We start from the raw sequence: 72,089 nt of genomic DNA, 5'->3' as shown, positions 1-72,089 counted from the left end.
CTGTTGTCGTCTAGCCTGTTGACATTGTCTCCTGGCATCCGCAATCCTGGCATTCCACCAATGTACTGGCTTACATTTGTTGAGTCCATGCCGTTTGCGTATCATGGCTGCATCACATGCTCTGCGAAGAATGTCGCCCATGTGGTTGGCCTGCTTCTTGTCACTTGGGTCATCATGGTGAATAACGCTTCTTCACTCAGCGTGCTTGGGGCCCAGCTGTAGAAGGTGTGGGTGTTGCCTACGTTGAGCAGACTGATGTTGAGTGTGGCAAAAGCGTCCAGCAGGGCCCTGCCCCTTCTAGTAGTCCTTTGGCTACCCCATTCCGTTGCCCATGCATTGAAGTCGCCGGCTATGATGGTTGGCGTGTGGGTTCTGGCGTCCTCCACTAATCCATCCAGTATGCTGCAGACTTCGTCGATGTGTTTGCTCGGTACTATGTAGCAGCTGTAGACATATACTCCATTGTACCTCGCCCTTACATATCCGTCCGCGCTGTGCTGATTCTCCAGATGTGTCCTGCTGTTGCTCCAAATTGCCGCGCCATAACGGTGGTTTTGCGTCCAGCTGTGGTCCTGTATATGGGAATATGGCTCGCACAAAATTGAGAAATCTACTTTCAGGTCCCGTACAGTTTGTTTTAAAAGGTCCTGTGCCGACCTGCAGTGGTTTAGATTAAGCTGTAGAAACTTAATTCTTCCTGTTACTGCCAGCCTCTACAAACAACGGGCAAGCTCTGCTGAGCGTGTTGTGCGCCGTTTTGCTCCGCTTATGTCGTGTGCAAAGTATGCACGCTGCATTCTGGTCCCATTGCTTTGAAGCGTAATCCTTGCTACCGCAGTTGAAGCATAGCTTGGATGCGTCGTGCTTGCTTCTGCACCGAGCTGCTGTGTGCCCAAAGTCCAGACACTTGTAGCACCGTCTCGGCTCAGTCTTCAGGCGTACTCGGCATATGCACATGCCTACTCGTATTTTGCCCGCCTGCAGCAGCTTGTTCGCCAGATTCGGGTTCACCATCATTGTTTAAGATTAAACATCGTGTTCATCTGAAATGGCTTCACCAAATCAGATGCACCAAAAAATATACAAAACGAAACAAAAACATAACACAAAAATTAATCATAAAGATTCATATGACAATTATTGCTTAAAACCAAACAAAACATGCGTCCACACTCTGTGGGAAAGCACTCAAGATTTTAAGAACGGCGCAATATCAAGTCGCCAACGCTGTGCATTATATAAACAAGCATTAATATAAACATTAGAGTAAGCATTTTTAAGAACAATTGTCGCCTCTTAGAAGTCTAAGAATTCTTTGATGTACACAAGACGTTTGTTAATAAAATCAGTTCATATTTTGAATTCAAGTGATGAAGTTTGGGCTTTCAGTTTTTGCGGTGCTGAACTCCTCTTCATTTTGGTCCTTCGAGAAAAAGGAACTCTGTAGTTTTCCCCCACCAGTGGTAAGAGACTCAGAGAATGAATCAGCTCCTTAAGGTCTGAATTCTTATGATAAGATCAGATAAAGGTAGCAAAATAAAAAACTCTTGTTTTCCCCCACCAGTGGTAAGAGACAGAGTATAATATAAAAGCAAAATATTGCTTAATAAATAAAAAAGTGCGTGCGACCGAATATATAAAGGCAGTTTGGCTAGTCGAGCAACTGCAATAATTTCGGCGGCGGTAAAAAAAAAAACGAAATAAAGTTGGTGTGTGGCTAATTCGAAGCCCATATATATATGAAGTGAAAAAAAAATATAAAAATATAAAGTTGGTGTGTGGCTAATTCGAAGCCCATATATATATAAAGTGAAAAAAATATATAAAAATATAAAGTTGGTGTGTGGCGTATTCGAAGCCCTAATATCGAAAAAAGTGAACTATATGTAGTTGCAAGTCGGCAACTACCAACAGCAGCAGAGCAACAAGAAAGCTGCAAAGAAGAAACTGAAGAACGTGCAGTGGCAGTATAAGAAATTCTGGTGCGATGTCCGGCACCGGTACCGCCTGAGCCCATAGGCCCTGGACAACTGCAGCTGAGCGACGAAAAAAAAAAAAAACGGCGAACTTTACCCATTGGCGGACAAGCAGCAGCGAACAGGATCATCAGATAAGAAATTAATTAAAATAGTTATAAGTATTTGCATATTTACATATTTTATTAATTTCATTATATAATTATATCGATATCCTATAAGATAAAAATGTTCACTAATAAGGGTGCAAAAGTGTTGGAGAAGCAGGCAGAGTTACATACCAGGTTAAGGCAGTTAGAAGCACTAGACCCTACAAACATAACTAGCAAAGTTGTAGAGGAAGTAAAACAGATAAGGAATCAATGGATACCTAATAACAAAAAATTGATCCAAACTGCTCCAAATTTCGATCATGATTATTTCAGAAATAAAATACATGAAGAAGCATTAACGATAGTTGCCAAAATTATAGCCATAGGAGAGGCAGAAAAACCACGCACTAGTAAGTCAGTGTGCGTTGAAGCGGAGGCAAACATGTCAGAGATAGTTGATGATAGCATAGGAGAGTCGCACGGGAATGCGACCTCCAGTAATGAAAACACTAAGGTTAACCAGGAGATATTTATGGATAGAGTCCGACAGCTCCACGAATATTTGGAGGTAGTAGAGTTGAAGTCAACAGGCAATGGGACATGGATATTATATATTAATAAAATTAACTATTTATGGGAGAAAGTTCAGGCATGTCAAGTATTAACAAGTGATGCAAAAGTTAAGAATATAATGGACGATTTACAATTTGATGTCCGAAATTCATTGTCAATGCTAGAAATGAAAATGAGCAATAAGGAAAATGTTAAGATTGAGAATGTAACCGTGAGAGGCGAACTACCGGTGTTGCCAAAGATTCAGGTACCCACATTCTCTGGAGAGCCAAGAGAATGGGACCTGTTTGTAGAGTTATTTGCAGAATTAATTGAGAATAGAGAAGATTTAAGTCTTACTCTTAAATTCAATTATTTAAAATCCGCATTAAAGGGAGAAGCGAGGAGCATGGTGGCTCATTTACTGTCAGGTTCAGCTGACAATTATAGTGCCGCTTGGGAACTCTTAACCAAGCGGTATGAAAACAATCGGAGGGTATTTTCCGAACAATTAAGTCGGATCGTTGATTTACCGATGATCAACAATGAATCCGCGAAAAATGTTAGGGATGTGATTGACATAATTAATGAGTCAATACACTTAATTAAAATTAAAGCAAATTTGTCCGATGAAGTTGACGTAATATTCGCTCAACTGCTGCTAAGGAAATTTGACAGAGAGGCTCTGCAATTGTATGAGAGCCAAATTAGAAGAACAAGGGAAATTCAAAAGCTATCTGATGTCATGGAATACTTGGAGCAAAGATATTGCTCGTTAAGTGCCATGAGCAAAGAAGAGAAAAAACCGCTACAAACTGTTTTAAATTATGCGGAATTCGATGCTAAATGTCCGATTTGCAAAATTGCCGGGCATAAAGCGTATAAGTGCTATAAGTTTGAAGGATTGACACCTACGGAAAGGTATGAAACAGCCAAAAAAGTACAGCTCTGCACAAGATGCTTGAATCATTCAAGCAATAAAGTGTGCACTAATGAAATGGTCTGTTCATTGTGCAGTAAGGGACACCATACCTTACTCCATTTTGAAGAAAAACAGGAGATTATTAATACTTGTGTAACGGCACAACCAACACTGTTGGCCACAGCTGTAATACAAGTAAAAAATGCAAATGGAGGTTATAAGACTCTAAGAGCCCTTATTGATTGTGGTTCACAGAGCACCATTTTGTCCGAAGAGGCCGCTCAAATATTAAAATTACCTAAAATTAAACAAAATACAGAAATAAGTGGCGTGTCCTCAATTAAAGTCAACAAATCAAAATATAAGGTAAAAATAGATGTAAAGACGCGAAATCCCTGGAAAAAACATCTTAAGGTAGAGGCAATTGTGTTACCAAAGTTAATGGAAGCTCTTCCATTAAAAATAGCAAACGTAGATATGTCAAAATGGCAAACTTACGTGCTAGCTGACCCTACCTTTAATAAACCGGGTAAGGTTGATTTAATAATGGGGGTAAGCGTATATACCCAAATCTTAAAAGGAGGAATTACAAAAATTGATGGCCTGCTAGGTCAAAATACTCAATTTGGTTGGATCGTCTCGGGATGCACCAAATTAAATCAGAATAAATTTGTAGTGGCAACAACAATAGATGTCACAGGTTTTAAAAAACGTTGGGAGAACAAAAAAGGTAAATGTCAAAATAAAAAAAATACAATGCCAAACAAACTCAACAAAATTAAAAAAATAAGTTTATGGCCCCCGGCAGGACCTCGCATTGGAGGTAAAGTAAAAACTGGGGAAGAAAAATTATATATCCCAGAGCCAGTACAAAAAAGGAGTGTTCCAATGGCAATGGTAGAAATAGATAAAGATAATTTAAATAATAATGTCAAAATAGAGTCAGTTAAAAAATTGTCCGAGTCTGTAGTAGAAAAAGGGCAGGTATTGCAAACTAAGGGGACAACATTTGAACAGAATAACCGCTCAAATTTCAGATATTACCGAAATATCATAACAGTGGAGCAAAAGCCACATGGGCTTAAACCGAAAGGTAGAAGAAGTAGGTCTTTAAAGTTTACACCATATAAAAAGGCTAGAAGTCAACACAGTAATACACTTCAGGAGTGGGTAGATATCCCGAAACAATTATAAAGCATTGGGCGATATTAATAATTTGCCAAATATAATATAAAATACAGTCGAAGCCAATTTAGTAAACCATACAGCAGAATAGAAAGAATAGGAAGTCAGTTACATTCATTAAAGGAAGATCATGTCGATTTACTAGGCTTAAACGTCCATCATGCAACAGGTCATGCTTCCCTAATATTGGTCATCATACTAATTTTAATATTAATAATAATTTGTATAAGACAACATAAGATTAAACATAGATCCCAAACCGTCACATTTGGCGGCCCTTTGCAGAATGTTTAAGATTAAACATCGTGTTCATCTGAAATGGCTTCACCAAATCAGATGCACCAAAAAATATACAAAACGAAACAAAAACATAACACAAAAATTAATCATAAAGATTCATATGACAATTATTGCTTAAAACCAAACAAAACATGCGTCCACACTCTGTGGGAAAGCACTCAAGATTTTAAGAACGGCGCAATATCAAGTCGCCAACGCTGTGCATTATATAAACAAGCATTAATATAAACATTAGAGTAAGCATTTTTAAGAACAATTGTCGCCTCTTAGAGTCTAAGAATTCTTTGATGTACACAAGACGTTTGTTAATAAAATCAGTTCATATTTTGAATTCAAGTGATGAAGTTGGGCTTTCAGTTTTTGCGGTGCTGAACTCCTCTTCAATCATTGTTGCGGTCTGTGTACCGCTGTACGCTTTCCGCATCTTTGGGTGACATTCTGCCAGCAAATCCTCGTCGATCAGTTCCAGGACGGCGAGCAGAAGATCGTCGGCAGTGTGGAATTCTGCGAGATCCTTTATTTCGACCATGGCTTTATCGCTGATCGCCTTGACATCAGCGGTGTCTCCAAGTGCCTGTTTCACTGCCTGCTGCAGTTTAACAGTTGCTTCGTCCGCTGGCTTGGTCAACTGTAGGAGTAGTTCCCCGGCTGCTGTGCGTCGAACCGCACATACATTCTCCTTGAACTGCTGGATTCCGGCGTCTGTGTGGACTGACTTCAGTACCATCGCGTAATTGGCTGGGTCTTTACACTTCACAATGATGACGTCTGGCCTCTTCTTTTTAATGGGTCTCGGCTTGCTTTTCACCTTGTGCCATTTCCCCCCAGCGATGTTCGTTGCGTGTGTTGTTTCAGCTACTACTGGTCCTGGTGATACTGCTGTTGCTGCGGGGCTTCGGGTCCTTGGAGTCCGCTCCTGGATTGGCGACTTCTTTTTCCTCCTCCTGTCATTCTTTTAGGCTGTCGGTGGGTCTTCCGTCCTGGTATCCTTCCTTTTCGTAACCTCTTTGTTGGTTTTGGCGACAGAATTGCACGTTGCGCATGCAAGGCATGGTCCAGCCTTCACCGGATATTCCTGCATCTGCTCCATTACCTGTAGGTGAATGGATTTCATCTTAAGATGTGCCTCCTTCATCCATTGGGTTGTGTTGCTCGTCGGGGGAGCCTTTTTATTAACCGCGCCATCTATGATCTCGCCTAAGATCTTGCCCAGTTCGGCCATCAAAATGTTTGGTGCCTGCGGGGGTCCTTTTAGTTTCTTCGGTGTGGTTCCACTTTCGGTGTTGCAAGGGCTTGCTTCCCTTGCCCGTTTGGGTGTCTCTTCTTCGCATCCAGCTGAGACAAGTAATCCTCGAATGGCTGGCGGGGCAGAGTGAAGAGCCTGCGGTGATGTCCTGGCGATCTTGCTTCCTTTGGCGAAAGGATTGGCTCCGTTTGTGCACAGTCCGTGCTTTTTGCTGCTGCTGCTGCTGCTTGTAGCTATGTCCGCTGCATCGGCCAAGTTTGCCACCGGTGCAGTAGTGGTGGTGATAACGGTTGTTGGGGCCTCCAGAATCCGTGCCCCTGCCATGGCTTGTACCATTGTACCGTTGTGGATTTCCACAACTGTGGCTGCCACCTGGAGTAGTCGACGTTTTTCCATCCATTTTTCCATGTATTTTTTGCATTTTATACCTGCTGCCAGGTTTTATACGCTGTGGCCGCTGGCACAAGCGCAGACCACAGTCCTTTTCGTGTCTCAGAGGCCCTGTGGGTTTGTTGGTCCTCTTCTTGTAACCTGAAAAGATTGCTAGTCGGTAACTTAAGACTTACTCAGTCTATAGAAGAATTTTTAAAAATCGCGCCTAAGCGAGCGCCCAAAAGCACGCAGCACTTTGGAGGCTAATGTTGTGAGCTTATGTTAAGCCGTCAGCTGGCTTATCGGCTCTGTTATCGATCGACAGTTCACAACACTAGTTACCAGCTGATTAATTGCAATCGGAAAAGTAAAAAAGCGCTAAGAAGTCAACGATAAGGAAAATGCAAAAAATGCAATTTTTCCCACCACCGGAGAAAGCGCGGGATATGGTTAACACCCCGCCGCCCCTCCCGGCGTGGGCTCCAAGCTAAGGCTAATGGGAAATAAATAATTTCTCCAACACAACAGATGCAGCCAGCTGGGCAGCCGATTGCAGTCCAGGTGAGTGGCCAGTCTCTTGGCGACCCTTCCTAATGCTTCCCCTCTATATTCCAGGTATTGTACGCCAATTGTGTCCTTTTACTTTGCGGAGCGACTGATAAACGCGACCGCACTTGAAAATACACATAAACTCTCTGTCATATACCATGCCATATGTATTTGTATACATGCATATATATGTACGGATGGTACATACCCAAGAAGTGCTAACCGTAGCGTTCTCACGCTGCGGCCAGTCCGCATAAGTGGCGGATCCTATTACTGCACTTATGTATATTTGTTATTGTATAAAGCAATAAAGTGTCGTTATGTTATGAGGTGTTACTCTTACTTTATAGTTATATACTCTACAATACAGTGGGCATATGCTCATTTGGCATACAACATACTACAAACCCTTTCTGACTTAACAGAAAAATGCCAGAATTTGTTGTGAGGAAAGCGTTTGTAAATGCAAAAGGCGATGTAACGCAATATACATTTTATATAATAAATACATGTGTATATAAATGTGTGGATTGTATAAATCTTTTATTCGGTTATTTATAGATGTAGGTTTATAACGCTCAGTACGAACAAGTGGCTCATATGACACCAGACCCGGACATAACCGTATTACATGTATAAAAATGAATTAAACTAAAGAAATAGAAAATATTAAAAGTGATAAAAAAAATAGATTATATATAAAAATAGGAGAGGTTAAAAAAAAGATGACTACAATAAATTACGAGCGAGGAAGGACAAGAGCTCAGATTTTATAAAAGTCGTTACATAAAGGTTCATTCAGAGCAAAGGTCGTTGATTAGGTAGTAAGTATAAGCGGTGTAGATGAAACAGAAATATTAATCTGCCTCAACAGCTCGGAAAGGTCGATCTCACCAATCAAAAGTTTGTAAAGAAAAGATACACCAAGCATTTGATTAGTTAAAGAAGGCAGGTTAAAAGGTCCGCAAAAAGGACAAAACGGCAACACTAATACCGATTCAAAACATTCCATTGTAGTATACTTTTAGGGATAGGATTGGGTCACATACTTTTAGGGATAGATTAAAAGTAATTAGAACTTAAGCATAATGTTTAGCTTTAAGTACCGTTAAGGACACTAGCCATAAGACCAATGTAAATGTGCCCATATAAATACCGGGCTTGCGGCCCCAATAAATCATTTCAAGTCAAACCTTGCCTTCGCCTACTTCATGGCGATCCTGCCTACCATTGGCAACAATTAAAAAGGCAAAAGAAAAAAAAAAAAACAAATATAAAAATAAAAAGTCCTTGCCATAAAAAATAAGGCAAATACCGATGCCCAGGACCATTCCCCAAATAAAGCGGCGAGGTGGCCTTCTCGTCAGACTTAGGAGGCAGCGAGCGGCCCTGCTGGCCCAAGTAAACAGCGACCCACCACCACCATGGGCGGAGGAATATGCCGACTTGAAGAACAACAGTAACAACAAAAAGAAGCAAAGCAGCAGAACCAACAGCAGCGGAACCAACAGCAGCAGAACTAACAGCAGCAGAACCAACAGCAGCAGAACCAAGAACAGTAGAACCAATAAACAGCGGCAGAGCCAATAAAAACAGAACAAGAAGAAGCATATGCAGCAAACAATATAAATTAATACAAATAAAAAAGAGTGCTCATATAAGCACCTTTGTGGCAAGAGGCGATCTTTGCGCTGCCATTATAAATTATGCCATTATAAATTAAGGTCGTGGTAAAAATTTGAAATAAACTTGATCACTCTACATACTACACAAGTCTACATACCAAATTTGGTGGCTCTAGCTCTTACACTCTCCGAGATCTAGGTGTTCATACGGACGGACAGACGGACATGGCTAGATCGACTCGGTTGTTGATCCTGATCAAGAATATATATACTTTGCGGAGTCGGAGATGCTTCCTTCTGCCTGTTACATACATTTCGGCGACTTTAATATACCATTTCACCCTATGGGTGTGTGGTATAGAAATATCAAAGAAGCTAATATCGGCTATGCCGAAGTTTATATACCCTTGCAGTCCTTGGTAATAATAATTTTACTTGTTCAAAATTGTGTGTGTTTACATGTAGTCTGTTGATGACGAAATACGTAGTAGACAGCAAGCAGCGCTGCCGGCAGAGCTGGGAGCAGAGCCGAATATTATATTGACTGTAACTTGTGTTATATTTATCCGATCACATTCAAATTTTGGGATCTGGGGTTTTATATCCAATTTTATCACATATGTAAATTTCATAGCATGCTCCAATTTTTATGAAAATGTTTCTTCTAGTTTTTCTAGAGTTATATGATATAGTGGTCCGATCCTGATGGTTTTCATACTTTATTTTTCCCGGGTAATAAAAAACACCGAAAAAAAATTTCAGCCCGATAGCTCTTAAGACGGCTGAGTAAAACGCATACACACAGACGGACGGACGAACGGACGGACGGACAGACGGACATGGCTATATCAACTCAGCTTTTCATGCTGATCAAGAATATATATACTATATGGGGTTGGAAACGTCTCCTTCTGTGCGTTACAAACATCTGACCAATTTTATAATACCCTCTGCAAGGGTATAAAAATGTAAAATAACAAAAAGAGAAAAAAATAAAATGAAAAAATTTTAATATATTGTCTACAAAATTTTTTGAATAAGTCTATAATTGCCAAAATGCCCTCGAAACAAAAAGAAAATATATACATATATACATATAAATATATATACACTAAAATGAAAAATACACAAAAAAAAAACATATGTATATACAATTAAATAATAAATTCCAATCGGCCTTACAAACACAAAAAAAAGAAAACAAAACATATATATATACAATTAAATAATAAATTCCGATCGGCCAATACCCCAACATACCCTAACGAAGAGCACATGTCAAACTTGTGCACTCAAAATTGCACAAACATAAGCACACTTGTAAAGCTTGCCGCGATCAAAGCAAGCTTTTGAAAACATTCAATAAAAATTAGAGAGCTGCATGAATGATAGAAAAATCAATTCGAGTTAACAACATTCAAAACCAAATAAATGAATTGAATGGCTTTGAAAATCGACTTCAACTAAATGAGTGTGCGACGTAAAAATCAGTCGCACAACATTCAAACGAAACAAAACGAATTGAATGAGTTAGTAAGTGAGTCAATGTTTTGCTATGATTCGAGTGCATTCGAATTCCAATTCTGATTTTAGTATTTAGTATTTATTTGTATTGTTTATTTTTTAACTATATGTGATTACTGTACTCAGTGGCGGACCGTGCATTCGATTTTGGGGGGGGAAATCGAAGACAAAAATTTTTGTAGACCAAGTATGGAAAAAATTTCATTTTATTACACTAAGTCAAAAATAATATATACATACATACATAGAAGTGTTTTCAAACTGGATTTTTGGTATATTATTCAGAAAATCTTTGCCTGCAACAACTGCATTCTTGCGGTAAAGGTGTTGAGAATGGCTTTCTAGATCTCCTAACTTGCCGGCTAGATTCTTGAAGTTAACCAACGGTTGCGTGACTAGTATACCTAAAGGAGTATTTTTTTGGTAACCTCCTAAATTGTTTGTTGTGAACCATGGACAGTATTTGCAATAGAGGCCTTTTTTGACATCAGAAAAAACCAACCATTCGTTGTGATCAACTAAATGTTTATGTGATACATAATGCCTAATCTCTTTTCCGCAAACATTTCTGCTGGAGAAAGGAAATATATAATTCTTCGATGGTATCCAAGGGTTTTCCAAAAGTTCTCCTTTAACCCTATCGCTTATCTTCTTGCCGATAAAATGACCTATGTCGCTGGAGAATTCTGGCATAACCATAGAAGCTAGGTTATCATTTGTGTCTGTCATAAACGATGAACAAGCGCCTAGTGAACTAATTCTCGACAAATTCTGAGTTCCTTGTGTCAATGTAGTATTATTTTCGGAAGTAGTATCCGAAACTTGATCTTCGTCAACATGATACGTTTCATCTGAAGCGAAGTTTTCTAACTTTTTTTTTTGAGAGGATGAAAAAAAGTGGCAATCGAAGGCTGCTGGCGAGACTGAAATTAATCAACTCTATGAACATTTTTTCTAATCACTCATTAGGGATAATTTTTCAGAGCCACTATGGCCATCCCAGAAAAACGCATATGTTTATACTCACCATTTTCTAGAACGTTTCATGTGCCAAGAAGGGCATTCCATACATTGAACGCTTCAGCACTCAGTAGCGACAAACAATAGCTATACTATTGCATAAATCGATTGCACAGTACTTACAATTAGTTTAAATATAAATTGAAATGAACTCGAAAAACAAAAGCTCCTTTACTTTGATGTGATCTAACTTGTGGAGAAATCTGGCAGTGTACGCACAGCTGAGTTAAAACGATGATCGATTAATCAATACATTAGCGCGCATACGACTATCGATTTTGCCATGTGCTTCAGTGACATCACGCGTGATTAACACGCGTGATAGCAATTTAGCACCCATCAAGCTCTCAACTGGCTATCTAGAATGTTTTGGTCTGTTTTTTAACTGTATATTGTAAAAATAAGTCAATACATACATATGTATATCATATGAACTTAATATATTCACAAAAAGTCTCGCAATCCACGCACAAACAAGTAGTTGAATTTGTCAACCAAAATCTGATATTCTATCCGACTCGGAGTTTTGGGGGGGGAAATTTCCCCTATTTCACCCCCCGTAGATCCGCCACTGACTGTACTACAAGACCAGAGTGGTTAGTGGCTCAGTGGAGACCTACTCAGACTACAATACTGTTGTTATAGGGTTCAAACCCGCTACAGAAATAGAGAAGAATTTTTTTTCCAAATAGTGAAGTATATTAAAAAGTAGATCCATTGTGTATATGATATTAAAGAATATAATTTTTTTTTTTATAATATATTAGAAAGCCTTATTTATGTTTTCACGGTTCGTGGCAACAGGAATCTAATTTAGAAAAAATAGATTTTACAAAATTTGTCCCAAATTGTCAAATCCAAAACTGTGTCCTTAAGTTTTTGGTGTATAGCATATTTTAATTTTAATAGCCCCCATTTCGCTATTATTTTCCATACATTTTTGATAAAATAATTAGTTTTTGTTGCTTTTAAACATCCCAATAAAAATGAGTCAATTCGAATAATTCTAATGATTCGAGTGCCTTAGTACAATTCGATGTTTTGACACTCAATTCATTGCCTTTCATTAAACAGAGTTACGTATTTTGCGAGATATGACAAGTACAAACTCACACTCATTCATTTCATTGTGTAGTTGTCACTCATTTATTTGAATTCAATTCGAATGGATTCATTTGACTTTGACTTTGCTTCCATTCATGCAGCTCTCTAATAAAAATGAAGTAAGTAAGTCGTCTCGCCGACTTGGGTATACCATACACCAGGTGAAACAAATATTTAAAATTTCGAAAACCAAATGTATGTCTACTAAATTGTTTTAATATGCCTCATACCATTTGCTATCTCGCTCACTCTACAAACACACAAGCACTCTAGCGCCGCCACTAGCCAACGGCCAATTCTGCCCTTATGGATCGCGTAGCAAAATACGTTCATACGTATATTTTGTATGTTTCTAATCCGAATTCAATCAAATTTGGTAGTTTGATAGAAATAGATAAGATTTATTAGTCTGCAAAATTTGATCGCGATGGTCAAAAAATTGCAAGAGCTAATCGGTTTTTTCTAAATTATGGAGGCGGAAGTGAGCGTGGCAACATATTAAAATAAATGTATTCTGCGCGCATACTAAGCCAATATACATACCAAATTTGGTGAGTTTAGCTTTGTTAGTTTTCGAGAAAATCAGTTTTGTTTAATTTTCGGGGGCGGAAATGGGCGTGGTAAAATTTTTAAATAGTCAATGTCTGCGCGTCTATTAAGCTAACTTACACACCAAATTTAATGTCGGTAGCTTTCATAGTTTTTAAGAATATCAGAGTTATGTGAATTCCGTGGGCGAAAGGGGAGGTGGCAAAAAGTTGGAACAATTATTTTCTGCGCGCTAACTAAACGAGTGTATAAACCAAATTTGATGTTTCTATCTGCTATACTAAAACAGCTTTATGTAAATTCTGGGGGCGGAAGGAGGCGTGGCAAAAATTTGAAACAAACTCGATAAGCTTACATACTACACGAGACTGCATACCAAATTTGGTGGCTCTAGCTCTTATAGTCTCCGAGATCTAGGTGTTCATACGGACGGACGGACGGACGGACAGACGGACATGGCGAGATCGACTCGGTTTTTGATCCTGATCAAGAATATATATACTTTGTGGGGTCGGAGATGCTTCCTTCTGCCTGTTACATACATTTTGGCGACTTTAATATACCATTTCACCCTATGGGTGTATGGTATAAAAATAAAAAAGCTTGCAAGCACACATCAAGATTTCTGATCGCAGCAAGCTCCACAAGATCAAACTTGCCCAATAACGAAGTCTAAATACCCTATAAGAAAAATTACAGAAGACATTCTAGATATTAATACAAAACCAAAGCTGATTTAAGAGTATGATGGTGAAGTAGAAACAATTCAAAGTTTCATAGATTCACTGGAATTAATCAATGAAATAAAAGCAGAACATGAAGTAACAGCTATTAAAGTCATAAAAATAAAACTAAAAGGAGACATTAGACTACTAGTAACAAATGAAAACACTATAAATGGTATAATCCAAACATTAAAAAAAGAAATTAAGGGTGAAACAGTTCAGGTAGCAGAGGCAAGATTAATGAATTTAAAACAAAATGGTAAGAACGCAAGTCTATATATGTCAGAAATAGCAAATCTCACTAAATCACTAAAACGCGCGTTCATAACAGATAACGTAAATCCTGAAACAGCAAAAAAATATGCAACTCAGATAGCAGTGAAATCAATTATAAAAAACTGCGAAAACGAAAAGGTCAAAACAATAATAGGAGCAGGCAATTTTACAGATGTGAATGATGTTGTAGCTAAATTTGTAAATACATCTACAAATATGGAACAGGATTACCGCGTGTTTTATACTAAAAGAAACAACTACACAAATAGGAACTCGTACAATAATAATAGAAATTATAATAATAATTACCAAAATAAAAACCCAAATGATAATACTAACTATAACAATACTAGGAATTACAATAACTATAGTAATAATTATAATCGAAGAAATTATAACAATAGAAATACAAAAACTAATTATCCTCTTAAAACACAACAAAATAATAATGTTAGACTTACAAACGTAGAAGAAAATTCGGAAAACTCCGAAAGTCCGCTGATGTAAAAAATCGAACAAATACAATATATAGTTTAAATTGCAACCTTAATAGCTACATAACTTTGAACTTTGACGATGTAGGGACAATAAAATTACTATTAGACACAGGAGCTGATGTATCACTAATAAATCAAAAAATATTAAGAAAAGACAATATAGTTGACATACAAAGACGGACAAAACTTAGTGGAATAGGCAAAGACGTCCTATTTACAATAGGTGAAACCAAACTAAAGATCAGCAACCTCTCAACGGTACACACCTTCCAAGTAATAGAAAATGATTTCCCCATCCCATGTGACGGAATCCTGGGGCTTGACTTTATAAAAAACTTCAATTGCACACTCAATTATTTCACCAACAAATTGATAATAGATCCATATAAATCAAGATATAAAATTATAATCAATATAGGGATCAGTCAAAACACACATGTATTCCATATCCCACCTAGAACAGAAAAAATTGTACGCATTGCAATATCCTCAAACAATAATAACATCTTTATCCCTAATCAAGAATTACACCCGGGGGTATTCGTCGCAAACACAATTGCTTCTAAGTCTAACCCATATGTCCGCATATTAAATACTAACAACTCAGACGTGCAAATTACAAATATAAACCTATTAAATGAAAACCTGTCCGATTATGAAATCTTAAAAATAGACAAACAACATGATTCAAAACATAAAACCACAATTATGAACAAACTAGCACCCCATTTTCCCGACTTCGTGAAAGAATGATATGATGATATTATTGAACCATCAATGTCTGGGTTCAATAGTCCAATCTTATTGGTTCCTAAAAAGTCGCTACCTGGCAGCAATGAAAAACGGTGAAGATTGGTAGTTGATAATAGAAAAATTAACAAACAACTAGTAGCGGATACATTCCCAATACCCAGAATGGACGATATCCTCTACCAACTTGGTCGCGCTAAATACTTCCCTTGTTTAGAAGAAAACTCTCGGGACATAACATCATTTTCCACAGATAAAGGCTCATTCAGATTCAAGCGATTACCATATGAAATAAAAATTGCACCAAACTCGTTTCAAAGAATGATGTCCCTTGCTTTCACGGGTCTAACACCATCCCAAACATTCCTTTATATGGATGATCTAATTGTAATTGGGTGCTCAGAAAGTCAGATGATTAGGAACTTAAAGAATGTATTTGAAACCTGTCGAAGGTATAACTTAAAGTTGCACCCTGACAAACGCTCTTCAGACATGAAGTTACTTTTCTAGGACACAAATGCACAAATAAAGGAATTTTACCAGACGAAAGCAAGTTCAAAACGATTCATGATTACCCGACTCCCAAGAATGGCGACGAAGCCAAAAGATTTGTAGCTTTTTGTAACTACTATCGCAGATTCATTCCAAATTTGGCATATCAGGCACAATTTATTAATAAATTATCAAGCAAAAATGTAGAATTCAACTGGGATACAAACTGTCAATCAGTTTTTCAATACTTAAAAAACAAATTATTAAGTCCACAAATACTCCAATATCTGGACTTCAATAAAAAATTCTGTATCACAACTGATGTAAGCAAGATCGCATGTGGAGCCGTCCTCAGCCAAGAATATGGTGGACTCCAATTACCCATATCATACGCATCTAAGGCATTTACAAAAGGCCAAAGCAATAAGTCAACAATCGAGCAAGAATTAACCTCAATACATTTGGCAATTCAATTTTTCAAACCATACATATACGGAAAAAAATTCCTAATTAGAACTGACCATCAGCCATTAACATATCTATTTTCCCTAAAAGAACCCCTCGTCAAAGCTTACTAGAATAAGGTTAGATTTAGAAGAGTTCGATTTTACTATAGAATACATCAGAGGACAAGAAAATTTCGCAGCAGATGCTCTCTCCAGAATTGAATTTGAAAATATAAAAAACATAGAAACTAATAAAATACTTAAAGTAGCAACAAGATCAGAAACAAAAAAAATTAACACATAAGGAAAACAAAATTAACAATAACAGAATAGAAACACCAAGAATATATGCAAATTAAATTCAAAAAATGCAAATGTTTTATTACCGAAAATAAAGAAAAATTACTCTCCTTCAACATAGGCGATTTGATCATTAATAGAAGAATAGGTCTAGATCGATTCCTTTCAAGGCTTGAAAAAGAAGCCGGTGCTTAATAAATCTATAAACTGAAGATAGACATGTCAGAAAAACTATTTATGTCACTTACACTTAATGAACTAAAACAAAAAGGAAAAGACACATTAAAACATTTAGAAATAGCAGTTCTACCTCAAGTAAATGTAATAACAAATAAAGAAAAAATAAGAAATACATTAAATAAATATCATAATGACCCAATAGAGGGAGGTCACTGCGGCGTAAACAGAACACTAGGAAAAATAAAAAAAAATTTCTTTTGGAAAAATATGTCTCGGGATGTTGCAACATACATCAAAAATTGCGAAAAGTGCAAACTAGCCAAAGTAACCAGACACAACCACTCCCCATTGATCATAACACCAACCCCTGCAACCACTTTTGCCACAATAATAATAGATACAATTGGACCATTACCAAAAACAATGAATGATAATGAATACGCAGTTACTATTATCTGCGATCTGTCCAAATATCTCATATCAATACCAATACCAAACAAAAGTGCAAAAGCGGTTGCAAAGGCAATATTTCAAAAATTCATTTTAATTTACGGCTCAGTGAAAACAATTCTAACAGACATGGGAACAGAATATATGAATTCAATACTAATAGAACTTTGCAAAAATTTTAACATAACTAAAATTAACTCCACGGCGCACTATCATCAAACTCTTGGAACAGTAGAAATTAGCCATATAACTTTCAATGAGTACATCAGGTCATATATATCCATTAAAAATCCAGGCTTCATATCCTATTATTGTTTTGACCTTTTCGTTTTCGCAGTTTTTTATAATTGATTTCACTGCTATCTGAGTTGCATATTTTTTTGCTGTTTCAGGATTTACGTTATCTGTTATGAACGCGCGTTTTAGTGATTTAGTGAGATTTTCTATTTCTGACATAAATAGACTTGCGTTCTTACCATTTTGTTTTAAATTCATTAATCTTGCCTCTGCTACCTGAACTGTTTCACCCTTAATTTCTTTTTTTAATGTTTGGATTATACCATTTATAGTGTTTTCATTTGTCACTAGTAGTCTAATGTCTCCTTTTAGTTTTATTGAATATTGATGAATATCTAGCATACTTCACATATTGCTTTAACACCACTCCATCCCAGTGTTGCCGTTTTGTCCTTTTTCCGGCCAGATCTGTCCTATTTTTGACTGCGACAGCCGGAAAAATTTTGAAACGTCCGCTGTCCGGAAAAAATGCCTTTTTTTTTTTAGTTTGTCCTATTTCTATCCTTTTTTTAATTTTCTGAGTCTCATATATAATTTGTTATTTTCAACTGCATGTCATCGCTTTGATCATGATTTTGCGAGCTAACAAACAATCGATAGTAGAAATTTTGGAGATCTTTGATAAAAAAGGCGGAGAAATTGAAAAAATTGTTTGTCAATACAATACAATTCATCTTCAGCGATGGGAAAACCAAGAGAACACGGTAGCGTTTTGGGCAGAAGTGAAAACGTTTATGGATTCTGCTGGCAACAGACAGTTTCAAGATTTGGCAGTATTTGCCTTAAATTTGTTGTCGCTGCCATGGTCGAATGCGGAAGTGGAGCGCGTGTTCAGCCAAGTTAACTTGGTGAAAACAAAGTTAAGGAACAGGCTTCACATCGATACGCTAAATTCGATTTTGGCAGTTAGGTTGTTAAGGACAGTTAAGTTGTTATTTTTAAAAAAATACTTACGTACAACATATTTAAAAAAAATTAAATTTCCTTTTTATTCAGATTTGGATTACGTCGAAACGGAACTTGCTGCCATAACTATGAAGTGCCTGAAAAATTTTTGCGCCAAATCGGCACAGACATGAATGTTTTAGAATCTGAAAATGAAACACTCGACGAAGTGTTAATAAATTTGCATGAAAATGTATAAATTTACTTAAACTTTTTGTTTTATTGAAGAAAAGTTTTTTAGTCCTATTTTTTTGTCATAGTAAAAAAAATCTGTCCGTTTTTTGTCCTACTTTCTGGGTCAATCTGTCCTATTTTTTCGCCAAGCCAGCGGCAACACTGTTCCATCCACCGTACATGGTTATTCACCTTTTGAACTAGTCTTTGCGAAACATCCTAAAACTGTCCCTTTTTCATCTTACACTGTAGATCCCATCTACAACATTGATGACTTCAATAAAGAAATAAAATTTACACTACAAATAGCACAAAATAGAGCGAAACTGCTTATCGAAAAATTTAAAGCATTACAAAAAGAAACATATGATAAAACACAAAAAAAGTATCGCTAACTGAAGGACAAGAAATACTTTTAAAAAATGATACATTACATAAATTAGAAAACAAATACACAGGAAAATATAAAATACTGAGCATAGGTCCTAACAATAATATAGTAATAACTGATGATAAAAACAAAAAGCAAACAGTTCATTTAGATAGAATAAAAATAATATAAAAAGGATATAAGAAAAATATAAATATTTTTCTTTTTGAAAAAAAGGAGGTGTAGTATACTTCTAGGGATAGGATTAGGCCACATATTTTTAGGGAAAGATTATAAGTAATGTTTAGCTTTAAGTACCGTTAAGGGCACTAGCCATAAGACCAATGTAAATGCTCCCCTATAAAATAAAACACTTCAAGTCAAACCTTGCCTTCACCTACTTCACCATTCACCGGTTTTTAAAAAACATTCCTTTCTGCAATGCTGTCGCTACTTGACAGTATGTCATTTACATACATTTTGTTTTAAACATGACCGTTGTCAAGGAATCTTATCGAAGAAACCGCCGCAGTTTATCTCAGTTTATCTAAGGGCAAAAGCGTATTACATATATGTAAGACATAGAAATACCAGATAGCTGGCAATGCACCATTCTACACTGTTTGCTGGGTGGTCTGGCTCGGAAGCAAGTGCTCGCTGGGTAATCGGCTCACAGTTGGTACGCTCTCTCGTTGGTCATCGTACTTCGGCCACGAAGTTGTGTCTAAGTTGTGTAAAAAGTCGATTTAAAACTATTACATGCATCATAATATTTACTCTGTATTAACGTGAACCTTTTAAATAACTATTATAATAAACATAATATTAATCTAAACCTTACATATATAAACATAAATTAAACTAAAGAAATAGGAAATATTAAATTTAATAAGATAGTAGTTTACAGATAAAAAGAAAACGGGATAGGTTATAACAATGATGATTACAATTAATTACGAGCAAGGAAGGGCAAGAGCGCAGTTTTTATACCCGGAAGCAAGGTTTCGGAACCGATAACGTGGCAAAGTCTGTTGTAGTCACTCTATGTAGTACGAAAAGGTTCATGCAGAGCAAAGTTAGAAGTGCAAGAAGTAAAAGCGGTGTATAATTGCGGGTTCTTCTAGATGGAACAGAAATATTTATTTATTTATTTATTTATCTTAGAGTTAGGACTAATTAAAATTAGTCAGAACTTAATTACTGAAGTGCTAGCTGCTTTGGCCTTCGGCTTGACTTGTGTGTACTACATTTAGTGTTGTATTTTCTAAATTTAAACCTATAGGATGTGGTAGTAATCAGTTTTTTTGAGGTAGTCGATTATCGTGGAAAGGTTAGTTGGAGTTGGGTTTGCAAGGGTTGCTATTGGGCATAATTTTTTAAGACTTCATCCCTGATTACGTACGTGTTCTATGTTGCAGATGAGTTGCAGATGAGTTGCAGTTTGGGCTGGGTGTTAATGTAGTGTTCGGTTTAATGTAGTGTTTTTGAGTGAGTCTTGTGTGACCTAATCTAAGTCGTAGAATTTGTATTTGGTCTATCCGTGTTATGTCTTTTTGCTTAATGTTTTTGAGATAGTGTCCTGTGTGTGTTAGATTGCTGTTTAGCTGTTGGTACCATGTGTTGCAGCGGTTAATGTTGTTTTTGAGCTTTTGGAGTAAGTTGTTTTTAAGGTATTTGTTTATATCGCTTTATATCGCTACAGTTGTAGTTAGGAGTGTTGTGGAGGGGGTATGAATAGCGGATTTTGCGGTTTGGTCGGCAAGTTCGTTGCCTTTTATGCCACAGTGGCTGGGGATCCAGAGGAGTTCTATTTTGGTGTTTGCTTTTGATAGGATTGATCTTATTAATGTTGGTTAGAGGTTGTTGTTGTTGATGTTGCCTATGGATTTGATAGCTGATAGGGAGTCGGAGCATATTATGAAGTTCCCTTTTTTTGTTTCTTGTTAGCTTTATTGCTTCAAGGATGGCTACCGTTTCTGCGGAGAGGATTGAAGAGTAGTGTGGTAGGATGCCTGTTTTTAGGACTGTAGTATCGGTGGTTATGGCGAATGTGGCAGTTTTATGTTGTAGTGACCCGTCGGTAAATTTATATTTGTGTTGTTTGTGTTTGTCTTTATGTTCTAGGAATATTTTTTGGTATTTTTCTGGTGATGTGACGGGCTTACTAAAGTTGTGAGGGGAGGTGTTGATGGTGGAAGGTGGGAATAGCCATGGGGGAGAGGTTGTTTGTTTGTTGGGTGGTGGATTCTAATTTCTTACTGTTTTGGTGTTTTATTTGATTGGTGACTTTGTGTATTGGAGAGTTAGCACTGTGAAGGATTGTTTTGGATGCTTTGACTGTCATTAGATATACTTTTTGCTCTATTGTAGGTAGGTTGGCTTCGAGAAGTAGGTTGGGGATGGGAGTTGAGGGAAGAGCGCCAAGGGCTGTGCGTATTCCTGCAATATATGTTGTTTTTAATTTGTTAAGCGTAGACCTAGGGGCATGCCCATAAATGAATATGGCGTAATCTATTTTGGCTATGAGTGTTGCCTTTGTTATGTTAACAATTGTGTGGGTGTTGCAGTTGAACTTAGGGCTAGCTAAACATTTTATTATGTTCAGTTTGTTGTTGAGGGATGGTTGGATGTGTTTTAAGTGTGACTCCCATCTGTATTTATTGTTTATTGTCAGTCCTAGGAATTTGAGTTGGGTGACTTGGGGAATTGCAATATTGTTAGAGGATAGTGTACAATTGCAGTTTTGTTGCCTGCAAATGTGCAGCTGTTGGCATTTATTGAGAGATAGTAATGCTCCAGAGTATGAGCACCATTCTTGGATTTTTGCAAAAAGGGAGTCTAGATTGAAGGATTGGTTTTTTTCTCTATTGAATTTGAATTTCTTTTTGTAGACTGATTATATTTGCAAGTTTATTGAAGGCGATTAGGAAGAGGATAACTGATATTGGTGAACCCTGGGGTATACCATTAAGGAGTGGGAAGGGGGAGCTGATTGCAGTATTAACTTTTGTTTTTATTTTCCTGTTGGACATAAAGTTTTTTATGAAGTTACTAATTTTGGGGCCCAATTTCCAATCTATTAGTTGGTCTATTATGGAGTGCACTCCGACTCTGTCAAAAGCTTTTGAGAAATCAAGGGCAATGACAGCACAGTGCTTTCTTTTTTGCAGCGATTTGGTTATTAGGAAGTCTGCTGTGAGCAGACCGTCTGAAACCGACTTGCCACGTTTGAGTCCGGATTGATTAGCGTGGATTAGGTTGTTTTTGGTGACAAACCACCAAGGGCGTTTGGCTATGATTTTTTCGAGGGTTTTTGCTAGGCAGCAGTTTAAGGAGATTGGTCTATAGTTTGTTATTGATGTTTTGTTAGAGGTAGACTTGAGAATGGGGATAACTAAACTGGTTTTAAATGACTGTGGGATGAAATTTTAAAATATATTGTGATTGCATTAAATGTGACCAATTCTTGGATATCTTCGTTGAGAGGAGCTACTCATTTGCTAAGGATAAACGTTTGTGTTTCAGTTGCCTAAGACCTGAGCATCGTATTTCAAAATGTATGTCAAAGTATAGATGCAAACATTGTCAGCACAAGAACCACACATCTACATCGCCAAACCGAAGATAAGAGCATTAAGCCCTCAGTAGCTATGATGCCGAAACTAAGCAAGTACCGGAAGTCTAGTCTATTGAATCTCAAAGTTATTTAGCTCGTTTTGCAGTGCATGAACAGTTGCAAGGGAAACCAAGGAGTATATTCCCCACAGCTCTAGTTTTTCCATTGAATTCAAAGGGATCATACACCACTTGTCGTGTTCTCTTTGATAATGGATCAGAACTTTCATACATGTCGCAGCATTGCAAAAGATCACTAGGCCTCTCACGCTCACCGTCTCGAAGAGGCAGCGTAGTACAGTTGACAGCCAGGTTCTCGAAACATACACTAGATATCACAGATAAACTTTGTTAAACACTTTAATCTACGATCGAAATAAACGCCAAAGGTTTTGAAAATTGGCACAACTACTTGGCAGTTTACCACCCAGTGCTGATAGTCTGAAAGTCGAAAATCATTTCCGCCAAACAATTATTTTTGAAGATTTTTATGTGGACGATGTCCTGACCGAAGCAATCACGGCACACCAACTCTTACGTAACAAAGATGAACTTATTCAATTAATAAGTCGAGCGCAGCTAGAGCTCGGTCATTTAGAAGAAGCAGCATCGACAAGTGTGATTTTTGACCCGTTTGGTCTACTGGCGCCGGTCATAGTTCGATTCCAGATCCTCTTCCAAAAAGTCTGGCTTCTTAAGTTAGATTGGGATTTACCGCTTCTAACCAAACTGGCAGACCGGTGGCATAAGTATCGCTAAGACATTAACAACGAAGATACGGCGTCATATTGGATATGTCGGCAAAAGAATGGAGTTACACGCCTTCTCAGCCGCCTCAATAAAAGCATACGCAGCAGTCGTATACTCTCGTATAGTGAACCAGGCAGCAAAGAGATTTCCCTCATTTCAGCTAAAACACGTGTTGCCCCTCTTAAGCAGCAATCGCTCCCTCGTTGAGAATGTGACGCACTCCTGCAAAGTCGGCTGATCGCATCAATCAAGTTAGCTTGGAAGGATCTGGAAACTACCATCTATGCTTGTTGTGATTAAACAATTGTGTTGGCATGGCTGATCTTTGTGCCAGCTAGTTTGAAGACGTTCGTACTGCTAAAATATTGAAAATAATACCAAAAATCTCAACCCTTATTTCAGATGACGAGTACCAAAAGGAGTTGAAAGATGAAAAACGAAAACTGTTAAGTAAAATTTCATCTGATGCATATTGTCTTGTGCTAATCAAAGTAAATATATAAAACCAATTAAAACCATAATTAAAATGAAGTCTAATAGAGGACTTCTAAATATGTTAAAGTTGTACGTTGTAGCAGAGAAATAGTGATAGGTGCCTTGAGGCACTTTCGGAGCTGCATGGAAGCATTTGTTGCTATTGAAGCTATTTTAGAACTAGCACTTTCTTTTGATTTATTGCTTTATTTTTTTAAATAGAGGTTAAAAATGGCTTTGAAAGTTCGCTATTAATGGTCTGATTTGACGAATAAAGAACTCCTTTAGTTGGTTGATCAGTCCCGTCGGATGAGGACATGTCAATTATGTCGGGTGACTATGAGACGACTAAATGGCAGAAGCATTAAATACTGCTTTAGAGGGAGTTGACACTGTATCCTTTATATGCAGTAATTCAGAAAATATTGAAAATAGTGTGCAGCATTATGATCCTACCCAAAAAACGCTAAAAAGGCCTGGATTACCAACTGGTGGCTTGAATGCGCTCTCGGACTTCGCAACTCTATTGCTGCGGCTCTAGTGGCGTTTCGATCTACAAACATGCCCGGTCGTCCACACAATAGTTGCTATTTATCTTCACCATTTTTATCTTTGTCTGGGCGAATAACGCGTTCGCCATCATCATCCATGCAGTCGCCAATTTCCCAGCGACATTTGCAAACTCATCTAAAGTAAGGCCAAAAATCGAGCCAACCAATAACTGACTTGAGGTTTGACCTATTAAATCATTTTCCTGAATGGTTGGGTCGCGACAGTGAAAAAAGATGGTGCAAGCACTGCAAGACTTCGCAAACCCAGTCCATTTGCACATAATCCAACTGCATTTATGCTATTCAGCTAATAAAAATTGTTTTGCTGATTACCATAATAAAAATTAAAATTATTTAATTATGAATTATATATGGACCCCACGTCGAAAGGCGCTGATGTTTTAAATATTGGAAACTTCACATACAACTATCAAATTTTACATACACCGTTAATCCTAAAAGTGTTTCGTAGATCATGCAGAAATTGAGCTAACTGGGATCAAAGTATTATGGCAAGTCTGTCACAATTGTACATGATGCTGTGTAAAGTCCGATTCCCACCGGCGACCATCTCTTTGGGGGATGGTGCATAAAATTTTGCCGTGCTAAAATTATACCATTCATTTTACTATCCAACAGAGACGGTTCAACACCAAAAATTTGTCATTCACTGGAAATCATGTGACTTTCATAGCGAAAGTGTAAACAATGAATGCCAAAAATACAAACAGAAAGGAAAACAATGTAAATAAATAACATTTTCGAAGGCATCGATCTTTCGAACATAAAATTATATGCAGTTATTTTGAATTTGAGAACAAACATTTTTTTGAATTGTTTACATATGTACATATGTAGATATTTATTATACCCTTGCAGAGGGTATTATAAAATTGGTCAGATGTTTGTAACGCACAGAAGGAGACGTTTCCGACCCCATAAAGTATATATATTCTTGATCAGCATGAGAAGCTGAGTTGATATAGCCATGTCCGTCTGTCCATCTGTCCGTCCGTCCGTCTGTCTGTGCGAATGCGTTTTACGCAGCCGTCTTAAGAGCTATCGGGCTGAAATTTTTTTTCGCTGAAATTTTTTTTATTACCCGGGAAAAATAAAGTATGCAAACCATCAGGATCGGACCTCTATATCATATAGCTCTAGAAGAACTAGAAGAAACATTTTCATAAAAATCGGAGTATGCTATGAAATTTACATATGTGATTGTAAAATAATTGTAAAATAGAGAGTAAAATTGTTTTGTTTGTATATTAATGAATTGAGTTGCAGAAAACAAATTTTGAACATGTAAAATTATTATTACCAAGGACTGCAAGGGTATATAAACTTCGGCATAGCCGATGTTAGCTTCTTTGATATTTTTTACTTAAATTTAAATATGTAGTTACAATATTTCATATATGTATGCACATACAAATGTACACGATCACTTTAGTTGAAACGCTACATACATATATACATACACCTATGTACATATATATACATACATATATGGGCTTAGGCCTGCAGATAAATGAATGGCTATTTAATAGAGGGCTGCATGAATGGAAGCAAAGTCAAAGTCAAATGAATCCATTCGAATTGAATTCAAATAAATGAGTGACAACTACACAATGAAATGAATGAGTGTGAGTTTGTACTTGTCATATCTCGCAAAATACGTAACTCTGTTTAATGAAAGGCAATGAATTGAGTGTCAAAACATCGAATTGTACTAAGGCACTCGAATCATTAGAATTATTCGAATTGACTCATTTTTATTGGGATGTTTAAAAGCAACAAAAACTAATTATTTTATCAAAAATGTATGGAAAATAATGGCGAAATGGGGGCTATTAAAATTAAAATATGCTATACACCAAAAACTTAAGGACACAGTTTTGGATTTGACAATTTGGGACAAATTTTGTAAAATCTATTTTTTCTAAATTAGATTCCTGTTGCCACGAACCGTGAAAACATAAATAAGGCTTTCTAATATATTATAAAAAAAAAAATTATATTCTTTAATATCATATACACAATGGATCTACTTTTTAATATACTTCACTATTTGGAAAAAAAATTCTTCTCTATTTCTGTAGGGGGTTTGAACCCGATAACAACAGTATTGTAGTCTGAGTAGGTCTCCACTGAGCCACTAACCACTCTAGTCTTGTAGTACAGTAATCACATATAGTTAAAAAATATACAATACAAATAAATACTAAATACTAAAATCAGAATTGGAATTCGAATGCACTCGAATCATAGCAAAACATTGACTCACTTACTAACTCATTCAATTCGTTTTGTTTCGTTTGAATGTTGTGCGACTGATTTTTACGTCGCAAACTCATTTAGTTGAAGTCGATTTTCAAAGTCATTCAATTCATTTATTTGGTTTTGAAAGTTGTTAACTCGAATTGATTTTTCTATCATTCATGCAGCTCTCTACTATTTAAAATCATTTAAAATGCAAACTATTATATATTACTAACTATATATGTAAAATAATTATCTTTTTTAAGTTAAAATAATTAAATTAAAACTTATTTATTTTTCTCGCCGCACATTGCAACAAGTCTGCCTATGGCAGCTGTAAAATCAACTCTTAAGAGATGGTGGATGGTGCATTTGGAAACTATCGTTTATCCCAAGTATTCCCCAGAAATGAATCTAGTGGGAATCAGGCCTTTTGAAATACATGAGCCCTTATTACAAAACGAACAAGACCAACACTAATTGCGAATTATCTGGTGGACGACTTTCAGAGGAATCGTTAGTTCACATACACTGTTAATCCCAAAAGTTTTTTGTAGATTACATATGTGGAAATCGGGTCCTTTATCCCATGCTGCTTAGTGGGATCAAAGCATTATGCAAAATTCTGTTTCAATTGTCAATGATGCTTTGTACGATTGGAATAATTATTGAGACACCAGTGTTTTTATTTAAATAGAAAAAAATACGTGTTTTGAAAATCATGAGCCCTTCTTACAAAACTAACGCTAATATCGGATTATCTGGTAGACGACTTCCAGAAGCCGTTCTAGTGCGAACTTTAGAAATATCATCAAATTTGATTGACGACTTTTGGTTAAATAAAAACTTGTCATGCACTTCGCCAATTAATTATGAATTAAACCACGATATAAGACATTCAATAATATATCATAAATTATATATGGCTCGAAATTCCATTGTATCCCGTGATTGCAAAAGTTTGGCCAAGGTGCTAACATCATACATATTTGGAGATAGTTTAGTTCGAAAAGGTGCTTTTATTCTCTTTACCAAGGTAAGTTGTCTGAATTTATAATTTAATAAATTGGTCGAGTTTTTGCAACGCAACGATGTATGGAAGGAATTATGTATGTACATATGTATGTAAATACACAGCGCGATAACCAGTTAGCACACCCTGTTACCTCTCATTGGAAATATATGCAAATAACAAACGGTAAATCTTTATCTTGCTCTTTATACATGTATATTTCTATCAATCTTCTGCACTTAATATAAAAACAAATAGTCTTGATTTCTACTTGGAAATACATACATACATCGATGAAATATCATGCCTTTTTTCTACGACGGCCGATTAGCAAACTTACCTTTTAAATCTGACTAATTAAAGAAATTTTTTATTTGATTTGATCAATTAAAGTGGGTTTCTACCTTGTTGGGCCGAAAAGGCGCTTTTTCGTAAGAATTTTTTTGACAAAAGTATAATACATACATAGATCAAAGAATGAAATCTTTTTTGAAAGCTTTTTTAGGAAAAAAATATATTTTGCCTATTTTTCGTTACTAATTAATTATTTAAATTAACAATTTTTAATATTTTTCGCCAATTCTACTACCAGCGCTGAACAATATCCTAAACAACATGTATAAAAAATTTCATAGCGATTGGTTTTTGCGCCCTGTAGAGCTTCCATGAGCTCCAAAAATGTACATAGTTTTGAGAAAAACGCGTTTGAAAATATGCGTTACGGCACAGTACGCTTGACACCGCTCCACTTAACGGCCGACAAATTTCGTAATTTTACAGATTTCCACTTGAAATTTTTACACAGTATTCTTGAAACATATATCGATCCGAAAATGCTAAAAATCGAATTTTTTTATTACACAAGGTAGAAACCCCCCTTAAATAAATCGAAATTACCTATTGATGGGAAAAGCAATGCAGTTAGGTGAAACAGAAAAAGGTCGAATAAGCGTTTATATAGAGTGTGGACTCTCTATTTTTCAAATATCAAAAATATAAATCACAGCCGTAATGTTATTTCCTAATTTTTAAAAAAACGAACACTTTTATGGGGAAAACATGAAAGGTCAGCCCTCTTCAGTAATAACAGAGGCTGACAAGCGACTTATTCTGAGGCACGCGTCTTAGTGAGGTATACGTATTCCTCAGAATAAGTCGCTCTGTGGCTAAAATCGAGCAAAAATCTGGTGTTAAATCGATTGTGCGGACTACAACGCAACGCATTATTAAAAACGCAAAACACATAAAACGCCTTAAATTAAAAAAAAACTCCAAACGGAAACAGAAAGATGCAGAGGCTCGAATTTTGCCGAGTGCCGACTTGTAGTCTTAGAAGGTCCGGATGGCTATTCGTACTACTTTCATGATCCTAGAAAGGAAAAGCTTATTTTAGACCGATTGTACAGCTGTGCTGGTGGTGTCATGGAGTGGGGAGCAGTTACCTATTATGGAACCATAAAACTTCAATTTCTGACAAGTCCAGCATATTAAAGTTGAAGTCCCAGCAGGATTACGCACCTATTTATGCGACCAAATTTGTAAAGTTGACGTCAAAACGTACCTTTCAGCGGTTTAATTATTAAAAAGTATAGCGCGAAGAGAAGTGACAGAAAAATAAGGAGAGATAAGGTGAGAAAGGTTGTTAAAAGCTTGGCAAAGAACACGAAAAGGTTCGTGAAGGGAGTTCTTACTCAGACATCTAGGAAGGTGAATAGGAAAAAAGTTTCTGGTCCGACGTGAGGGAACACAAAAATCTAGAGTATCTAATAAATTAGTACAAATGAGTTCACCGTTGACTAGTTTATGGAGAAAGAGAATGCCAAATACTAGACTACTGTTGTAAAGTGAAGGAAGATTAGTAAGAAAAAGTCGGAATAAGAAGGTAGGCGAAGACTCGGGTCCCAATTAAGACCGCGTAACGCGAACTTAAGGACCGATTCAATACCACGCTGGTGAACATCATATTGAGGGTTCCACACTGGCGAGCAATATTCTAGAGTAGTGCGAACTAACGAAGAACCCAGATGTCTGCTTTGGGGAACACCTGAGGTAACTCGAATAGTTTTAGATAATGAGGAACGAAAAGATACCTTTTGGGTTCTGCCAATAAGATACGATTTTGACCAAGCCAATAGTTTCGGGCAAAAAGCCCATAATGTTAAGTTTCGCAAGAAGCATAGAATGATCACCCGTATCGAAAGCCTAAAATCGATAAAAATAACATCAGTTTGACATTTTTACGGAAGCCATTGTGTACAAGGGTACTCAATGCTAAAAGGTTGGTAAGCGACGAACGACCTTTCATAAAGCCATGCTGACAAGAAGAAATAGTGGATCGGATGAATAGGTTTTGAAGGGAAGACGTAATAATTTTCTCAAACAGCTTAGGGATCGCGGAAAGTTTGGCAATGCCACGGTAGTCCGATTTGTTGCCCTTTTTAAAAAGTGGAAAAATAAAACACTCATTCCAAACATCTGGAAAGCTACAAGTCTCACTCGATATAAAGAATAACCGAGATAAAGGCTTAGATAGGGAATTCGAACACACTTTAAGGATGCAACTAGGTATATTATCAGGACCGGGAACGAAGGAAGAGGTCATAGATGACAAGCTAGAGATAATACAGTCTTCAGTAATACTAGGAAAAAACATACAATTTAAATGTGGGATTGAAAAGGGATAGGGTGTGGGTTCCGAAACAGTAGTAGAATAAGTCGACTGAAAGAATTTAGCAAACAGATCTGCAATATCAGAATCATTATTAGCAGTCTGGTCATTAAGTCTGAAGGTGGAAGGTAGTAATTTAGCGCCTCGTTTAGAATTAACAAAGTTGTAAAATCTTTTGGGGTTCTTATAGGATTCAACCTTACAGCGAATGATATAATTATTGTAGCATTGAGTGTTTAAAAGACAAAATTGAGATTTGGCTATACAGTAATTTGAATAGTCAAGTCGCGAACCGGTAGTTTTAAATCTTTTAAAATATCTCGATTTAATGTTACGGAGATTAGAGAGACTACGTGTGAACCAGACTGGCGCACTGGAGACGGTAGTGACATTTACATAAGGAACGCATTTATCAATTGGAGAATTAAGAGCAGAGTAAAAAAAATGCACTTCACAATCTATAGTACAGCGCTCAAATATAAATGACCAATCAAAAGATGAAATAAGGTTGTTGAGAAGATTGATATTTGTTTTACGAAAACATCTACGACGAGAATTTGAGATGTTATTAAATGAATTAGTAGCGGAATTGTAAGAAATAATAACTTCAATGTTAGGGTGATAAGGATATTCAGGCTTCACAAGGGGCTGTGTTTGATTCTTTTAGAAGAGTTAAGTTAAGAATTCAACTGATATAGCGGACATTCAAGTAGGCTATCAAGAAAAAATTGTTGAGATGAAGGAAATGAAAGATCAACCATCCAAGAAATATTAGGCAAGTTAAAATCACTCAAAACTATAAGGAAATCACGATTTTTAAGACAACGAAAAATAGTTTGCAAAGCATTTCCATGGTGCATGTACGTCATGATATCAGAAACTGGAGGAATATGTGAACAAGAAATATATTAGCTAAAGTTGGAACATGTAACTTCGACGCAAATAACTTCAAAAACTAAGGGCAGGTCAATAGGCACAACACTTGAACACAGAGTCGTGTTGACAAAAATGAGTACTCCACCGCCACGACGACCAACACGAGCAAGCCTATAAGAAATAAAGTTATTAGAAAGAATTTCATTATCCAAATGAAAGCCAAGTTTCAGAAAAAGCTAATATGTCAGCGGAAAAGGTTTGGCTATCACAGAACAGTTTCGAGAGCTTGGTAAGAAGCCCTCTTACATTTTGATAATGAATGCGCAAACTCCTTTACAACTAGTACCTCTGGCCAAAAATTAGGGTCTTCCATAGCTGAGAAAAAGTCATTTGCTACTTTAATTTCATAAGAGAATATTTCGCGAAGCCTAGAAAACTTAAACTTTTGAATAAAAACCTTTGCAGGTCATATATTATGTAAGCTGCCACAGACGTCTCAGAAGTGTCTGGAGCAAGCCTGGAGGTAAATAATTTGCGATGAGGCACTCTAACCACTATCCACTAACTGTAGGTGGCGGATGAGCATTGGAATCCACGAGTGATTGAGAGCCAGCATGATCCTGTAATTGATTAGAGTTCCCGTGAGGGATAAATTGAGGTATACCAGGTCTTGTACAGGGTACTTCAATCTGAAAAGAAGAGCATAGATAAGGACAAGAAGATGGTGTAGGCGAAAGTAAAATGGGAGAAGACGTAATAGAGAGTGTTGGCTACTGCTTATGAGGCAACTCAAGGGTACATTTCTTGGGCAACTTCTCAGAAGGTGGAACGAACTTGAAAGGCGACAATATATGTACGCCAGATTCACACTCGTTAGACAGCTGTTTGGCCAACAAGATATTGCTCTATACTGATCATCAAAACGATCAGAATGCTTGCAAGTACGTATACAACAAGGCAAAAATATATAAAAATATATAGATAATTTAAATACACAGCACTTAGATAATTATCGATAAAAAATCAATAATTACAAATAAAACAAAGAGACATCTAGAGTAGACATCACAAGAAAGAGTGCAAGAACATTTATAAGCTTTGAAAGGCGGCGTTACTAAAGTGATTACTCGGGAGAAAAGCTGAGCACAAGCAAAAAGAAGAGAGAACAACAGAAAAAAAAAAAAAAAAATAGCACTGATCGTATAATCTGGGCGATGAGGGGAGCAACTGCAGTAGCAATGACGAGAGAGAAAAAAACAGAAACAGAAAAAAAAAATGCACCAAACGAAAAAAAACTAGCTCAGGAGCTATGAAAAAAACGACCAGAAGCTTTTTAGATAAAAAAGTTATTAATACGTTATTAATAAAGTTAATATCCTAACTTTTATTTTCTCTTTGTTTAAAAACATGTAAACATGAGATCTGTGATGAAACGGCTCAATCAAACCTCAAAAACTTCGATTATTCCGTTCAACAGTTCTGCTACAACATGTTTACTTCACTTACCCACTAAACGCGAATAAATCAATCGAGGTACTGCAACCAATTGGTTGCCATCAAATGCGATGGTACTAAGTTCTCGAACGAGTCGCAACCTTGATTGTTGTCGGAAGAACACCACACCAAGTAACATGGAGTTTCTTGCACATAATTATAATTTGAGTATGAGTTTACCAGACATGATCGATATGAATTGCGGTGTGATTGTCGGTTTGAGGGCAGAGAAACGCATTTTTTGAAGATTCACGGAGGATGGGAAATATGGGTCCAATGTCGGCAGGGGGGGGGTGAGCAACGGACGGATAAAAAAAATAAGTGTTTTTCTTGAGCAAGCAAAAGAAAGTTAAAGGACAACATACGGTCATAAAGGCTCACGTATTTGTTGAGCGTTTGTTTTAAACCGGTGCAGACCGATCACTTGGTGCGATCGGCTTCATAGACTGAAGATTATTCAAAAACAATTGGGCTATATCAAAATTCAATTTTTTGCCAGATATATTTAACAATATCAAACTTGGTCTCAGTGATAGCAAAAAGTAATCACTTAGTCGGCTACAAGCTGATCTCATAAATTTTCATGGGCTTCCCATTGCTTCTCCAAATACGGCGGTAGTTCTCCATCCATCTTAATTCGTCAGCAACATGTTAAAGAAACATTTTCACTCTTACCACTACCGGTGGGAATAGGCCCAGAGGATCGAAAGTTTCCAAATGCAAACACTGCACACTGGTCTAGATGGCATAAAGTCGATTTTTTGATGTTAATAAATCGGTCTTTTTTTACTTTAATCTTAAAGTAAAATCATAAATTATAAAAATTATTTTAAAAAGGTTTAAAAGCGCCACCAAAGCTTTTTGAGAGATTTTAAAATTGAGCTAGCAGTCTGCTAATTTCTCAATAGAAATTGACGCCAAAATATTTAGTTGCTTTATGTTGTGCCACACTCGTCAAATTGGTCCAGAAAACTTTTTAAAATTTTAGAAAGTAATCTTTAAGGTATAGTGCATACCAAAGTATAATATTATATCATATCATAATATCAAAGAAGCTAATTTTGGCTATGCCGAAGTTTATATACCCTTGCAGTCCTTGGCAATCATATTTTTACTTTTTGAAATTTCTTTCCCTGCAACTCAATTCATTAATACACAAACAAAATATTATTATTCTTTTTACTACAATTTATTTCTTCTTCTTTACGTAGCGTTGCGTCTGGGTGTGTGTTTGCTGCTCTGTTCATTTCGACCAATGACCAAGGCAGCGCTGCCGGTAGCGTTTGAGCAGAGCCGATTTACATTAACTGTAACTTGTGTTCATTTATCCGATCAGATAAATAGAAATTTTGGGATCTGAGGTTTTATTAGTAAATTTCATGGGGATACTCCAATTTTTATGAAAATGTTTCTTCTAGAGCTACATATATGATATAGTGGTCCGATCCTGACAATTTTTATACTTTATCTTACCTGGGTTATAAGTAGCTTAAATCCCAAGTTTCATGCCAATAGCTCTTAAGATGGCTGAGTAAAACGCAAACGCACAGACGGACATGACTTTATCGACTTAGCTTCTCATGCTGACCAAGAATATTTTTACTTTATGGGGGCGGAAACGTCTCCTTCTGTGCGTTACATACATCTGACCAATTATAATACCCTCTGCAACGGTATAAAAAGCCCATGGCCTTGACCTAATTACACCGAAAATGATTCTAGAACTCACTATCATCGCCTTACAATACATCAGCAAACTGCAACGCTATAATAAAACATGGCTTTTTTCCCAGAGCATGGAAAAGAGGCACTATTATCATGAAATTGAAATTTTTCTATTAGATGCTTTAACTCCGTCACAGCTGACTTCGAAATAGAAGCTGGTGTCCCACACGGTAGCATACTCTTTTTATTGCTCTATCTTGTACACGCTAAAGACCTACCAACGAGTTTTGGGCCTACAACGTCCATCTTTGCAGATAACACGGCAATTCTCAGACGATCGAAATGCTCTGCAAAACTATAGGTCTAAGGCCGGTTGAGGAATGCAACCTTGCATTTCCGCGTCAACAAAAAGAAACGGAAACAATATAACATTTACGCAAAACAAAAGAAGCTGCCCAGCCTTAATGCTTAACGACGTAACACTTCCTCAACTCGGCGGCGTCATATATCCATTAAATAGTTCCATTGTCTTAAAAAAATTACACACCACCCACTAAAAGAAGTGATTAGGGCTGTTTGTATAAAGTTGGTATAAAGTTAAGTACTAGACTATGAAGAAATATTTAATAAATAAATTAAACGTTGCAAAAAAAAAAAAAAAACAAAACAAAAAAAAAAAAACGTCAGTATTTTTCAAGGTGTAGCTTATTTGGTTATATTGGGTTCATTCACATGTCGGACGTCAATTAGGCTTGTTGTACAGATAACTTTATCTTGTAATCCTTTAATTATCGAGTTACAAACTTTTGACCAATTTTAGGACTAACTTAATGTGATTAAAATAATCTTATTTGTAAATTTTAAACTTATTTTTCAGTATGCTGCGACTATGCTAAAAATAATTGATCGAAGACTATTGAATACTCTAGGTCTCATAACTCCTGCACCAACAGGTCATTCTGCACTTTTTAAAATGGGAATAAAAAGGACAAGCACATTGACGCAAAGGCCTTGGAAAAAAAAAAAAAACAATATTCTTACCTAGCTAAAACTTAAAACAACGCAATTTTTGTAATTTCTTATTATTTTTTGACAAAGTACATTTTTGATGTTGATAAATTCTTAAAAATAATTGTGTTTTAGTTTACTATTTCTAAGATTACCATTATTCATAGCATGAATTCTCCCTTTCCCGCTCTCACCAGCCAGTGCTGATACAAATTTTCATGTGATCAAGAGAGCTTAAATATACAAAATAATATTAACTTGTTTTCTTTATATTATAAACCACTGACTTTACTTGTAGAAAAAATAATTAAATGACCACAAAGTTTCTAATGTTAGAACCAGCTTTGTGTGCGCGATAACCCATCCCTACAGAGCCTTATGGTCCATTGGGATTGCCTTTCACACATTTTATTTCACAACTTGGCGACAGTTTTTTACAAATGGCATCGTATATGATTCCTTAAGCTGTATACCTCACTACAGACACAAATCTCTGATTCACTATCGAACATCGAGGATTACCTGATATCCTTGTTAGTATTCATCAGGTAACCAACCTTGTTAACGGCATTTCCCACACATATGCGCTCACATTTGCCATTGTCGTCTATCAATATTTGGTTAGAAGTTTTATCACTTGACTCTTACTAAATCCAGGGACCCCGAAAAACAGTTATTTATACTCTTTTACATAAATATCATCTATAAGAATGTTTTAGACGCACTCAGAAAATGAAGTATGTAAGTTGTCTCGCCGATTTCGGTATACCATGCACCAGGTGAAAAAATATTTTGAATTTTAATTATTTTTACATGTCTCTATCTAGCTCACTATTACCAACACGAGAACACTCTAGCGCCGCCACTAGCCTAGGTCCAACTCCGGCCTTAGGGACCGTTACGTTCATATGTACGTATATTTTTCATGTTGCTTGTGCGATTTTAACAATTTGGTAGGCTGATAAAAATTAATAAGAGTAATTAGTGAGCTAAATTTGATTTTGATAGGCAAAATATTGCGAAAATCAAGAATATTGTGTGAAAAATTAAAATAATTCGGAATAAAGAGTGAAGCTGATTGACTATAAAAAATATTAAATTTAACCCGTCATCGTGCTCACCGCAAACCCTTTATTTTCATAGAGCCTCAGCAGATGCGCTGCCATGGGTCGAAATATATATATATAGAATTCAAAATTTTACCTATGATACTTCAAATGTCAATTAACAACATGTATGTAAAACATGTTTGGAAATGTGCTTTGTTTAGGCTTTAAAACCTGAGGGACACCTGAGGTTACTTGAACAGTTTTAAAAAACGAGGAACGAAAAACAAACCTTTTTGGTTCTGCCGATAAGATACGATTTTAACCAAGCCAACAAGAAATATATAAGCTAAGGGCAGATTAATCCGCGCAACACTTGAATACAGATTCGAGTTGACAGCAATGAGTACTCCACCGCCACGACGACCAACACGATCAAGTCTATAAAAAATAAAGTTATTAGAAAGAAAAGAAAAAATCGTTATTCAAAATAAAGGTGTTGAGCCAAGTGTCAGAAAAAGCCAGCCGAAAAGGTTTTGCTTTCACACAACAGTTTCAAGAGCTTGGTAAGAAGTCCTCTTACATTTTGATAGTGAAATGTGAATGTGTAGTCTCATTGTTAGTTTTTTGAAGCAGACAACGAAGAAGATAAATTAGGAAGGTGTACAGGTACTGGTCGGAAGTGCCTTTTGAATGCAATCTCGTGAACTAAGCCCTCAGGCCCAAAATTAAGGTCTACCATAGCTGAGAAATCCCAATCTGGTATTCATTTAAAAAAAGGATATTTCGTGGGTCCTATAAAACCTACACTTACACTTTTGAACCGAACACCTTAGCCGAACATATATTACCAATGTAAGCTGTCACAGTCATCTCAGAATTATCTATGTATCAAGGGTACACTTGTTGGGAAACTTCTCGATAGGAAACTTCTATGAAACAAGCTTGCATTGAATTTTTAAATGCATTTATGTATTTATAAAAAATTCTGTTCACATGCTTCTTACAAGCATAACTCAGTATCTCGCTCACTCAAACATATGAGCACACATGCGCCGTCCCCAGTCAACGGCCAACTCCAGCCTTATGGAAAAATGCTTATAGGCATAGCTTCGCTATTTTTAGTCCGATTTTAATCAAATTTGGTATGTTTCTAAGTATTTATTTGGTTTTGGTATGTTTTATTCATTTAATTGCAGAAGGTAGAATTTTACGGAAGATACTCCAGTTTTTACACATACAAAGTTTGCGCCTGTCTCTAGCTAGAATAGTCTTTAAAAAAAAAACTTTTGCTTAAAATTTGAAACCAACTTGATCACTGTACATAGTCCACGAATCTAGAAAATATTTTGGTGCTTCTAGCTCTTATAGTCCCCACAATCTATGTGTATACGGACAAGGCAAAAATGACTGATCAAGAATTTATATAATATATGGGGTAGGAAAAGCTTCCTTCTGCCTGTTACATACATTTTAGCGACTTTAATATAACATGGTATAAAAAACACTGGCACTGATAGTATGATTGGTATGATGACGGGGGAAAGAATAAAATACACCAAACACTAACACAGAAATAAACTAATTAATTTGGCAAATAATGCAAAAAACACAAGGGTGTTAATCAAAACACACCGGCGAAACCGTAAAGGAACCCAACGCAATTTAAAATTGAGGGAAACAATTAATATTGATAAAAAATCAGAAGCTACCAAAAACACGACAGTCACAGTCACAAAACAGAAGCTTTCTTTTTTAGAATAGTCTTTGACAAACGACATTTATTATCTTGGCTTTTTATTTCCTGCAAATTGGCTGGATCATACAGTGATATAAGAAAAATACGTGATTGAGTTTGAATACCCCAAATTAATTCACTTATGTGATAGTTTTCGACATCAAACATTGGATCCAAAATTTTAATAAGATCGGATGAATAGAACACAAGTTACAGTCAATATAAATCGACTCTGCTCAAAAGCTGTCGACAGAGCGGCCGCCAGCCTACTACGTCACTGCTCGAAATCAACATAAACTGTATGTGTATGCATGCCCAACGCTGACTTATGAAAATGCATGGACACATACAATCAAAAAGGGACTTTTAAGCTTTGGATGTATTGATGAATTGAGTTACAGAAAAAAATTGTTAACATGTTTAAATATTATTGGCAAGGATTGCAATGATACTTCTTTGATTTTTTAATAAAAAAACTTAAAATTGCCTTTATTTTTTGATTTTTATTAATATACAAATTAAAAATAATAATATGTATACACTTGCAAAAAGAATTTATTAATTTTGGTCAGAAGTGTGCAACGCAAAGTCCGTCCGTCCGTCCGTCTGGATCGACGCGATCTCCTCCTAGACTTTTAGAGTTACAGAGCTGAAATTTTGCACGTGGACTTCTTTATACTGCACATATATGTATACATCGGATTCAGCCGGTTCGGACTACTATATCATATAGCTCCCATACAAATTGCAAAGTCACGAACAGTGACTTTTCTCAATAACTTTGTTATTTTCTGAGCTATTGTCGTGAAATTAAATATTTATGAATTTATTACACATATAAACGGCTGTGTTAAATTTGATCAAGATCGGGTGACTTTATCATATAGCTCCCATAGGAACGATCGGTCGAAAACAGTGACTTTTGTCAATAACTTCGTTGCAACCCTCCCCGATTGCGTAAAGGAGATAGAAATATTTTCAGGCGAAGGCTCTATGTTTTCCGCGTAGATACGAAGAGCAGATATAATCATCCAGGATTATCAGGTAATCAGGGACAAGTCTATGTATAGATCAGTGGTTCTCCATCTGAGATCCAAAATACAGGGCGAAGCAGATGAGATGCTCTACATATGCAATGATAGTTGGGAGGAAATAAGGGCGGCATTAGCCTCCCATTATGAGGACAAAAGAGACCTAGGAACTTTGGAATACCAAATGAGTGTGATAGTCCGAAATAACTAGACCCTAGAAGCATTTTACTCCCAGATCAACAAGCATCTTTCACTTATTATAGTGCAGCTTTAGAGCGAGAATCACAGTAGAGAAGCTCTTGAAGCGTTAATTAATTCGTACCTCGAAAGGGCCTTGCGCGCATTTGTAAGGGGATTGTCACCACAATTATCGGCTTTGGTAACAGCTAAGCACCCAAAAACGTTAGGAGAAGCTTATTCTGCAGCTCTAGAACTGGAAATTGTTATTTCAGCTGGGAAGCCCTCCCTAGCATACGCCTCTAACGAAACTTGGCACACACGCACAAACATCCCTTACTACCGACCCCGTCCCATGTATCGGCCTCCTTTGTCCAACAGTTCATAATTACCTAAGATCATTGGAAATAGAGGTATACCACACCCCAACGCAGCGAAGCGAAGTAAACGGTCATGTCGAAAGATTTCATTCAACATTCTTAGAAATCTACAGGTGTTAAAAATAGAGTTTCTGTTACTTAAGGTAACTGAACTCGTGCCTATGTCAGTTGATAGGTATAATAGCTCGGTCCACTCGGTGACAGGGTTTCCCGAATAAATTATCAAGGGCTAACAAATTTCAAACGCGAGACATTTGAGGACATCAGGTGGCTGATCGAACGTCGACAAGAACTTGCCATTAATAGACAAGTTAAAAACAAAAAACCCATTCAGTACGCCGAAGGGGAAACAGTCTTTGTTAAAAATAAGCAGTTCAAGGGTAAGGAAAAAAAGTTATACGGTAAAGAAGAAGTACAGGGAAATAGAAAAGTGACTGTTCAATGAAAGACGTTAGTGTTTCTTGAAGTTATTAAATGTTTATTTATTTATATATATATATAGGCACTAGCACATAAACCAGTAGTGACTAAAGGTTGTCGCAACCAACACATAAATTGGGTGGACCTCGGAGTGAGATTCCAAAGGTAGAGATGGGGGACAAAGACACAGCGATGCACACCCGATGTAGCTACAATTGGTATCTGATCTTACTAAGAATAATGCATTTCTTTTATAGTACAAAATAGCGAGCTCACTGGTGCATAGTTCGACATAGTGTTAGGTCAGCAAAGTACGTTTTTATTGATAATAGCTAACCATAGCAGCTTAATTAACTAGGCCTTTATTGTTTACTGCTGACCATATCAGATCTACTTATGACTGATGAGCCATCGATATCTATAATCGGGTTGCATACTTAATTGACATACATTTCCATTTGTTCTATATTATAATTGTCTTAATGTTAGCTTATTTTATATAATCTAAACATCAACATACTCCCGGCCGTTGAACACCTTTTCAACGTTATCCAACGTTGACCGCAAAATTGCTGGGGGCTGGGCTTACTGCAGTAAGGGATTGGATTGACGAGCAGTAAGTATGGGATTGACGATCCTCACGGTTATCTGCTCTGGACCATTGTGTCTTGGGGGTTGTCAGCATCTTCTTATTCCATATACCATCACAAGAAGCAATGGTATTGTTAGCGCTACGTAGGAGACGATAACATGGTGAGCCGGCTGGCTGGGGTCTTCTGGCAATTTCCAGTTTTGCTTAGTTTCCAGTTTTCCTTGAATGTTGCTTAGTTCGTCGTAGCTTAGCTGCATCTTTGTGAATTGTGTTGTTGTTGGCGCTACTTTTGTTGGGCCAATACTGAAGTTGCCAAATCGGACATATGACAATTTCATTGTGTTTGTCGTAGTTATACGGTGACCTGTTAATCGTATAGCAGAACTCCTTGCTGTACACGTCGGGTGTAGAGTTAACAATCCAGTCTTCTTAATAGTGACACCTTGTATATTATCGTCACAGGTCACTGCGAGTTCAATTGGTCTAGTGGTGGCAAAAATCCACTGATTTTTGTGATGTCGTACCACATGAATGACCCGTTGGTGTGTTGTATTTGACAAGTTGATGATTTTGTGTTTTTGAATAGCTGGAACTCACAGTTGCTATTAGCCGTAAACGTCGTTTGTTTATCAAAACAAATATATTGCTCGTTGTTGAGCTGATGGCATTGTTCCAAATCGGCCCTTGAGAGCCCAATGTATTGATTCTGTTCCTTGTTGACAGCAATGATGGGAATTTTAATGTTCATGATTACAATTCCATGAGTTCCAATTGCTGGAATGGGTACCAGGTTATACAGTTGCACTGCCTGCGTTGCCACTAATGGAAATGTGACCTTAAATATCACATGATTGTTTGCGATTGTGCCTTGTGCCTTCATTAAGCCATATAATTGCAAGACGTCGTTATCTGGAACTGTCAAATCCAAACCAAACCGAAGCTGGCCTGGTGATAGTAGTAACGGGCTTATTTTGCTATGATGGGCATCTGTAAATACTCGGGAAATTTCGGTTTGAATTCGTTGCAAATTCCCTGCAATAACTGTCATCTGAGTAGTTAGCGTGATATACCATTGCAATGCCTTTACCGCATTGTCCTGGACCTTGGTCATGTCGTTCATTTGTTGTTTCATTAGTTTCATCTGATTTTCAATCGTGGCTTCGTCTCGCTTAATGATATTTATCGTTGAGTCAATTACAGATGTCTGCTTTTGCAGCAAGTTCAATAAGTACTCTTCATTTGATTTAACTTTTCGTATGGTGCCTGACATCTCTGTTGCATACTTTGAGTCCAGCACACCAAATAAGCCGTTCGCAATGTTCCCAATTATATCTAAAGGCGATCGTCGTTGGCGTTCTATGTGAAGGAGATCATTTCCTGTCCGTAGCTCTGAGTTGACATGCTCGAAGTGCCTCTGCATTGCGGTGCATGCCTCTGGAACCTTCATTAACAGGCATATTTCTCCACCCTTTACTACTCCGTCTGAAAATGTCTTCAAGTCGGCCCAATATGGTTCGAGATCGTAGAATGCCACAATAGTCCAGTCAGACGTTGCCATCGAGTTATATTAGTTCTTTGAGCAAATGCTATAGGAAAAAACAACAGCATTAGGCAGATCGTCATTGCCAACGGTGGCAGACCGATCGACATCCGTCGTTTTGTCTCTGGTTCTGCGGTGTCCTCGATAACAGGGTCTTCTTGGGAAGTCGATTCTGTGTCATCTGCCTCGATCTTACGTTTTGTCGCCGTCTCTCTAAGCAAGGGAGCCAATTTATGGATAGCCCTCTTGTAGGTGCCTCTGGCTGTTTTAACGTCTACCACGAGGATGTATCCATCCAGTCCTGGATATAATTTAACAATTCGTCCAATTGGCCACTGCAAAATTGGCACATTATCCTCCTTTAGAATTACCATCATGCCTTCTTTGACATTGTTATATGGTTTTTTCCACTTGGATGTACCCTGCAATTCTTGTAGGTACTCTTAAGACCATTGTGTCCAGAATGTATGCTTAAGCCGTTGCACTAATTCCCATTGCTCTGGAAACGATCGCTGTGTTATTGGGTCTGCATCTGGTTGGGCTACTAATGGTTCTCCAATCAATAGGTGGCCTGGGGTTGGAGCTGTCAAGTCGTTGGGATCGTCGGAGTTTGGGGTTAACGGACGAGAGTTTAGCACTGCTTCAACATTGCAAACGTTAAGTTTGCTGTCGATACGTTTTTCAACAGTAAATGCTTAGCGGACTTTACCGCAGCTTCCCATAATCCTCCGAAATGTGGAGACCGTGGTGGTAAGAACTTAAATTGCACTCCTTTTTGATTGCACAATTCCTTGATACTACCTGCTGCCGTTTCTGAGTGTATTGTATCGGTCAGTTCCTTAAGTTGGTTGTTTGCTCCAACAAAGTTTGTTGCATTATCGCAGTATAATGTCTGGCACCTTCCTCTACGCCCAATAAAGCGCTGAAGCGCGCTCACAAATGAGGAGGTGGACAGGTCTCCGACCTACTCCAAGTGTACTGCCTTGGTTGCAAAGTATACAAATACTGCAATGTAGGCTTTGTCGGGACGTTTTCCTCGAACCTTATGGTGGATCCAGAATGTTCCACAATAGTCTACTCCGGCATTGAGAAAGGGTCTATTCTGAGATACCCGATGCTCAGGCAAGTCGCCCATGACTTGTTTAAAGAACTGAGGCCGGTACTTGGTGCATACTACGCAGCCCTGGATCACATTCCGGACCATCGGTTTCACCTTACTGATGTGGTACTGTTGCCGAGCTATTCCGCGTAGTGCCTCATGTCCACAATGAAGATTCTCTTTATGAAGTTTCCGTAGCATCATTTTTACCACCGGATCATTATACGGCAAGAGATATGGATTCCTTGTTTCCGTTGATACTGGTGCTTGTTGTAGCCGAGTTGCTACTCGTATGATTTAATGTTCATCCAGTATTAGTGACAATGTTGCCACCGTGCTTTTGCGATCTAGCGGTTGATCAGGTCGTTTCTTTAAGTGCCGTAATTCATATGCAAATCCTGTTTCTTGAATTTGCTTAATGATCACTCTCCGTGCTTGGTCCAACTCTTCCAACTCTAACTGAGCCGTTGGTTTCCTGTTCTGCTTGTGACAAAACCGTAGCACATACGCCACTATTCGCTGTAACCGGTAAAACGAATTTCTGTGATTTACCGTATATATCCATTCACTCTTGTTGTTTGCCGTGGCAGTCACCATGCTGAATACCTTGGTTTTCTTCTCAGCGGTATCCATCGTGTGCTCCGTAGGCTTAAATGGTGCTGGCCAGCCACGTTGTGGTCCATGCAGAAATAGTGGTCCATACAATCATAATGTATGTGTGCTAAGCTGAACTGCTGATATGCCTCGAGACAGAACATCAGCTGCGTTGAGCGCTGATGACACATGCCGCCATTGCCTTGGATGTGATACTGCGTGTATTTTTGTCAACCGATTAGCCACAAACGTGTGGATATGTTATGCCCGTGAATTAATCCACGAGAGTACTACTGTTGAGTCTGACCAGAGAAATGATTCCACACTTTCTGATCCGAATTGGAGATCCTGTCGAACTCTATCCGTGAGTTCAGCTTCAGAACAATCTGACCAAAATTTGGCCCTATTTAAAGGTTGATCGGACATAAACTGCCGCACCATACGCCTTTTCTGATGCATCAACAAATGTAAGTTAACACCATGAACTCTGCCCACTAACATCAGGTCACCCTGCCCCTCACACAACCTGCCCCTCACACAAACTGCTGGCTCAGCGTGGATTGCTGGCTCAGCAGAAAGGATGGAAACGCAGAAATACCAACCGCTTGCGCAAGAGCCAGCGGTGACACCGGATGCGCGTGCGACCGTTGGACGGTCATTCGCGCTGCGTCAGCAACTTAGGGCCAGCTAGGGAGCTTTGGCACTTCTGGGCGGTAGCGTTAAGAATTATTCTGGTTGCAACCAGCAAAGAAACAAGAACCCTTAATCAGCTAGCTCTAAGATACTAAATATTAAATAAAAGCGATTGTAATGTTTTGTAATTGTCCAGGATCATTATTTGGGTAAATATCATTTGCAATAAATCCTTACGAAATCGTAAGGTAGCTTTCGCATGGTAATGCGAAAGTTAACTGGCGCCCGAGCAGGGACCGCCTCAAAAAAAAACCAATCGCGAGTGCCGGTGAAAACATTAAAAGAATAATACAAAACAAAAGTGAAAAAAGATTATGAAAAAATAAAACAAAGCCTCTGGCAGCCGCCTGACAAGACGGAGCTGTAGTGTAATTTTTTTTAAGTTAAAGTGAGTGAAAACTGAATGGCCTCAAAAATATGAAGTGGATGGCTACCGCCTGATAAGCGGGGGGCCCGGGGTTCAAAACCCCGTTGAGGGATAACTATTCATTAAGTAACTCAACTCAGTTACCAGTGGTTGTCAGTGCGGCTTGCCCGAGGGGCACCCGGTTTGTGCAAGTGATTGGTGAATGAGGCGGTCTCTTTTTTTTTCTCCCTCTCCTTAAGAGAAAAACAAAAGAAATACAAACAAGATAATAAAAATAAAAAAAAAAGAGAAAAAAAACCAAATAAGAGTGAAAGGTGGAGCTGTTATCCACACACTCAAACCACTGCGGCAGCTATTGGTTGCGAGTGGCAGAATGTTAGAATTTAAGCAAACAAACAAATAAAGAAATGTGAATAAAATAGTTTTAAGAAAATGCTTTGTCGCGATAAGTGAGTATTGGCCGCTGGCTGTGTCTTCCACCGAAAGTGTCCCCTTCAAACGGAGACGTGGAGCCACTCCTACCTAAGTAGGCTCGTAATTGGGCTAAAAAGGAAAAATGGAGCCTCCCCTTACTGACAAAGGGGGACACAGCAACAGGCAGCTCACGCGCACAACAAAAAAATAAAACGAAATAATACTCGCTCAGCAATAAAGAAAAGAGAATGACAGCAAAAAGAAACAGAAGAAAAAATGAACTCGAAAATTAAATACCAACAAATAAACAAAAAACTAGCAATGCAGTAATGAAAAATGCAAACTAAAGCAAATTCAAGAATTTTTTTTTAATGCTGACCCGAGTATATTAGACTTATATAAAAAAAAAGGAAAAAACAAAAACACAACAAAACCCCTACATTGTACTAATTATTTTGAAATTTCGTTAACAGAAAAACGCTGACCCTGTAAGGAGGGACCACCACACAAACCACACCATCATTTCAATAAAACCATACTAACAACAATAACCCAGGTGAGTGAAGAGTGCTCAGATTTAATAAAAACCTAAAATCATTCAGTACAATTATTTTGTCAAAAAAATCTATCCCTTCTTTTTTTTAAAAAAAAATATATAAAATAAAATAAAAAAAATAAAAAGAAGAGGATTTTGTGTCATTTTTTTTTGCTTGTAATTGTTTTACTTGCAAATACTTTATCAATCAACCAACCAATAAAAAAAAAAAAAAAAAAAAAATAAATAAAAAAAGTTAATTTGAAAGATATCACACTATTCCATCCTATTCTTTCGTATTGAATTCCAATTTTTTTTTCTCCCTCTCAAAAAATGGACGAGATGAAAGTGGCCATTTCCACCCTACTCGCTCAGGTAGCCTCCCTTACGGAGGAGCTAAGACAGCAAAAAGAAAAGGTGTTAATTTTAGAAGGAAAAAACTCAGAACCCGTAGTCGTAGTGGACAAACCGCTATCCAAAGCCCTAACCGAATTCGACCTAAAGCAGATAGCAACTTTACCAGATTGCGTCAAGGAAATAAGGCCCTTTACGGGAGAAGCTGCCCAGTATCCAACCTGGATCAGGCAAGCTGAATCCATAGTTCGGGATTATGAGGTAGCAAGAGATAAGCTGATATATAGGGCCGTCGTCCTCCACCTGAGGTCGAAGATAGAAGGCAGGGCGGACGAGATGTTGATCTCTAGCGACGTAGCAGATGACGACTGGCCAGAAATCAGGAAGGTCCTTGCCTCGAATTATGAGGACAAAAGGGACATAGGGACTTTAGAATATCAGATGAGTATGCTAGTCCGCGGTGATGGGAACTTGGAGGGATATTATAACAACATCAACAGGCATCTCTCTTTGATCGTAGCAAAACTCAGGAATGCAGGACACGCCAAGGGAGTGCTTGAAGCTCTCATAGGCTCGTACCGCGAAAGAGCCTTACGGGTCTTCATAAGAGGGCTACCCCAAGAAATGGCGGGGTTGATCACTGTAAATCGCCCTAGAACATTGCCAGAGGCATTTTCAATCGCTCAGGAGTTAGATAACGTCATGTACACGAAGAACTTAGCTTCCTCGACCGCTCCCGTTAGGCCACCGTATCAACAACGGGCCGTTTACCGGCAGCAATATCCACCCAATAATTTTTCCCCAAGATTCAACAACCCCGTGACCTATGCAAATCATAGAACCGCGGCCCCACACCAGCCCCCGTCGGTGTCTAGTGGCTTCCGAAGCCAACAAATTACCAGGCCGGCCATCAAAATGGAACCGGCAACCTCAAGCCAGTCCAGGACTCGATTCCCAAACCAGGGAGTGGAAGGGGGCGTCAAGAGAAGCCCCAGCGAGTCAACTAACCCCTTCAAAAAAGCACAGTATCTATTCCATGTGGAAGCACCAAACGTGTCCGATCCTAATGGAGTAGACTGCGCCCCAAGGCCTATTGAGGCTCCTCCGAGTAACGAACAGTTGTACGAAGAAATGCCGACGATCGCGGTTAACGAGCGAGATGAGGGTGCAGCCCATGTGGCCCCACCGCACCCCGATGACCTCGTGATCCAAGATCAAATAAATTTTATGGGCATGGCCTCTCAAGCGTACCATACATAGAGTACGAAGATAGGAATGGGGTAGTGCGACAGTTTCTCATTGATACTGGCGCAAACAGAAATTTTATTAGTCGGGAACTATCTGACGGGGCTTCGGCTTTGCAGACCCCATTCCTAGTGCAGTCAGCCGGAGGCCCTATTAAAGTATCCAAATCTACAACCGGCCCCTTTTTCGCCCCTTTGGGCAACAACACTCAACTAACATTCTACACGTTACCGAACCTGAACAGCTTTGATGGTATTATCGGTGATGATACGTTAAGACACCTGAAGGCTAAAATTGACAGGGAACTTGACACATTAACTATTCAGCCCGGGGTAGCGATACCTCTCCTAAACCGCTTATCAACCCAACTCAATTTCCTCTTAGACGAGGACCACCCGAAAGAAGTCGGGCCCACCCTGGAAGCCCTACTCAAAAGCTTTTCATCCGTCTTCGGCCCTGTGGCCCCTGGTGGAGCCGTAGAAACCCAAATTAAAGCATCCATCCGCACCCGAACGGAGGATGCCGTTTACACCAGATTCTATCCATATCCAGTCCACATGAGACAGGAAGTTGAAAACCAGGTTACGAAACTCCTGCACGAGGGTATGATCCGGCCGTCGGAAAGCCCGTATAACTCTCCAGTATGGGTGGTTGAAAAGAAACCAAAGCCCAACGGGGAGAAACAATACCGCATGGTGATTGACTACAAAAGACTAAATGCGGTGACGGTGTCCGATAGATACCCAATCCCAGACATTACTTCCACGTTAGCTAGCTTAGGCAAGGCGAAGCTTTTTACCACCATTGATCTAACTTCGGGTTTCCACCAGATTCACATGAATCCCGCGGACATTCCAAAGACCGCTTTTTCAACCTTGAACGGAAAATATGAATTTCTTAGATTACCTTTCGGGCTTAAGAATGCCCCCGCCATCTTCCAAAGAATGATAGACGATGTACTCAGGGAGTACATCGGGAAAATATGCTACGTGTACATCGACGACATAATTGTTTTCAGTTCATCCTACGAAGACCATTGGTCGAACTTAACTACAATACTTACCAGACTTCGTGATGTAGGCCTGCAGGTGAACCTCGAAAAAACGCACTTCCTGCAGAAACAAGTCGAATTCCTAGGCTACATCGTAACGGGGGATGGCATCAAAGTCGATGACAAAAAAGTCAATGCAATCCTAAAAATACAACCCCCAAAAAATCTAAAGGAGCTCAAGTCTTTCTTAGGTATGACCTCCTACTACAGGAAATTTATAAAAGATTACGCTAGAATCGCGAAACCGCTTACCAACCTGACGCGTGCGGGCGGTGCCCAAGTTAAATCCTCGCAATCAAAAAAAGTTTTAATTACACTAGACGAGGAGGCAATGCAAGCTTTCCGCGATTTGAAAACGCTTCTCTCCTCATCGGAGGTGTTAGCCTTCCCTGACTTTTCGAAACCTTTCCATCTCACCACAGATGCGTCAAACGTCGCCCTCGGGGCCGTTTTATCACAGATTACCGCAAACAATGATAGGCCCATTACCTATCTCTCAAGGGCACTTAGTCGGACAGAAGAAAACTACGCCACAATCGAGAGAGAAATGTTGGCAATCATCTGGGCACTGGACAGCCTCAGGACCTATTTATACGGAACCGCATCTTTAAAAATATACACTGACCACCAACCACTGATTTATGCCATGGGGAATAGCAATTTCAACGCCAAACTTAAGCGTTGGAAGTCTAGGATAGAAGAATACGACCACGAGCTAATCTACAAACCAGGGAAAGCGAACGTGGTAGCGGATGCGTTGTCAAGAATCTCGTACGACTCGCTTGAAAAATTACCAAACCAACTAAATTTGAATATCCTCGGCACCTTGGACAATGACACTGACTCATTGGCAACGGCGCACAGCGCACTTCAAGACGCATCTGATCTTGTTCCACATGTCGAGGTCCCCATCAATGCATTCAGGAATCAGATTGTCTTTGATCCCGCTTGTTCAGACTATGAATGCGTCTCACCGCATGCCGGCTTCACTCGGCACCTACTGCCCATCAGAACATTTACTACTGCAGAATTGGACACCATACTGAAGGCTTACCTTAGCCCGTCCCTAATAAACGGAATTAAAATCCCGGATACACATCTGCAACTTCTGCAAACGTGTTACCTCGAATCATTCACGGGCTACAAACTTCGCATCACGCAAAGGATGGTGACCGATTTGACTGATGACGATGCGATTTGCGGAATCATCACTGAGGAACACCAGAGGGCTCACAGAAATTCCAATGAAATAAGACTTCAGCTACTAGAGCGGGTCTATTTCCCAAAAATGGCGAGTAGAATCAGAAATATTGTGGCAGCCTGCAAAACATGCAAGTTACATAAATACGACCGCCACCCCAATCAACCATTATTGGAACCTACTCCAATTCCAACATACCCGTGCGAAATCCTCCATATAGACATCTTCGCGTTGGAAAAACAAAAATTTCTCAGCTGCATTGACAAATTTTCAAAATTTGCCAAACTATTTCCCATAGAGTCAAAGTCAGCCCTCCACCTGCGTGAAAGATTGGCGGAGGTGCTGCACTATTTCACGGCACCCAAAATCTTGGTAACGGACAATGAACGAGGGCTCCTTTGCCCCACAGTCCTCAATTACCTTAAACTACTGGACATAGTCGTATATCATACTCCCACCCAACGGAGCGAGGTCAATGGGCAAGTGGAACGATTCCACTCGACATTCCTCGAAATCTATAGATGCCTCAAGTCCGAGTTCTCAACTCTCAAAGTATCCGAACTCGTACCCATGGCTGTCGATAGGTACAATAATTCAATCCACTCCGTCATCGGGAAAAAGCCAGTTGATATTTTCCTAGACAGAACGGCTAGGATAAATTATCAAGGCTTGACGGATTTTAGACGTAACACTTTAGAGGATATAACCGGCCTCTTACAAGCGAAACAGGAGGCGGTTATCCGCAGGCGGAATAAAGGGAAAAAGAAACAAGTTGAATATAAACAAGGGGAGGAAATCTTTGTCAGAAACAAACAGATTAAGGGAAAAGAGAAAAACCTATTCAACATTGAGGAAGTACAGGAGGATAGAAGGGCCACAGTAAAAACAAAGACGGGCAAGGTATTCCACAAAGCCCATCTGAAATCTAAAGCAAAAGAATGAGTAGATAGGAAATCGCCCCACCTCATCAACCCATTTCCATAAAGACAACAACATAAAAAAAATAATAAAAAACAAAAAACAAGAAAATACAAGTAAAAAAAAAAAAGAAGCAGGCAAAAATATATAGAAAGCCAACAAAAATTGAGAAATATTTAAGAATTAAGAAAGCACTCTTCACGAACCAGGTGGAAACCAATACCAATACTTAGCCCTAAGAAAATTCATATTATAAGTATTACTAACTCTCTTCGTCTTCAAGGATGGCAATGGTGATGTTGCAGCAGGCAAGTGCTGCCCATTTCTTCAATTACGACTCTCCGGTAATTCCCCTTCAGCAGGGATACGTCTGGCGGGTTAGCGGCGTGTTTCGGCTGATTCACGTCATAAATCTGCTGGAGTTCCAACAGGCAATCCAAACCACGCGGGAGGAATCCACACTGCTATCCGACCAGCGTACAAGGATGATAGCGGACCACTACTTGGATCAGGCTGAAGAGGATACTGGAAGATTGCTTTCCACACCGGCCCGGAGACCTAGGGCCGTGGAATGGCTCGGTTCAGCATGGAAATGGATTGCTGGCTCCCCAGATGCGGCCGACTGGAATGCGGCTCTGAAGACCCAGGATGGTCTTGTTGCAGGCAATAACCAGCAAGTCCGCATCAACGAAAAGCTTTTCGAGGCTACATATCGGACTCTGGAAGAACTAAATGGGATCATCGGAAAAGTCAACTCGATAGACGGAGACATACACGCTGCCACTGCGACGTTACATAAGGCCATGATTTTGGCAAGGCAAGTCCATGAAGTGACCAGAGCATGCCAATTAGCTAAAACGGGAGCGGTGAACACGGACCTACTAAACGGAAAGGAAGTAGATGATATCCTAAACGAAGTAATGGGACTCCCGTACCAGAACGCGGTCGAGGCCATTGAATTCTCCCGCCCAACGGTCATGTCCAATGGGACCTTCCTGCTCTACGTCCTAGCCATTCCCAAGGTGACCGACAGGAGGTACAAGTTACTTCACCTACTCCCCACAGTCCGTGAGGGTCGCAAAATCGTCTTGGATGCCAACCTGATAGCAGTGGACCCAACCGAAACCTATGAGGTCCTTGGAAATTGCCTCTCCATTGGCAATACAACGGTTTGTCAAGAAGAAAACCTGCGCAGGCTAAACGAGGAAGGCTGCATCCCACGGCTCATCAAGGGCGGCAACGCACAATGCCATTACCTAAGGGACGCACAGGAATCGGTTACACTGATGGACGAAAGCACGGTGTTCCTCACTGGCTTTAATGGAACAGTGACCACCTCCTCGGGACAACGAAGACTCCAGGGCTCCTTCATTATCAAACTCCAAAACGAAACAAAAACCATCGGAAGGAAGACTTATTCCAGCCGATCTGCTTCTGCCCTTACCGCAATGCCTGCGGTTCTCTCCAACATAACAGCCTTAAGTTACACCCCGACGCTGCAATATGTTCACGAATTTTCTACACAAAATCTAAGAAAACTATACGATGTATCAAGAAAGCTAAAAATATCTTTATTAACAGAAGCCATTGGAACTGCGTGTGTCGGTATCATGTTATACATTGCCTGGAGAAAAATGACGTCCACAAGAGGCCTGGCGATACCAGAAAAGGCCAGTCCGTCGCCTTCACCCTAATCTGCGGGACGCAGATCTCTGGAGGGGGAGGAGTTAACACCATGAACTCTGCCCACTAACATCAGGCCACCCTGCCCCTCACACAACCTGCCCCTCACACAAACTGCTGGCTCAGCGTGGATTGCTGGCTCAGCAGAAAGGATGGAAACGCAGAAATACCAACCGCTTGCGCAAGAGCCAGCGGTGACACCGGATGCGCGTGCGACCGTTGGACGGTCATTCGCGCTGCGTCAGCAACTTAGGGCCAGCTAGGGAGCTTTGGCACTTCTGGGCGGTAGCGTTAAGAATTATTCTGGTTGCAACCAGCAAAGAAACAAGAACCCTTAATCAGCTAGCTCTAAGATACTAAATATTAAATAAAAGCGATTGTAATGTTTTGTAATTGTCCAGGATCATTATTTGGGTAAATATCATTTGCAATAAATCCTTACGAAATCGTAAGGTAGCTTTCGCATGGTAATGCGAAAGTTAACTTGTATGCAATTCCTTTGTAGTGGGGACCTTGCCATCAAAAATATGCCTTGGAATTTTCATGTGGTTTACATGTACATCCTCTCGGTAGGCTTCCCATTGCTTCTCCAAATACGGCGGTAGGTCACCATCCATCTCAATTCGTTCGGTAGCAATATGTTGAAGAAACATTTTCGCTCTTACCACTACCGGTGCGAACAGTCCTAGAGGATCAAAGATTTGACCGACTTCAGATAGTACCACTCGTCTGGTTATTCATTTTGTATGTCTTTGAGCCTTTCCACATAATTGATCTTCTTTGGGTGCCCATATGATTCCCAATGTTTTGACACTTGATTGATGTCAGCGATCGTATCTTCCTTTGGAATTTCCTTTAGAAGTTGACTGCTATTTGAACACCATTTTCGCAGGTTGAAACCCTTAGGTCTCAAGATTTCTATTATCTCTTGTCTTATTTGCAGGGCTTCTGGTAAACTGTCTGCTCCTGTGAGACAATCATCAACATAAAAGTCATTTTTTAATGCTGATGCTCCAGACGACAATTTTTCCATGTTATTCAGTGCCAAATATTCCAGACACTTCGTCGCTAAATATGGGGCTGACGTGGTTCCATAAGTTACCGTTTTTAAACGATAAAACTTTAGTTCTTGACTTGGATCCTCCCTCCACACAATCATCTGATTGAATTGATCGGCAGGGTTTATCCAAACTTGACGATACATTTTTTCAATATCTGCCGTGAACACATATTTGTGTGTCCTGAACCGCAGAAGAATTGAGAAGAGTTGACTCTGTACAACTGGTCCAGGATATAAAATGTCGTTCAGTGATTTTCCTGATGACGTTTTGCATGATGCATTAAATACCACTCTTAGCTTGGTGGTGGTACTTTCTGGTTTTAGTACACAATGATGCGGTATAAAGTAATGGTTCTTGGGAATTTGTTCTACCATTACCTGCTTCATATGTCCAAGCTGTTCATATTCTGACATAAATTTTACATTCTCCTTTTTTATGTCAGGGTTCATTCGCCTCTCTAACGACATGAATCTTCTTATGGCTACTTCCCGAGATTCTCCAAGAGATGACGCCTCTTCGGCAAATGGAAGCTTTACAATTAGTCGATTGTCCGCCGCCGTGTGTAGGTTATCGAGGAAGAATTTTTCACAATACTCTTCCTCTGGACTCCTGTACCTTTTTATTGGCTCTAGTGTGTCTAGCTGCCAGAATCTTTCTAGTGATTCCTCTGGATTCGTCATGCCTACCATACATGTGATTGAAGCTGACGTTGACATATTAATTCTGCCAGCAACAATCCATGCAAACTCTGAGTTTTGTAATGTTGGACGGTTTCGATTGCCCCGTCTCCTTTCTGGTAGCAGTATAGCATAGTGATCATCAGCTCCCAACAGCATATCAATTTTTCCGGGTTTATCAAATGTTGGGTCCGCTAATTGAATGTTGTCTGGTAATGTGACTTTCTGCGTTATTTGTTCTGTGGGTTGGTCACCTATTATGTGTGGCAATATAAATGCCTCAACTAGCATTGCGAACTTGTTGTATCTTGACCTTACAACCAAGCTTACTCGCGCCTTGTTTATCTGTGGTTGACCACCCACTCCATTTATATGCACATGAGTCTCGCTAATTTTGAACGATAACTTCTTTACCAGTCTCTCTGAGACGAGATTTACTTGTGAGCCGCTATCCAGGAGTCCTTGAAATTCTCCTTTCCTTTCATTGATCCCTTTTACCACTACCTTGGCCGTTGCCAACAGGGTGTATTTTCTGCCAATTCTATACGCAGAAGCTGCAGAAGCAGATGTAGGAATTTGGTTGCCTGTTTCTAAATGCAACATTGTGTTATGTTTTTTATCGCATTTAAAGCATCCCCTCCAAGAGCAATTTTTTGCCATATGGTCCGGCTTGAAGCAATTGACACACAATTTGTGTCTCTGCACTCAATTAAGCCGCTCTGCTGCGGATTTGATTTTGAACTTTTCACATTGGAAGAGTTTGTGCTTTGCTCTTTCGCAGAAAGCACACAGGGTACTGTTTGTCCCAGATGCTGTTGCGCATGTCTTCCTTGGACTTGGTTTTTCAATGCTGCGATTTTCGTTTCTTGGTTTCCCAATCGCCTCTAATGTTACGCTGTTCCAAGAAGGATAGGAAGTCCTTTACTTCCTGCAGATCCCTTGTGTTGGAAAGAGATTGCTCATATAGTGCGTGGTTGAATCTATCCAATTTTCTTGTCATATTAAACATTATGACAGCATATTGACGCCTACATTTTTTAAGGCTGGCAATGATTCAAAAATGTTATCATGCAAATTCTTTATAGAAGCTGCGTCTTTTCCCATATTTGGGTGATCAAACAGCTTTGCCAGTATGGCTGTTACTAGAACTCGTTTGTTATTAAAACGTTCCTGCAACACTGACCAAGCAGTGTTGTAATTGGCTTCTGTTAATTCCAGGTGCCGTATCAATCTCTCTGTTTCTCCAGAAAGGTTTGATTTTAAGTACCACATTTTCTCTATTGTGGATACATTTGACTCATGAAATTGTTGCCATTTCAGATAATCCCCATCAAATTTTGGAATGGGAATTTTGGGTAGTTGCAATGATTGCATCGATTGCAATACAGGTGGTGATTGTATCACTACATTTTCTGCTGGTGCCACACAGAATTTCAGCATTGTATTTTCTGCGGCCACAAACGTAGCTATATTATATCCGGCTTCGGCTGGATTTTCAGCTAGCCGATGAATCTCATAATGGATTTCTTCAATTTGCATCCATAATTTGTCGACTACCGATTTGTAAGTCATATTGTCTTCAGGCACAAATTGTCTTAATGTCCTGGACAATGAATCCAGCAGAGCACTTTGCTTGCGAACCAGTGGTTTGATCATGACTCGCTCTTCCTCTCGTTGGCGAGCTTGTCTCTCTAGTTTTATTTTTGGTCCAAATGGTCCTTCCAATCTTCCACTATATTAGATACAACCGTCTTCATTTTGCTGAAATAGTCCGTTACAAAGTAGTCATCTTCAGTTGGCACGTTATTTAATTTGTCCATCAACTCCTGATGACTTTTCTCGAAGTTCTCCCACATGTATTTCTCCTCGAAATAAGATGGTTTGCGTTCCTGGCGAAAGAATCTTTTTTGGTATTCCGAATAAAGGCCTGGATTGCCTCTCCCCGTTCTGTCTGCTGTTTATTAAACTCCTCCATGTTCCTTTATATTCTTATGTAATTGCTTATCTGTACTAGTACTTGACCCGATGGGAGTTTATTTATTTTGTCAAAGACAGGGAACGCTCCGACTCGTTTCTAAAATTGGTCAAGTGTAGCACAAATAACAATAAGAAATAAATCGAAGTCGCCTTTTGATTAGTATTTTAACAATAGTTTTATTTTTATTTCCAATATACCTATTCTTTTACACTGATAACTGCCACGACAGTGAAACCAATTTTTTGAGTTTCTTTTCTTTGTTTTAAAAATTGCTGATCAATGCCAAAATCTATACTCGTGCGTACTACCTGGGTTACTGACCGAGTTAACTAGTTCAGATATTGCTGACGCCAGGGAATGCAACAGAGTTTATGAGTTGATCAAACTTTATTTTATATAAAAATAACTTTTTATGATTTGGTCGCCTCGTTGACACAAATCGTTGTTAAATGTTTTTTATAAAGTGATCGCCTAGTTGATCAACTTTTATTCAATGGGTATGCACTGCTACCCCGTTGCGGAAAACCAACTCCTAGTTTTCCAATAAATTGTTTTTATTCGCCAAGGTGGCTACGCAATGATTGCCAAGTTAATCAATTGCGATGTTTTTAGTCGGGACCCCAGATTGATGTGAGATGTTCATCAATTTGTGCCCTCGCTTAGGATTGTCGTGTCCAAAGCGTGCAAAAGAAAGCAGTCGCCTAGTTGACCAGTTTCCTTTTTGTTGAGAGATTGGTCGCCTGAGTTGACCAAATGTTCTCGCTTGATGACGGTTTCACCAAGTCTGTTACTCTTTTAACTTGGAGCCGCCAATGTCGGGGTCACCAAAATGTTCAATGAAAGACGTTAGTGCTTCTTGAAGTTATTAAATGTTTATTTATTTATTTACATATATAGGCACTAGCACAGAAACCAGTGACTAAAGGTTGTCGCAACCAACACATAAATTGGGTGGACCTCGGAATGAGTTTTCAAAGGTAGAGATGGGGGCCAAAGACACAGCGATGCACACCCGATGTAGCTACAATTGGTATCTGATCTTACTAAGAATAATGCATTTCTTTTATAGTACAAAATAGCGAGCTCACTGGTGCATAGTTCGACATAGTGTTAGGTCAGCAAAGTACGTTTTTATTGATAATAGCTAACCATAGCAGCTTAATTAACTAGGTCTTTATTGTTTACTGCTGACCATATCAGATCTACTTATGACTGATGAGCCATCGATATCTATAATCGGGTTACAAACTTAATTGACATACATTTCCATTTGTTCTATATTATAATTGTCTTAATGTTACTTATTTTATATAATCTAAACACCAACAGTGACAGTTCGTACTAAGTCAGGTAAACTCATTCACAAGGCACACCTTAAATCTAACCGTAAGCGTTCATAATTCGCACATTTCGCCTTACTACTATTAATTATTCGTTGTTGCTGTTTTTTCTACGTTTTTCTTTGGGTATGTCGCGATTAAAAAATTATTCGAAATCACTATCTTCTATCAAAATAATTAATAACTGGCACTCTTCACAAACCTGGTAAATAATAATAAACAATACCATACATTATAACCTAACCTAAGAATATAAGTAATATTTAATGTCTCCACCAACAAAGATGCCCACTCAACAACAGTCTGCTACAGCTCATTTCTTCAGCTCCTGTTATCCCAAAGCTCGCTCGAACCGCTGACCTGCGCCATACCAACTTTACAATTGAAGATGCAAGACAAAAAGCTGCTTGGATTGCAGATAGCTATGCTGACAAGACATTAAATGGACTTGGCAAAACGTAAACCGTTGTCCTATTTTGCCGACCCAGAACCTATCAATTGGGCATTCCTGGAAAACATTACGGGTATCACCTACACACCGAGGATGCAACGTGTTGATCCGCGGGACGCAGATCTTTAGAGGGGGAGAAGTTAACACCATACAACAGCATTAGCGGCTGTAGCGGCATCATCAGCAGCAGCAGCATCAGCAGCAGCAGCATCAGCAGTAACAGCTTCAGCATCAGCCGCAGCGGCAGCAGCATCAGCGGCAGCAGCAGCAGCGCCAACATCAGCGGCAGCAGCAGCAGCGCCAGCTGCAGCAGCAAAAGGGGCAGCCAGCAGGAGGAGCAGCAACAGCGGGAGTGTGGGCAGAACGGGCCAGGAGGCCGAAGCCGGAGGTGGCTGGGTGGAGAACACCAGAGAGAGATTACAAGAGGAAATAAACCATTATAACGTGAGATCGAACCAAAGTCTTGATGATTGGGCGGTGTGCGTTCCGTTGGGGGACGGAAATCAAATCCTTGTTATTGCAAGGTGACCTAGATGTTTGAAACGTTTCATCGTTGGGATTTGCGTTTACTGTTAAAACTGCTTCAATTGCCCATTTAAAACAGTCTTCTAGTCGCTCACAGCAGCCTCCGAAATTTGGTGCATTTGCTGGAATGAAATTCCAAATTAATTTAATGCCTGCTGAAAAGAGGTTCCAGGGAGAAGGAAAATAACCCAATCTTTATTCGTTGAATTGAAATTATGAACTGATTTTATTTACAAAAGTACGGAGTTTATATTGGGAATCTTAGGCTCTAGGAGGTAACAATTGTTCTTATTAGATCTTATTCTAGTACGACTCACACCCACGTATTCGGGGGTTGAAAAATTATTATTATTTTGGGCACGGCGTCGGTCACTTGACATCCTGCCGTTGTGATTGTTTGGCTTAGTTTACAATTACAAGTGATTTTCCCACAATCTGATTTGGTGAAGCCGCTTCAGATGAACACGATGTTGTTTCTTACACACCTGCCAAATACTCTTTCACGGCAAACTTATCCAGGTCTACTAGGGCCTCTTGTAATTCTCGTGCTGCTCCGCGAAAATTTGTGCCATTGTCTGACCAGATGATTTGTATAGGTCCACGTCGAGCCAACGTATGCACGTTGATTACTCGGGTAGTCAGGCATGTGAATATTACTCCGTAACGCTTGCAGAGGTGTTTTGAGCCTCGAGTATCTCTTTCTGCTTTGCTATAAAATGGCCCGAAGTTATCGACGCCCGTTGATCTATGTTGATTTGAAATTCGTGGCTAATCATTTCATCCAATCAGCATAGCGGCCATCGTTTCCAGCTCAGGAATAGTTATATCTTTGATTGAAGAAACCCTTGCCTTAGACGCAATCAGTGACACATCATATTGACATTTATCCTCCTTAACGTAGCTGCACTGATATGGGCAAACTGAAGAAGTCACCTTTTGCGTCCCACAATACTCCTAGTATCTTTTGTTGTACGTCCATTTTATCCCTTATCATTGCTGTAGACTTGTTTGCTCTGAGAGTTTTGGGAATGGATTGCATCACTTCGTTGATGTTTGATATAAATTGACACAATTCAAATCCAGCCTTTGAGTGAATTTTCGTGATTGCGTTAATGTTGTTCATGACTTTATACGCACTAGGTTTGGAATCGAGATAATCATCTACGTAATGATTTTCCGATATAGCTATTACTGCATCGGGTTGTTCATCCTTAAATTTGCTAGATTGTATTTCGATTGTCATGTGATTTCCATGCTAATCCAATTTCGTAGAAGTTACCCTTTTGTCTAATTGAACTTTCGGCCTTTGCTATTGCTAACCGCTCTACCACAGACCGTGTTTTGTCGATCTTTATTGTGCAGGCACCGATGTTTTCAATACTGAATTGTTGCTTAATCATCTGTTTTAGACATACATCTTCTATTTACAGCAAATAAAATGTGATGATGTAGATTGGTTTGTGCTGGTCCATGTTCTACGCAGCCTAATTTGGTTTTAGATAACATTGGCCGATGCTCATTACCATCTATAACGGCTCGTGCGGTAATTAATTTAGCATGTCGTTGTCCTATCAATACCATAGGTTGCCTATCCTGCAACTTCGTGTAGTCTACCTATTTTTTGGTACAAATTCTGTTAGCTTCTCATAGTCAAGTTGTTGTGCTGGTATTTTTAGATCGTTGACTAACCAAACTCCATTTAGCTGATGTTTCGGACCGTTTTTCCACTGATATTAATGGTTGCCGATTCCTCATCTGCCTCATATCTGTAGACACCACCTGTCCAAGTATAACAAAATGGGTTTGCGTCACCTTTTATGCCAACTTCTCTTGCCAAGCTCATTTCCACGATTGTGGAGGTGCTACCGTCATCCAACAATGCGACCGTTTCTTTCGAGTTTTTTTCGCCGTGTACTATGATTGCTACCATTTTGAGTAATACAGATTTTGATGAATCAGTTACGCATCCTGTGACGTTTGTGGTGGCTGCGGTGGCTCTTGTGCAGTAATGGGTTGTGCAACTTTTCACAATTGTCTTTCGCTGCATTGTCTTTTATGGAATTTTAGACAGCTGTAAAACGCTTTGTTACGACTACCTAAATCCCATCTCTTTTTAGCTTAGAGGGTGTTTTTCCTCGCTGCAAATAAAGCAACTTGATTTTGGTTTTGTCTTTGGTTGGTTTACCGCCTCTATTTCCTGTTGTTGGAATTGGGTTACTTTAACCACTTTAGCCACTCCCTTTAGAGCTTTTGATAGTCGTTAAACATTTTCCTTCTTGGAGAATCCGCAATGTTTGCTCGTAGCATTGAACTCTTGGATGAAGTGTGTCCAATTCAACGCTGATGAACCATCAAACTCCAGGTTTTTATTGCTTAAGCTCTGCCGAGCCAGCATCTGGTTTATGGTTCTTGTTTCCATGCTCGGATGATTGGTTTCATCCAAATTATTCTGACAATCTTCAGACTGCGATTGAACCCACATTGAAGTTCGCTCATTTCGCACATTTCTTTCTAACCAACGCCGATGTTAAAAAACGCACAGACACGCAATAAAGCGTATGCGCCAAGTTCCTTTTCAGCATTGTTATAATTTAAACTTTTAAACGTACGAAGCTGCCGTTTTATTAATGTTTCCATAACAAATTTCAGGTAGATTGCAAAATGTACATCTCGTAGTGTTTGCGATTTCCACGATTCAATGCGGCCAAGCTGCTGTATGCTCCACTGCCACATTTTTGATTATATGGTTTTGTTTTGATTATGGACTGTATTTCTATCGCTGATAAAGAGATCCGGCTCGAAAAACCACTATGTTATTTATATTTTGAGACGCTTATTAATTTTATTTGATTATCTTCTTAGAAGTATGTTCTACAATGTTCTTATTGTCGGCGTGTTTTTTTTTTTAAGTGTGGCAATTTCCAATTCAACTGCCGCCGTGTGCAGACGTGTTTTTTAATGCACTCCGCAAAAATTGAGTGTAAAAAAAAAAAAAAGTCTGCGTTTGCAAAAAGTTGTGTAGGGCTCTCAGTCGCCTCAGAGACGCCTATTTACAATCATATTGCTATTAGATTGCTCTAATAGCAATAAATACTAAGTTGCAACAACAAAGTGCGTAATTTTTACAAAAGCCATGTCCACCAATTCGGGCCCAAGCTCTCTCGATCCCCACCAGCAACAGCTACAAGAACTAATTGTACAACAACAACGTGAGCGTCGACTCTCGGTCCAACGCAACAACGCGTACTTTTCGGTGGTGTCGCCGACCCCACTGAATGCTAACGTAAGCAATAATACCGAAAGTGCCAGCCACTCAGCAATTAACAGCAACTTACCGTGGAGAGAGCAGTGTGCTTCTCCATCAATATCGATAACTGGGTCACCGATTGCACCAACCAGCACCGTCAGCTCGTTGACAGCAACCAGCACCGTCAGCTCGTTGACAGCAACTACTGCAACGTCTGCCGAAGTATTGACCTGCCTCAAGCCGTCAACGACAAGTCGCCCAGAGTCAGCCACAATAGTAAACCCAACGACTTCTGTCCAAACTGGAATGGACAGATATATTAAAATAACTAAGCGGAAGCTAAGCCCGCAAAAGAAAAAAAGTGGCAATACGCCGAAAATAACCAAACCAAATGAACGAGTAGCACCCCTTAGCGGGAATCGTTTTAAAATTCTTGCCGATCAGCAAGACGATCAAGCCGGCGCTGTAGATAAAGTTAAATCGGCTAGACCACCCCCTTTATACATCCGTGGAGCCAACTGCAGCGCCCTGATTTCGAAGCTAGTAGAAACAGTAGGGGCAAATAACTTTGTTGTAACCCCTCTCAATAGGGGTAACATTAAAGAAATTAAATGTCAAGCCCAAACTGAGGACAATTTCCGCATCATCGAAAAGTACCTCCGTAATGCTAACATCAACTTCTATACCTACCAACTAAAAAGCAGTAAAGGGCTCCAGGTTGTGTTAAAGGGGATTGAGCCATCGGTCCCTACTCAAGAAATAGCAGACGCGTTGGTCGAAAAAGGGTTTGCGGTCAAGTCCGTTGTCAACATCATCAACAGGAACAAAGTCGCACAGCCGCTCTTTAAAATCGAGCTCCAACCAGATGCAAAGCGGTCGAAGCCAAATGAAGTGCACCCGATCTACAACCTACAGCTTCTATTGCACAGAAGAATCACCGTAGAGGAGCCCCATAAGAGACGCCAACCACCGCAGTGTAAAAACTGCCAGGAATACAACCACACCTCTAACAATTGCAATCTTAGGTCAGTGTGTGTTGGCTGCGGCGAACATCATGAAGATGGAATTTGCACCAAGGACAGAAACAACGTCGCACTAAGACTATGCAGCAACTGTGGAGGGAACCACACGGCCAACTACAGAGGATGTCCTGTCTTTAAGGATCTTAAATCACACCTAAACGGGCGCAAACCCCCAGCTGGACCAAAAATCATCTTCAACGCCTCCAAAACTACACCGGAGGTCTTCTTCGCCAAGGCTGCTAGATCATCCAACATGACTGCTACAACCAGTCCTAGTGTATCCTTCGCTAGTGTGCTCCGAACTGGACAGACGGAGCCCGCGAAAGAGACCCCGTCACTCCGCCATCTACAGAATCCGCAACCTAGCGCACCAGAGCTTGGCCAGCAAACTCCAAGTGGTCTAGAGGCCCTATTGATCTCACTCAATCAAAACATGACCACTTTTATGACGTTCATGCAAAACTGTATGCACGAACTGATGCGGAATCAAAACCTGCTTATCCAGAAGCTTATCGAGAATAAATAATGGCTTCCCTACGTCTATGTCTTTGGAATGCTAACGGCATCTCCAAGCACAAAAATGAACTGCAACTATTCCTAGACTCATGTGAAATCGACGTCTTGCTGATTTCGGAAACACATTTAACATCAAAAAATAATTTTCAAATACCAAAATATACCTTCTACGCAACAAACCATCCAGACGGAAAAGCTCATGGCGGGACCGGTATCCTAATCAAAAACCGTATAAAACACTGGTTCCTCAACAGATTTGAAACACAGCACCTACAAGCAACTGCTATAACCGTCCAAACCAGCTGCGGCAACACTACATTGGTCGCCCTGTACTGCCCACCACGCTTCTCAATCTCTGAAAAGGAATTTACCGATTTCTTTAACACACTCGGAGATCGCTTCATTGCAGCAGGGGACTATAACGCCAAACATACGCACTGGGGATCTCGACTGGTAAATTCTAAAGGAAAGCAGTTGTACAACACAATAGTCAACCCTCTCAATAAGATGGATTGCGTCTCACCGGGTAGGCCTACTTATTGGCCCACAGATCCACAGAAAGTGCCTGACTTGATTGATTTCGCAGTAACCAAGAGGATTCCACGTAATCGGATCACTGCGGAAACACTGCTAGATTTAACTTCCGATCACTCTCCAGTGCTATTCACATTATTAACAAGACCTCAAGTACTTGATCGCCCATATAGGCTTACAAACAACAAAACAAATTGGCTTAAATTTAAAATGTACATGAGTGCCCACATTGACTGTTCGCCGAAACTGGATGCTGCAGAGGACATTGATATGTGCGTCTCTGCACTTGAGTCGATGATGGGAGCTGCAGCAAGTGTATCTACTCCACATGCCTCTTCTTACACCAAACCTGTTGACAGGCCTACGAACCGGCGGATAGAACAATTAGTAACGGAAAAACGACGTCTAAGAAGAGAATGGCAGATTACTCGATCACCAGCAGCAAAACTTCGCCTAAGGCAAGCTCATCGCAACCTCTCCCAGGCGTTAAGACAAGAGGAAAGCTGGGCTCAAAGGAAAAACATAGAAAAGCTCAGTCCAACCAGCACTAAACATCCTCTGTGGAAAGCCCACCCAACTTTAAGCGCTCCTACAGAGACAATTTCACCGATAAGGAGTCCAACCGGTGGATGGGTCCGCAGTGACGAAGAGAGGGCATCCGTATTTGCCACACATCTTAAAATGGTTTTCCAGCCAAATCCAACATCAAACTCATCTGTACTTCCCCCTTCGAACACATTAACGGATAGTGAGTACTCGGAACTCCAATCGGACGAGATCACTGCAGTTATTAAAAACCACATAAAGCCGAAAAAAGCCCCTGGCCATGACCTAATCACACCGAAAATGATCCTAGAACTCCCTATCATTGCAATACAATATATCTGCAAACTGTTCAACGCAATAATAAAAATTGGCTACTTCCCAAGAACATGGAAAAAGTCCACTATCATCATGATTCCTAAAGTGGGAAAGGACAAAACCCAGCCATCATCCTATAGGCCAATTAGTTTGCTGCCATGTCTTTCGAAGCTTTTTGAAAAGGTCCTGCAGATCCGCCTAAACTCATTTCTGGCATCGGAGAACACAATCCCTTCACACCAGTTTGGCTTCCGCGAAAAACGTGGTGCAATTGAACAAGTCAATCGCATAACATCCGAAATACGAACAGCATTCGAACTAAAAGAATACTGTGCGGCTGTCTTTCTCGACGTTGCCCAGGCTTTCGATAGAGTTTGGCTGGAGGGTCTGATGTTCAAAATCCGGCAAAAACTGCCACAGTACACACACAAACTCATGGAATCTTACCTTTACAATAGGAAATTCGCTGTAAGATGTAATGGCTCCGTCTCCGCTGATTTTGAAATCAAAGCTGGTGTACCGCAAGGCAGTGTACTCGGCCCATTGCTCTACCTGCTGTACACTGCAGACCTACCAACGAGTTTAGGACTTACAACGTCCACTTTTGCCGATGACACGGCAATCCTTAGCAGATCCAAATGCCCAATACAAGCCTCTGCAAAACTAGAGGAACACCTTAAGGTGGTAGAGGAATGGCTAGCAACCTGGCGTATCCGGGTCAACGAGCAGAAATGCAAACATGTTACATTTACGCTTAACAGAAGAAACTGCCCAGCTCTAATGCTAAACAACGTACCAGTTCCTGAAGCCGTGGATGTCACTTACCTTGGCATCCACCTAGACAGAAGACTAACTTGGCGCAAGCACATCGAAGCAAAAAAGTCACAGCTTAAACTGAAAGCGAGTAGCCTACATTGGATCATCAATGCTCGGTCCCCTCTACGTCTGGAGTATAAAGTCCTCCTATACAACTCCGTACTGAAACCCATCTGGACTTACGGAGCCGTACTATGGGGAAATGCAAGTACCAGCAATGTCGATATTATACAAAGAGCGCAGTCGAAGATTTTAAGATCAATCACGGGGGCCCCGTGGTATATACGAAACGACAACATTCAAAATGATCTAAATATACCTAGCGTAAAATCTGAAATAGGTACTCAACAACTAAAGTATTCTGCGAAACTGGATGCACACCCAAATGTTCTTGCCAATTCCCTTACGCGAACTAATAATAGAACTCGTCTTAAAAGAAATGACAGACCAACCCAATAACAAGTGATTAGGGCCGCCTGCAATATCCCCAGGATTTATCTTAAGTACTAGTCTAAGAAAAATATCTCAAACTTGTTGTTAGGCTCTAATTTAAGAGTAGATTCAACAAATACAGTGAAACCTCGATATAACGAATCTGAGGGGGATCGCAAAATTATTCGTTATATCTATTGATTCGCTATAGGTACTGAAATGTAAAACCTTAGTCCTTTCAAGGGACTTAACAAAAAATTCGTTATATTGGGTTTTTCGTTATAACGAAGTTCGTTATATCGAGGTTTCACTGTATATATTAAACGTTAAAAAAAAAAAAAAAAAAAGTGTGGCAAGATGCTAAGCTGAGAGTACATTGAAATAATCCAAACTAAAAATACTAGATCGATCGCAATAGCTCGAGGCATCCTTCTACCATACTAATAAACTACGACAGTACGCTTACACATAGCGCCGATTCAACAGTTTTTTTTTTTTGGTCGTTCTCTCTTTCACATTCATTTGCAAGTACAGTCGCGCGTTGGGCTTTTTCTAAGCATGTGCTTAAAGGAAAAGTTTTCAAAGTGCGTGTGTGGAAAAAAAAGCGAAATTCGTGTGCATTGGCCCTCACATGTGTGATGCCGGTTCGAATCATGTGTGATGCCGGTTCGAATCTTGTGTATGTGTTTGAATAACGCTGACTGTCATATATGCATACGCTCACGATACGAATTATCGAAGTTTGCCTGAAAATATGTTTGTATGACCCTTACGTCACACATTCTTTCCAAGGCAGCGAATTTCGAATTCGTTTGTGACGTACATGTGTGTGAAGAGGCCATTCATATACATTGGACACATACACTGCCCGCCACTTGAATAGGACACCCTGTATGCTCGCTTTACAAATGCTCATAACTCGAAAACGAAATGGTAAAATAACTGTAACTTTTTTCATATTATCTTATTTCAAGCATTCTTCGCCCTTTCTGGTGTATTCCAAGCTTTGGAATAGAACCGTTATAAAGTTGTTCACACTTTATGTTTCCATTCGCAAAAATTCAATTGAATTTTTGCGCCACTTGAATAGAACATGCACTTTATTTAATTTGCATCGTTGGCACGCGCACTTATATTTCGGTTCAATTAAACTATTTGCTAATTTGAAGTGTATATTAAATAAAACCAGAGGGCCAGTGCTAACTTTGACAGCGTCAAAGTTTGTATACTCTTGCAAGTGTTTTGTGTAAAACGTCTAATGTTTGTGAAAGAACTGCTTAAGAAATAACGAAGTTATTGATCAAAGTCACTGTTCACTTCCGATTGTTCATATGGAAGCTATCTGATATAGTTTATCGATCTTAATAAAAATTTGGCGCAGTCATTAATAGTTATGCTAAACTGTGAAATAAACATTTTTATGACAACGAAGTTATTGACAAAAGTCACTGTTTTCGACCGATCGTTCCTATGGGAGCTATATGATAAAGTCACCCGATCTTGATCAAATTTAACACAGTCGTTTGTTAGTGTAATAAATTCATAATTATTTAGTTTCACGACAATAGCTTAGAAAATAACGAAGTTATTGAGAAAAGTCACTGTTCGTGACTTTGACGTTTGTATGGGAGCTATATGATATAGTGGTCCGATCCGAGATATACAAACTGTGCGGTATATACAAGCCTACGTGCAAAATTTGAGCTCTGTAGCTCCTACGGTCTAGGAGGAGATTGCGTCGTTCCATTTGAACTCTTCTCGTCGTGCTGATCAAGAATATATATACTTTATATGCATTTTTGCATTATCTGAGTCGGAAAAGAGAAAAATCCATGCTTACAAGGATTCTGGTCTTTCTATTGCCAAAATAGCAAAAAAAAATTGACAGGAGCCGTCCCGACATAACAAATTTTTTTAATCATGGGGCTCATTATGGTAAAAACATGAAAGGCCGCACCCACAGTGTGCTTACTATCGCGGACAAGCGATAGATATATTAGAGAAGCTTCCAATTCGCACGACTCTTTGTCCACACCTGAAGAGACTAAAAATCAAGAAGCAAACTCTCAACCTGGTTCGGAAGTTCCAAGGACTTGAGTTCGCTCGCGAACATGTAACCTGGACTTCAGAGTGGCATCGTGCACAGTTGTGCTGGAGGTATTACTGTGTGGGGGGCCATTTCCTATTATGGCACCTTTGAGCTTAAATTTGTTCCAACCACCATGAATGCGTTGTGCTATAATGGTATATTGAAAGCGGCCACACTTCCAAACTCTTTTTGCCAATCTAAAATGGATGTATCAACATGATAATGCCCCTAGACATACGGCCCGGATTGTTAAATCGTATATAGCGAGCCAAAATGTGGAGCTATTAAACTGGCCACCCTATTTACCAGACTTGAATATTATTGAGAATGTGTGGGGATGGCTAACACGACAAGTATATGGATCAGGTCAGTAATATTCGAGCGTTCCAGAAATGATTGCAGCTATTAAATTAGCATGGGGCTCGATTTCCTTGAATTATTTGGGAAAATTGTATGAATCCCTTCCAAACCAAATGTGTGAGGTTTTGGAGAAAAAAGGTGGCTCAACATACTATTAACAAATTCTTTTTTTGTTTAAAAACATGTTAATAATTTTTTTTTGAGTAATATTTTTATTTGAAGAGGATTGAAATGTTCTTAAACAATTTTAAGTTAAAGTGTCATATTCAAGTGGTGCACATTTAATACTCCACATTTTGTTGCTTATTGGTTAACACTGTTTTTTATATATTCACAACTTTTAATAATAATAATAAAACAAACATTTTGAGAAAACAAAAATTATATTCATAGTTGGCTTGGCTTAGCAGATATTAAGTATAGAAAATCGACTTTAGAGATGTCCTATTTAAGTGGCGCGCAGTGTACGTATGGAAGGGTTTTCATAGGGATATCGCCTATATTGAACATACATATGTGTGAGAAAATATTTTTTTTTTTTTTTGTCATACTCGTGCCATTATTTTTAGTTTTGGGTACAGTGAAACAAATGTATTAGAAAAAAAAGGAAAAAAATAAACAAAGTCCTACAATGCTAAGGGAAGAATATCGTCGGAGTCTCCGACAGGGTTTCGACAGATTCATCAGCAGAGCCATCAACAGAGTTTTCGAAAGGATTAATAGTATAGTGAACAGCGCAGTTCTGATAGGATTATTAATGGAGTCAGCAACAGAGTTATCGACAGAGCTAGCGACAGAGTCATCAACGGAGCAATCGACAGAGCCATACAAGGAAAAGTGAGTTTTTTTTTAAAGAAAAAAAGGGTCTCTATTAGAGAATAGCGAGAGAAATAACCAGAGAAAACGAACAAGGTCTCTTAGGTAGTCGGAAGTTTAAGTTCCACCATAACGCAATTCTAGTTGAACGGGGGCTGGGAATGGGTTGCTTACAAATCGACCGCTCTCACGTGGACAGTGAGGGAGAGAGAATCGTCCAACATGTCAGTCAATTTAAAAATCAAAGCATGTGAACCGAAAGGGCAGTCAGTGTTCGGAACATCAAGATAACGTTAAAATAAAAGTAAAGTGTTCCAATTCGGAAGGACAATATCAATCAGGACTACGCACCAACACAAGGATATTTACAGGGAAGGATCAAGATGGACAGTGACATTCACCGCCGAGGACCCAGTGCTAAAAAGCTTTAAGAAGATCTCAGCACCCAAGGATATTAATACTAAGGACATTAGAAAATTCTGTAGCAAGGACAATTTTTTCCCTAAGGATATACAAAGCGCTAACAGGAGTAATATTTACTTCTTTGGATGGCATCGCAGGATATTTAGCAGCTTCTCCAGCAGCCAGGCAAGATCATTTCCATATATTCAAACCATCGCAAATATTTTACAGAATATTAAAACCAAAAGTACCTCAAAGGTCCCTTTTGTGGGAATAATTCTCGCCTTCGCATCGCTTTTATTTATTTTTATTCGAACAAATATGTATATCCATATTTTCTGACCCCTTACTCTGCAGAGCCTACTACAAATCAAAGAAGAAGAATAAAGAAGAAAAAAAATATCTACCCATATACGTAAATATTGGTTAACTTACATATGCAATGCCATAGTCTATCGGTTCACTTAGCTGAATCGAAAGCCTTTTATCTTATTAAAAATATTATACTGTCAAGAATCGTTATTTGTCTACCGGCAATGGGCGTGAGGAATCGCTTCGCGAGTTCGCCTCAATAGAGGCAATACTTCATCATCCCGTAGTATTGAGTCGACTCGCTGGACTGGAAGCCCAGTTTAGAGATAAGAAATTAGACATAAAATCCCAGTCTAGGGCGTATAACCAAATGCGGCATTGCCTTTAGCGGGTCAACCGATCCCATCTACTTTATCGAGTAGATAGAGAGTCGAGCCGCAACGTACCGCCTGAGTTTAGAGACATTGCCCCCGATGATATCCATCTTATTGGCCGGACGAGCCAATAGTTGATGGCAAACAAGCGGGTATCCAGAGATGACATGGGTTGATTTCAAGGCCGAATTCCTAGAGTTCTTTCTCCCTCCCCGTTACTTTGAGAAACTAGAAGACAGCATACGTGCTCGAAAAAAGCGTCATCTGGAACCATACAAAGAATATCTAATGGACCTCCGATTAATGATGAAGAGAGCTCATTATTCATCGTTACAGGAACTCGACAGAATCTACGAAAATCTGTTAACAGAGTACAAGCTCTATATTTAGACTTAACCAAGTTGGTGGTTAATTTCGAAACTGTCCGATCAGAGCAAGCCAACCTGGACGGGACAGTTATATGCCAGCTCTCCGAAACACTCGTGGACATCTGCACTGCTTGTCGCAAATGTGGAGAAACTAGTCATTTTGCAGAACAGGTGCTGTTCTGTTGGCAATGTGGGCGGAGTGGGACACGTACTATCAAATGCCATCGTTCGTGAAACGGACCGACCGTCCATCCCAATCTGGGACAGACGGAAGGATCGATTTAGAACCACAGCCCACCCCCATGCCCCCATTTCATACGATGTGGGGGTTATCTTTTGCATTTGCCACCATTTGATAAACCCAACAGGCCCGTCAATTTAACAATTCGTCCATTGCAATGCATTGGTAGTTGCGGGTAACAAGTCTAAAACTCTTATGAAGATGCCAAGTCCCATAGAAACGTCCTCTACGCACAAGGATACATCCGACTCTCAGCCTAGCAGTAAACCAGCATATCAGTCGGTAATGCCACCTCCAGCACCAGACGCCGTCCTTAAGAACCCATTCCGCCAGCCTGGTGAAAAAAAAAGAGCCAGCAACTAAGATGGGCACACGATTAGCTTCGGTAGAAGCCGAGGTTCGTGAGGATTTAAAGCCAAAGGAATCACCCATCATTATACATGAGAAGCAACGCAATGCCTGCCAGGATCAAAAGAAATACTACGATCGAAGACGACAGGATTGGCGTTCTACGAACTGACTACGTACCATCGACGCTGGGCACGACACGAACGGAGTGGTCACTTATCCTGTCAGTGGTCACACTTCCGCCTGTCCGACCGAGAATCCACGCAGAGAAAAACTTTCACACACTGGACGCCTCCGCGGTCCGAATACGAACCGGTCAACCCTTGGTCGACACCAGGTGTTCCCCCGTCAGTTACCAGGAAGAAGGAGACTGATTTAGGCCCCGACGACGAGGAGATGCCCTTGGATCTCCCCATGGCCAAATTTCGGCCATCGACACGCACTCCCAGCATCGGTATCACCCAACAACCCAGCAACAGCGCTTGAGCGCCGGCCTGAGCTCACGAGCTCTATTAAGATGATGGACATCCTTGACGAAATTCTGCAATTCGGGAATCGGCGGAACCATTGTTTATTGGTGTGGGCGGACCGCTGATTTTTGAGGATCCAACTGAAACCGCACGGACGAATCACTGTCTATTTCGTTCACGCGAAGTAAGGACACCGTGTAACGAGTCACAACATAGGACATGAGCTGGCATCTCTTCATACAAGAAAAAATACAATAAAAAAATAATTCAAAATATTTGAGCTTCAGGTTTTTTTCTTATTATATGCTGCCGACTGCGCTATCCCCTGTATTTCTTATCCCTTTTCCTTTACCCTTGTGCTGTAACACTCTGGAGTGGAGCCGAAGGATCGGTGGATTTCGGCGGGATGTTGTCTTCTCCCGCAGTCGAAATCAGCTGCCGACCTCAAGGCTCAGTCGCTCCAGGTGCAAAGGCAACG

General features: G+C 39.3%; 2 protein-coding genes across 3 annotated transcripts; both read left to right on the top strand.

The window, feature by feature from the left end:
• Positions 1 to 27,072: 27,072 nt before the first annotated feature.
• On the top strand, positions 27,073 to 35,414 carry LOC6652769. The gene is made up of 2 exons (XM_002075131.4): positions 27,073 to 27,606; positions 35,163 to 35,414. Exons 1-2 carry the CDS (start codon positions 27,292 to 27,294, stop codon positions 35,328 to 35,330), a joined length of 483 nt encoding a protein of 160 aa, XP_002075167.2. The 5' UTR covers positions 27,073 to 27,291; the 3' UTR covers positions 35,331 to 35,414.
• An 8,917-nt stretch (positions 35,415 to 44,331) lies between these two features.
• Positions 44,332 to 52,795, top strand: LOC111519632. Of its 2 annotated transcripts, XM_023181289.2 has the most exons (3): positions 44,332 to 44,752; positions 45,858 to 45,872; positions 50,972 to 52,795. In XM_023181289.2, exons 1-3 carry the CDS (start codon positions 44,721 to 44,723, stop codon positions 52,380 to 52,382), a joined length of 1,458 nt encoding a protein of 485 aa, XP_023037057.2. In that variant the 5' UTR covers positions 44,332 to 44,720; the 3' UTR covers positions 52,383 to 52,795. The 2 variants fall into 2 exon arrangements, with proteins under 2 accessions (XP_023037057.2, XP_046868524.1); XM_047012568.1 differs by lacking the exons at positions 44,332 to 44,752; positions 45,858 to 45,872 and adding an exon at positions 50,813 to 50,897.
• Positions 52,796 to 72,089: the final 19,294 nt, after the last annotated feature.

The sequence above is a fragment of the Drosophila willistoni genome, unplaced genomic scaffold (genome assembly GCF_018902025.1).
Source record: "Drosophila willistoni isolate 14030-0811.24 unplaced genomic scaffold, UCI_dwil_1.1 Seg169, whole genome shotgun sequence".
NCBI lineage: Eukaryota > Metazoa > Arthropoda > Insecta > Diptera > Drosophilidae > Drosophila > Drosophila willistoni.
Note: the sequence above shows the minus strand (reverse complement) of the source record. Positions and strands in the feature narration are given on the sequence as shown.

What these genes read in the sequence shown, in the direction of transcription:
- LOC6652769 (XM_002075131.4), top strand. Translation starts at nt 27,292, where the DNA reads ATGAGCCCTTCTTACAAAACTAACGCTAATATCGGATTATCTGGTAGA. An exon ending in CTTTTATTCTCTTTACCAAG is followed by an intron (nt 27,607 to 35,162) that starts GTAAGTTGTCTG and finishes CTTATTTTTCAG; the next exon opens with TATGCTGCGACTATGCTAAA.
- LOC111519632 (XM_023181289.2), top strand. Translation starts at nt 44,721, where the DNA reads ATGTTTTGTAATTGTCCAGGATCATTATTTGG.